Source organism: Cherax quadricarinatus, chromosome 82, assembly GCF_038502225.1.
Source record: "Cherax quadricarinatus isolate ZL_2023a chromosome 82, ASM3850222v1, whole genome shotgun sequence".
Lineage (NCBI taxonomy): Eukaryota > Metazoa > Arthropoda > Malacostraca > Decapoda > Parastacidae > Cherax > Cherax quadricarinatus.
Window position 1 is genome coordinate 9,027,252 of NC_091373.1, and position 72,089 is coordinate 9,099,340.

Below are 72,089 nucleotides of genomic sequence, written 5' to 3' on the forward strand. Positions count from 1 at the left end.
CCTGAGTGCGTGTACTCACCTACTTGTACTCACTTTAAGTCTTCTAAATATATGATATGTTATCATCATGTCATCCCTGGTCCTTCTGTTATCTAGGTCTAAGATAATCGGGTTCAGTTGTTTAAGTCTCTCTCACTGTACCTGTACAACTAGGTATTTTTTCTTGCGATCAGAGGACGGAGGATCGAGCCTCTACCACATATTTGTTATAATTTCTTTCATTTTGAAAGCTATATTTCAAAGTTGCATATTATCTCTTACTCTCCCTTCATAGTCAGAGCACTCAGCTCCGTAACCAGTTTTGTTAAGAACAGTTAGACTTTCTCTACTTTCTTCAACATATATGGGAAAAATTTCTGGCGCTACACAGTTTATAGATCTAAAATAGGTCGAATATAGAGTTCTAAATGACTCTCTTGATGTCCCAAAATGGCGTTCCAAATTTTGAAAGGACACACACATGTCGGTCGATGCACGGCTCTGGCGATATGTTCGGAATTATACTTACGACTTTCTTTAAAAAAAATTTGCAGTCACTTTTCCCCCAGTCTGTACTCCGTCCCTGGTCTTCTTTTTTCCATCTTGAATTTGTTATATGTACCATGGCATGCTCTCTGACCTTCATACATACCATGTCATGAGCTCACGAGACAAGCAATTTCTTAATTATTTTATAAAACCGAAATTCACGAGCAACTTACCTGGTGAAAGACATTCAACGAGAGGATTGGTGACGGCTCGTTCCTCCGTCAAAAAGCATCTAAAGAGAAATGCTGGTCGAGTTTGAAGAATCGGATGAGCAGCTGGATTCACAAGAGAACCAGACCTCATCACACAACAGGAAAAAAGAAAATGAGGAGTATGTTAATGTTGTCAGTTACTAGCAATGATATATCTTCTTTGGAAGCTTTAAGGAAGGTTCCTTGATGTTGGTGAGGGGCTCTTGATTTAGGGAATTGGATCTGTGCTCCAGTTCCCCGAATTAAGCCTGAATGCCTTCCACATCCCCCCCCCCCAGGCGCTGTATAATCCTCCGGGTTTAGCGCTTCCCCCTTGATTATAATAATAATAATTTGGAAGCTTTATATACACTCATGGAGACGGAGTTTGGGAGATGAAATCTCGAGAGATGGAACCTCCAAAAACAGATGCTGGAGTGATGGAGCCTGAAGAGATTGAGCCTTGAAAAATAGAGGCTGTAGTAACGAAGCCTGGAGATACACAGCCTGGAGAGAAAGAGCCTGGGTACATGGAGCCTGGGGATACTAAACCCGGGGATACGGAGCCTGGGGATACTATGAATACTTTTAAATTACTAGAAACAAAAGTCACAATCGACCTAAACTACCAAAAGAATTCTAATCAAATTAAAAAGTTTAATATCTCAGCGCGCAACAATTTTCTTTCAGGCTGACAGCTAAATTTATGAATAAAAAAGTGCCTCAAATATACATACGAGGCATATGTATAACATCATGCATATTTGGTATAGCAAAATATTTAAAATTCGTATCTTTTCAACTCGACTGATATGCGAATTCCGACATCCGTATGCATTATTTCAGGCCAGAGAGCAGTGAAGGCTCGACCCTACGTTCTCTACCAAATTGAACTCGGTTCTCGTGTTCAAAATGAAGCGTATGACATCGTTTCGGTGTGACTTGGATCATAAATTAGTAACTAGTTAATGGCCCAAGTCAGACCAAAACGTCGTCATTTAAGGTTCAGTCACCAGTGTGATGGCTAATTGTGTTTTGTTCCAGTCACGGTATTGTGCTTCTTGTGTTCAGATAAAAAAAATGATCCTGCGAGGTATCTTCAGGATGAGCGGGCGGTGGTTCAAGACCTACAACCTTCAGTAAGGAATTGAACCTGATCTTGCCTTATCCTTGGACAGAACCTAGCTGTCTCCCACTCCTTACCCTAAGAGCGCAATGCCTTCCCTGATGAATGCAAAAATATTTTTTTAACACATGGGCCGTTTCCCACCGAGGCAGGGTGACCCGAAGAAGAAGAAACACTCTCATCATCACTCACTCCATAACTGTCTCGCCAGAGGCGTGCAAATACTGTGGGTATTGTGCCCGGCACCTCTACTGAGTCTGGGAGAGCCTCGGCCCCTGGCACCACTACAGAGTCTGGAGCGCTCAACTACTTCAAAGCCTGGGGAAGGGAGGAGAGCCAAAAAGCACCCTGGATCATACTAGAAACTTTGTGGGTGATCCTTGGAGCATCCAGCACCCCAGTAAGTGCTGAGGGGTGATCCCTAGAGCACTCAAAGACCTAGTAACGGCTGAAAGGGAGATCCCTGGACCACTCAACGCTCCAGTAAGAGCTACAGGTTGATCCCTGGACCATCCAAAGTCACAGTAAGGGCTGAAGGGTGATCCATGGAGCACCCAACACCCCAGTAAGGGCTGAGGGGTGATCCCTGGAACACAGAATACTCCAGTAAGGGTGGAAGGGCGATCTCTGGAGCCTCCAGCATCCTACCAGAGTCTGGGGAGGGAGGAGCGTTGAGTGATACATGGATCTCTCACCATTCCTGGTGTTTAGAGAGCAAATATCACACCGAGGAATATAAATGACGTCAGGTATATATTAACCTGAAAAGGCTCGGTCTATTAACCCCGAGCTAATGGGTGAGATCTTGTGGGTGGGGGGTTGTGTGATCTTGTGGGTCTGGGTGGTAAGACGTTCTTGTGGGTGGGGGTGGTAAGACGTTCTTGTGAGCGGTGGCAGTGGGACGTTTTAAGGAACGCGGGGCTGTGATACTCTTCTGTGGAAGTGGGGAAGTTGAGGCGTTCTTGGGAGGTGGTGGAGGGAAGTGTAACGTTGTAGAGCGTAAACTGAGGTTTGTCGATTTTGTGGGTTCCGGGGAAATGAGCTCAATTGTTGAGTGAGGCGACTTACATATTTAGGGGAGTGAGGGTGAAGCATTTCATCACGTTCTTCAGGATGTTTTGATAAAACCCTCGGTTCGAAGCCCAGAAAACAATTATCAATTGCTAAACGCATTTGTTACCCTAAATAATTAATAGATAGCAAGAAAAAAGGGTTAGTCGCCTCACCTGCTTTGATCACAGTAGGTTGCTGCCTGCAAAAACGTACATGGTTCATTTCAAATTTTACTGCCATGGTAGGTAGCAATACGGTGCCTTAAACCACTGCACCAGCGATTCCTTATACGTTTGGATCGAAGGTTTACACCGCCGCATGCTGTCCTAAACCCGGGAACTCATGGTGAGTGGTTTTTATGAGGCTATATTCAGCATACCTCGCTGCATGCTGCCAGCCATCACGAGAGAGATATTAGGATGCAGCAACTCACCTCTACTTGAATCCTTCATAACTTGTAAGAGTTGTAAGGTGAAACTGAGCGAATAAATAGCAGGAAAATTTTCCTGAAGAATGAGTACATTTTTTTCTGAATTAAAGGCATTAGCAAAATCCCATTTTACTAGATTTTGTGAGATAAGTGATTTATACACTTGCTATATGAGCTACTGTTTAGCTCCTGGCATCTCGAACTAAATCTGAACTGGTGTCCCGTAGGGCGGTTGGTAGCGAACGCAGCTCATACATTGAGTATCCGTGGCTCGATTCTTGGTACGGGTGGAGACATTGGGAGTGTTTCCTGAAGACACCTGCTGTCCTTGTTCACCTAGCAGTAAAATAGTGTACATGGGTGTTAGCAGACTTGTGTGGGTCGCATCCTGGGGACCAAATAAACCTAAGTTGCCCGAAATTCTCTGCATAACCAGTGGCTTTCTGTATAGTAAGTCACTGATGTCAGCTATGGCCTGTATAAGTTGTACATGTACTTATTGGAATATATTATTATTATTGTGGTGAGTACATCGCAGATGACTGTTCTTATGTCTGCTCTGGCACCAAGGAAAGGATGTTGCTAACATAGATGGACCAGATTCCACCATTTTTCACAGTTCACTAAGAAATTTGCCAAATAAGAGAAGTATCTTTTGAGCTCAAGCAGAAGACGTCCTGCAATATCTCCAGCTGATGTGTTAACCACAACATTGATGTGGTCTTAACTCTGAGAAACCACCTGCAAATCCAAGTGAGGTTATGGCAGCTTTGTCCACTTCTAAGTCTTCACTTGCTGACTTCTCTATCAGGTGGCATTGCTGTAGGAGTAACTGTTGTTGTGAAAGGTACCGGTGTGGGAGTTTATCCTGTTGAACATCGACTGTGGTAATTGCCGGCAAATAATGCGCACTTACTTCCCCACAACAAGTCTTGGAAAATCACCCTGCGCCTTATATGCTCAAAGTCAGGGTTAAGGGTAGACCTTGGGCTGCGCTTGAGCTGTCGTTTACTAACATTTCGTTACAACTGCTTGGAAACATCGTAGAATGGACTTGGACTTGCCCTCTTGGGTAGCACAGCCCAGCAGGAATTACCAAACATTTAGCTGGAGTTTACCTGGAGAGGGTTTCGGGGGTCAACGCCCCCGCGGCTCGGTCGGTAGCATTATTAAAATTATTTGTTATTCTCTGCCCTTTTTTTAAGGTGTTTTCAAAACTCCAAAGTCACAATTTCTAAAAAAAAAATATATATAAACGTTCTCGTGGTGGAAAGTGGAAAAAAAAAAAAAAACCTTGATATTGTAACAATAATATTTTCACGGTGCAAAATAAACTGATTTACATTTCAAATGCTTTTTTTTTTTGTAAATTACCATTTTGATAAAAAAACACATTACTTTTGCAGTTATGCTAGAAAATTAGCGTCAGTAAAATGTAACGTTTTAGCTGAAAACGCATTATTTGCCATTTCTCCAAAAGGTTTTAAATTGAGACTGATGAATCAATTGTGAATTAGAACATAAAGAAAAAAAGAAAGAAAGTGAGAAACAACGAAGCGGAGCATAATTCAGTGAGCTAATTAAAACACAGGGCAGGTGTAAATTGAAAAGTAAATTATGAAACAAAAACGCGGAAGGAATGGATTAAAACGCGCAAACACACACACACACGCAGGAACCATACATAGTTTTAAGACGAGGTATGATAAAGCTCATGGAGCATGGAGAGAGAGAGAGGTTAGTGAAGAGGCGGGCCCAGGAGATGAGTCTCGACCCCTGCAACCACAAACAGGTGAGTACAAATAGGTGAGTATACACACGCACACACAAGATTTAAAGAGGTATTTACAGTGGAAACCAGTAGGACTCCAGGGGCTGGGGGGCACACCAGCAAGTGCTGGATGAGGTACATATAACCAAGGAGGAGGTGAAGAAGCTGCTATGCGAACTTGACACCTCAAAGGCGGTGGGACCAGACAACATCTTTCCATGGGTCCTTAAAGAGGGAGCAGAGATATTGTGTGAGCCATTAACAAAGATCTTCAACACATCATTTGAAACTGGGCAACTCCCTGAGGTATGGAAAATGGCAAATGTAGTCCCAATTTTAAAAAAAGAGAGACAGACATGAGGCACTAAACTCCAGACCTGTATCACTAACGTGTATAGTATGCAAGGTCATGGAGAAGATCATCAGGAGGAGAGTGGTGGAGCACCTGGAAAGAAACAAGTGTATAATTGACAACCAGCACGGTTTCAGGGAAGGAAAATCCTGTGTCACAAACCTACTAGAGTTTTATGACAAGGTGACAGAAGTAAGACAAGAGAGAGAGGGGTGGATCGACTGCATATTTTTGGACTGCAAGAAGGCCTTCGACACAGTTCCTCACAAGAGGTTACTGCAAAAGCTAGAGGATCAGGCACACATAACAGGAAAGGCACTGCAATGGATCAGAGAATATCTGACAGGGAGGCAACAACGAGTCATGGTACGCGACGAGGTGTCAGAGTGGGCGCCTTTGACAAGCGGGGTTCCACAGGGGTCAGTCCTAGGACCTGTGCTGTTCTTGGTATATGTAAACGACATAACGGAAGGGATATACTCAGAAGTGTCCTTGTTTGCAGATGATGCGAAGTTAATGAGAAGAATCAAATCGGATGAGGATCAGGCAGGACTACAAAGAGACCTGGACAGGCTACAAGCCTGGTCCAGCAACTGGCTCCTTGAATTTAACCCTGCCAAATGCAAAGTCATGAAGATTGGGGAAGGGCAAAGAAGACCGCAGACACAATATAGTTTAGATGGCCACAGACTGCAAACCTCACTCATGGAAAAAGATCTGGGGGTGAGTATAACACCGAGCATATCTCCTGAGGCGCACATCAATCAGATAACTGCTGCAGCATACGAGCGCCTGGCAAACCTACGGATAGCGTTCCGATACCTCAGTATGGATTCGTTTAAGACTCTGTATACCATTTACGTCAGGCCCATACTGGAGTATGCAGCACCAGTTTAGAATCCGCACATAGTCAAGCACGTCAAGAAATTAGAGAAAGTGCAAAGGTTTGCAACAAGACTAGTCCCAGAGCTACGGGGATTGTCCTACGAAGAAAGGTTGAGGGAAATCGGACTGACGACACTGGAGGACAGGAGGGTCAGGGGAGACATGATAACGACATATAAAATACTGCGCGGAATAGACAAGGTGGACAAAGACGGGATGTTCCAGAGAAGGGACACAGACACAAGAGATCACAATTGGAAGTTGAAGACTCAGATGAATCAAAGGGATGTTAGGAAGTATTTCTTCAGTCATAGAGTAGTCAGGCCGTGGAATAGCCTAGAAAGTGACGTAGTGGAGGCTGGAACCATACATAGTTTTAAGGCGAGGTATGATAGAGCTCATGGGGCAGGGAGAGAGAGGACCTAGTAGCAATCAGCGAAGAGGCGGGGCCAGGAGCTGTGAATCGACCCCTGCAACCACAAATAGGTGAGTACAAATAGGTGAATACACATTTACAACATGCTAACAGCTGAATTATTCAGGAAACGACGATTATTTTTTCTTAATATTTCATTTATGTGTCACGACACATTAAATCCTTGACAAGTTCCGGCCAAGAAAAATAAATCTTAGAGCGCCTTCAGAAGCTCTAAATCTGTTCCAATATAAATTTATCTTCCTGATGTATACACAACACTTCCGAGCAAAGGCAGTGTTCAACACAACAACTCATTTTCAATTCACGAGCTGCTAAATCCGTGTGGGTGTTGCAGCGATCGGAAGCTCGAACCCCCGTTCGGAAATCGCGAGATACTCAACTCTCACTGCAAGTTGACAAATAAATCAAAAGAAACATGGAAACTAGAACCTCGACAAAGGCCAGCTGAACAAATAAGTTACCATTAAAAGGTATTCAGAGTCAACAAATAAAACGATACTTTGCTTTTGCGATTTGTTGTGTGAAGAATGAACAATTATCACTATGCTGCCAACAATTATCACTGTCATGCTACGAGCCATCATATCCTGCTGAGAGCTATTATCAGCATGCTTCGAGAAATTATCATCATTCCCTGAGCCATTATCATCATGCTGCAAGTCACTGGCATCATGTTATGAATCATTATCATGCTGCAAGTTATTATCATGCTGTGAGTTTGTCAAGACTGCGAAACGTACTAATAAGTTAGAATACTGAGAGCAATTTGAAGTGCAAAATTAGTCAATAACTCAAAACGGTGGAATAAAACTTCAAAGCTATGTCATCGTATAATTTTTTTTAAACAGACAGAATTGTAGTAGAACCGAACAAACTACCGCTGAAACAGTAAGCGTGAAGACAGTATAGTCATTGAAAAACCAGCTTGACAAGCATCTTGCAGCATAGACAGTACACTCACTAAGACCCAGCTGGACAAGCATCTTGCGGCATAGACAGTACACTCACTAAGACCTAGCTTGACAAGCATCTTGCAGCATAGACAGTACACTCATTAAGAACCAGCTGGACAAGCATCTTGCAGCATAGACAGTACACTCATTAAGAACCAGCTGGACAAGCATCTTGCAGCATAGACAGTGCACTCATTAAGAACCAGCTGAACAAGCATCTTGCAGCATAGACAGTACACTCGTTAAGGACCAGCTGGACAAGCATCTTGCAGCATAGACAGTGCACTCATTTAGAACCAGCTGGACAAGCATCTTGCAGCATAGACAGTACACTCATTAAGAACCAGCTGGACAAGCATCTTGCAGCATAGACAGTACACACATTAAGAACCAGCTTGACAAGCATCTTGCAGCATAGACAGTACACTCATTAAGAACCAGCTGGACAAGCATCTTGCAGCATAGACAGTACACTCATTAAGGACCAGCTGGACAAGCATCTTGCAGCATAGACAGTGCACTCATTAAGAACCAGCTGGACAAGCATCTTGCAGCATAGACAGTACACTCATTAAGGACCAGCTGGACAAGCATCTTGCAGCATAGACAGTGCACTCATTTAGAACCAGCTGGACAAGCATCTTGCAGCATAGACAGTACACTCATTAAGGACCAGCTGGACAAGCATCTTGCAGCATAGACAGTGCACTCATTAAGAACCAGCTGGACAAGCATTTTGCAGCATAGACAGTACACTCATTAAGAACCAGCTGGACAAGCATCTTGCAGCATAGACAGTGCACTCATTTAAGAACCAGCTGGACAAGCATCTTGCAGCATAGACAGTACACTCATTTAAGAACCAGCTGGACAAGCATCTTGCAGCATAGACAGTGCACTCATTTAAGAACCAGCTGGACAAGCATCTTGCAGCATAGACAGTACACTCATTTAAGAACCAGCTGGACAAGCACACTGTAAATATTTGACTGAACTAGATACCATGCTGGACAAGTCGAGATCAACGGATCCCTGACGTTAGGTTAGCAGCTAATTGCAACGATTTGATAACAACGAGTCAAGTTAATAAATAGCTGCTGTGGATGGGGTGAGCGTAAACCTGCGCCACAATATCCACAAGTAGAACTAGTGAGTACTAGAGATCCACTGATACACACAACTAACACCAGCAGTAAAATTATGAGCAAATTCCTTGCCATTCTTCTCAATACTGTGTAATATATTTTTCCACCTGTTTTATGCAGGTAGTGGCTGTGGAGAATGGAGGGTAGGGAGAGAGACTTTTGAGTTATTATCCTTGCCTTAAATATCTAAATAATGCATGGTAGTCCGTAATCTGGATAGGAGATATTTCTCCTCTCAGTAGATGCCATCTGTGTGGACTCCTAAGTCGTTCGCAAACTGTCTTTCAAAGTATTCCAATGAGTTTGTTTGTCTCTGTCTTTCTCACTGTCTTTGTCTCTGTCTGTCTGTTTCTCTCTCTCTCTCTCTTTCACCCTGGGCTGTTTCTGAATGTTGTATAATGTTGATGGGTGTGGGTGGTGGCCTGACATTGCCTCCCACGGAATATTATTCAGTGGGACGCGGTCCCCTTGTGCTGTCACTATGCTGAATATATAAAGTGACATTTACCAAGTGCCTAAATAAACGCCAACGTTCTTGGCACCCACGCCAGAACGCAGAAGAGCCTCTACGCGCGTTTACCGATGTTCACGCCTGCCAGCACACACCAATGTAAAGAAGAGAAGCAAATTTTTATGTCAGCAAATACATGGATAGCTTAGGTTAAGTAGCTTCATCAGGAAATAGGACAAGTGTTTCCTGACGCGGGTCTTAGTCATATGATCACCCGCAGTTGGAGCTTTTGGTCGTCTAACCGGTTCATCCCTTTAAAAATTATAGTTATGATACTATATATATATATATATATATATATATATATATATATATATATATATATATATATATATATATATATATATATATATATATATATATATATATATATATATATATATATATATATATATATCGTGCCGAATAGGCAGAACTTGCGATCTTGGCTTAAATAGCAACGCTCATCTTGCCAAATAGGACAAGCGAAAATTTGTGAATGCAATAATTTAGCCAAAATCATTCTGAACCTAACGAAAAAAATATATTTCACTGTGTTTGTTTATTATTAAATTAATGTAAACAAATTTAAAATATATTTAGTTGGGTTAGGCTAAAATAAATTGCTTGTGGTGCAAAATTAAAATGTTTTACATTAACAGTAATGAAAAAAATATATCTTTAAACGTATAAGAGAAAATTTTAGAAAGGACTTAATTTTAAATGAGTTCTTGCTATTTGACCAGTTTTACATATTCGGCACGACATATATATATATATATATATATATATATATATATATATATATATATATATATATATATATATATATATATATATATATATATATATATATATATATGTCGAGAGTTTCAGTGGGGGGAAATAAATGGGATTAAATCTGGAGTATCTGAGAGAGTTAGAGCAAAGGAAGGGGTAGCAGTAATGTTAAATGATCAGTTATGGAAGGAGAAAAGAGAATATGAATGTGTAAATTCAAGAATTATGTGGATTAGAGTAAAGGTTGGATGCGAGAAGTGGGTCATAATAAGCGTGTATGCACCTGGAGAAGAGAGGAATGCAGAGGAGAGAGAGAGATTTTGGGAGATGTTAAGTGAATGTATAGGAGCCTTTGAACCAAGTGAGAGAGTAATTGTGGTAGGGGTCTTGAATGCTAAAGTAGGAGAAACTTTTAGAGAGGGTGTGGTAGGTAAGTTTGGGGTGCCAGGTGTAAATGATAATGGGAGCCCTTTGATTGAACTTTGTATAGAAAGGGGTTTAGTTATAGGTAATACATATTTTAAGAAAAAGAGGATAAATAAGTATACACGATATGATGTAGGGCGAAATGACAGTAGTTTGTTGGATTATGTATTGGTAGATAAAAGACTGTTGAGTAGACTTCAGGATGTACATGTTTATAGAGGGGCCACAGATATATCAGATCACTTTCTAGTTGTAGCTACACTGAGAGTAAAAGGTAGATGGGATACAAGGAGAATAGAAGCATCAGGGAAGAGAGAGGTGAAGGTTTATAAACTAAAAGAGGAGGCAGTTAGGGTAAGATATAAACAGCTATTGGAGGATAGATGGGCTAATGAGAGCATAGGCAATGGGGTCGAAGAGGTATGGGGTAGGTTTAAAAATGTAGTGTTAGAGTGTTCAGCAGAAGTTTGTGGTTACAGGAAAGTGGGTGCAGGAGGGAAGAGGAGCGATTGGTGGAATGATGATGTAAAGAGAGTAGTAAGGGAGAAAAAGTTAGCATATGAGAAGTTTTTACAAAGTAGAAGTGATGCAAGGAGGGAAGAGTATATGGAGAAAAAGAGAGAGGTTAAGAGAGTGGTGAAGCAATGTAAAAAGAGAGCAAATGAGAGAGTGGGTGAGATGTTATCAACAAATTTTGTTGAAAATAAGAAAAAGTTTTGGAGTGAGATTAACAAGTTAAGAAAGCCTAGAGAACAAATGGATTTGTCAGTTAAAAATAGGAGAGGAGAGTTATTAAATGGAGAGTTAGAGGTATTGGGAAGATGGAAGGAATATTTTGAGGAATTGTTAAATGTTGATGAAGATAGGGAAGCTGTGATTTCGTGTATAGGGCAAGGAGGAATAACATCTTGTAGGAGTGAGGAAGAGCCAGTTGTGAGTGTGGGGGAAGTTCGTGAGGCAGTAGGTAAAATGAAAGGGGGTAAGGCAGCCGGGATTGATGGGATAAAGATAGAAATGTTAAAAGCAGGTGGGGATATAGTTTTGGAGTGGTTGGTGCAATTATTTAATAAATGTATGGAAGAGGGTAAGGTACCTAGGGATTGGCAGAGAGCATGCATAGTTCCTTTGTATAAAGGCAAAGGGGATAAAAGAGAGTGCAAAAATTATAGGGGGACAAGTCTGTTGAGTGTACCTGGTGAAGTGTATGGTAGAGTTATAATTGAAAGAATTAAGAGTAAGACGGAGAATAGGATAGCAGATGAACAAGGAGGCTTTAGGAAAGGTAGGGGGTGTGTGGACCAGGTGTTTACAGTGAAACATATAAGTGAACAGTATTTAGATAAGGCTAAAGAGGTCTTTGTGGCATTTATGGATTTGGAAAAGGCGTATGACAGGGTGGATAGGGGGGCAATGTGGCAGATGTTGCAAGTGTATGGTGTAGGAGGTAGGTTACTGAAAGCAGTGAAGAGTTTTTACGAGGATAGTGAGGCTCAAGTTAGAGTATGTAGGAAAGAGGGAAATTTTTTCCCAGTAAAAGTAGGCCTTAGACAAGGATGTGTGATGTCACCGTGGTTGTTTAATATATTTATAGATGGGGTTGTAAGAGAAGTAAATGCGAGGGTCTTGGCAAGAGGCGTGGAGTTAAAAGATAAAGAATCACACACAAAGTGGGAGTTGTCACAGCTGCTCTTTGCTGATGACACTGTGCTCTTGGGAGATTCTGAAGAGAAGTTGCAGAGATTGGTGGACGAATTTGGTAGGGTGTGCAAAAGAAGAAAATTAAAGGTGAATACAGGAAAGAGTAAGGTTATGAGGATAACAAAAAGATTAGGTGATGAAAGATTGAATATCAGATTGGAGGGAGAGAGTATGGAGGAGGTGAACGTATTCAGATATTTGGGAGTGGACGTGTCAGCGGATGGGTCTATGAAAGATGAGGTGAATCATAGAATTGATGAGGGAAAAAGAGTGAGTGGTGCACTTAGGAGTCTGTGGAGACAAAGAACTTTGTCCTTGGAGGCAAAGAGGGGAATGTATGAGAGTATAGTTTTACCAACGCTCTTATATGGGTGTGAAGCGTGGGTGATGAATGTTGCAGCAAGGAGAAGGCTGGAGGCAGTGGAGATGTCATGTCTGAGGGCAATGTGTGGTGTGAATATAATGCAGAGAATTCGTAGTTTGGAAGTTAGGAGGAGGTGGGGGATTACCAAAACTGTTGTCCAGAGGGCTGAGGAAGGGTTGTTGAGGTGGTTCGGACATGTAGAGAGAATGGAGCGAAACAGAATGACTTCAAGAGTGTATCAGTCTGTAGTGGAAGGAAGGCGGGGTAGGGGTCGGCCTAGGAAGGGTTCGAGGGAGGGGGTAAAGGAGGTTTTGTGTGCGAGGGGCTTGGACTTCCAGCAGGCATGCGTGAGCGTGTTTGATAGGAGTGAATGGAGACAAATGGTTTTTAATACTTGACGTGCTGTTGGAGTGTGAGCAAAGTAACATTTATGAAGGGATTCAGGGAAACCGGCAGGCCGGACTTGAGTCCTGGAGATGGGAAGTACAGTGCCTGCACTCTGAAGGAGGGGTGTTAATGTTGCAGTTTAAAAACTGTAGTGTAAAGCACCCTTCTGGCAAGACAGTGATGGAGTGAATGATGGTGAAAGTTTTTTCTTTTTCGGGCCACCCTGCCTTGGTGGGAATCGGCCGGTGTGATAATATAATATAATATATATATATATATATATATATATATATATATATATATATATATATATATATATATATATATATATATGTATATATATATATATATATATATATATATATATATATATATATATATATATATATATACATTGATCTCTGGCCGAAGGAGACTCGAATCTACGAACCTTGGAACAGGGAACGCAGTGCCTTACCATTCTCACCACACTGGACCAATACCTTGGCGTCCAGCTTGCGCTAGACGTTTGATCCAAGGCAGACAGCTTTCATGGAAAAGGCTTACAGCTTTTCATCTCATCACCTGCATGCATCAGCCTTACTAGAGATTTTAACAATATATATATATATATATATATATATATATATATATATATATATATATATATATATATATATATATATATATATATATATATATATCCTAAGTAGTAGGTTGGTAGACAGCAACCACCCAGGGAGGTACTACCGTCCTGCCAAGTGAGTGTAAAACAGAAGCCTATAATTGTTTTACATGATGGTAATATTGCTGGTGTCTTTTCTGTCTCATAAACATGCAAGATTTCAGGTACGTCTTGCTACTTCTACTTACACTTAGGTCACACTACACATACATGTACAAGCATATATATACATACCCCTCTGAGTTTTCTTCTATTTTCTTTCTAGTTCTTGTTCTTGTTTATTTCCTCTTATCTCCATGGGGAAGTGGAACAGAATTCTTCCTCGGTAAGCAATGCGTGTTGTAAGAGGCGACTAAAATGCCGGGAGCAAGGGGTTAGTAACCCCTTCTCCCGTATAAATTACTAAATTTAAAAAGAGAAACTTTTGTTTTTCTTTTTGGGCCACCCTGTCTCGGTGGGATACGGCCGGTTTGTTGAAAGAAGAAGAAATATATATATATATATATATATATATATATATATATATATATATATATATATATATATATATATATATATATATATATATATATATATATATATATATATATATATATATATATATATATATATATATATATATATATATATATATGTCGTGCCGAATATGTAAAACTGGTCAATTAGCAAGAACTCATTTAAAATTAAGTCCTTTCTAAAATTTTCTCTTATACGTTTAAAGATATATTTTTTTCATTAATGTTAATGTAAAAAATTTATAATTTTGCTCCAAAAGAACCTTAGAAAACTTACCTAACCTTATTATAACAAGAGCAATTTATTTTAGCCTAACCCAACTAAATATATTTTAGATTTGTTGACAATAATTTAATACTAAACAAACACAGTGAAATATATTTTTTTCGTTAGGTTCAGAATGATTTTTGCGAAATTATTGCATACACAAATTTTCACTTGTCCTGTATGGCAAGATGAGCGTTGCTATTTAAGCCAAGATCGCAAGTTCTGCCTATTCGGCGCGACATATATATATTTATATATATATATATATATATATATATATATATATATATATATATATATATATATATATATATATATATATATATATATATATATATATATTTAATTATAACCATATGTGGTGTTCTACATGGACAGCCACATGGAGGGTCATTATGGAGGTTTTATAAAGACAAATTTATTTCTATTATTATTATTATTATTATTATTATTATTATTATTATTATTATTATTATTATTATGTAGAAGGGGTGGGTCGACCTCATTGGATTAATAGCACTTCACCAGCATTAAGCATCCCCTCTTGAAGGGATTTAAAAGGAGAGATCCGGGGAGAACATGACTTGTAGGGAGACTAAAACTGTGAATGTGTCATAGAGAGGTGGGGATGTTCTTTAGTGTGAGAGTGGATAGTGAGTTGAAGGATGTGGAGAAGTGGAGGAGGCGAATTACATAGAGTCAGGTAAAGGTGCGACAGGGAGAAAGAAGAGCTAAGAATAGGTTGATTGTGATGATGAGGAAAACTTACGAGACATGAATGGACCTCGGAATCGAAAACAAGGTTAGTACGTACACACACACACACATACACACATACACACACACATACATACACACACACACACACACACACACACACACACACACACACACACACACACACACACACACACACACACACACACATGCAGGTGTGAGTGATGCTGATGGTAAAAGGATTTTGTTTCTCTTTTTTTCTTTTTCTGTCTCTTTCTCCCTCTTTTTCCTCTCTGTCTCGCTTTCCATCAATGATCCCTTATTTGTTTTGTCTTACTTATGATTATAAAATAGTGCCATGTACTTTTTGGTATATATCCCCACACAAATTTATCCGAGTGAAGATAATTCCTCTTCGTTTTGACCTAAAATTACATTTTCAAGTATTGTATAATTCTGGCCCCTGAAGGTTACCTGGAGGTTACCTGGAGGTTACCTGGAGGTTACCTGGAAGTTATTCCGGGGATCAACGCCCCCGCGGCCCGGTCCATGACCAGGCCTCCCGTCCATGACCATGACTATATTCTTCTTATTTGTTGGAAAATAGAGGAAAAAATGTGGAGGGAATTCCAGGTAGAAAAGTCCTACGATTGTATCTATCATAAGATGTGTGGGATAAGTGCAGCAGGATTATTGGCATCCTGGGAGACACCTCAATTGCACTGCAATAAAAATACTGAGATTATTTTTGCCTCTACGGTTTTCGTGACGTATTATCATCGATATATTTCCTTTTCATATCGTATTTTGAGTGGCTTATCTCCCGTGATATACCGGTAGTTAATCACCAGTATTGTAAACAGAAATTATCGCTATGATATAAATAATTAAATGACAAATATTTTGAGGCATGGCTTAAAAACTGGAAGAAATATTTTAGTCAGTAACTTTATGCTCAAGACAAAAGTCTGTTCTAATGACTATTGTCAATATTAAGGGATGGAAATATAGAATTAAACTTCACCGAACATTTTCCATTGAAATATCAAAAGAAAATAACAAAAACTTTTATTTCCCTTCCCATAACAGGTTTCCTGAGCGAGGGGGAAAAAATAGTTTATTTTTTCTTTTAGTTTTAAGATTTTTTTTTCTCACTTGACTTAGTTATAGCCTCTGAGACAGCATTTTTATTTTCACTTGAAGACAGAGACCCCTGTCTGGGTGACATCAGTGTTCCCAACACCTTTTCTTTAGGTAAAAATATAGATCCTCCCAAGATGAAGTATCTCACTCACATAAAGGCTGGCAGTGTTTCAGTCGCCTTTACATTACAGCGAGCGACGAAGTTCATGTTACATGCGTGTTATTCTCAGGTTTTTCTTATCTAAAACTTGTGTAGAAAAACGAGTTTTTAAAACTGCCTAAATTTAAGGCTGAATCTCTGTATGTATGGATGTAATCACGTATTTGTGGTTGAAAGGGTATGTATGTATGTATGCTCTAAGATCACAGTAAACAGGTGATATCACCATATACAAAATAACCACAGTGAAAAAATAGTGAAATTCCAGGAGTTTCCGTGATTTCTCACATTATGAAGAAAGCGCTTGGAGATCCACAATTTTTTCTCTGTAGTTATTTTACGTATGTGTGTGAATGTATGTGTGTATGTATATATGTATGAGAAATACACTTTCAGCAAAGACATTTTTTTATGCAAGATCTCACCATACAATGATTCTTTGTCATGTGTCTTTCTGTAGGTGGTATAATCTGGAAGTAGGTACAGGCATGTTTTGTTCTTCAGGACTCGTGAAACTGTGTTCTGCAGAAGAGGGTCTTCGTCAGATGATGATTCGTTCATTGAATAAGCAACCGCTTGTGTACCGGTGCTGCGTATCAGTAATTATGTATCCATTGGCTTACCGGGGCTATGTACCCATAGTTAAGCATCCGTTGGCTTACCTGTTATCCTTTTTTCACAACATTTAAAGCCACAGGCTTAATTTTAATGTTTGCTAAATCCCATGGGTGTGTGAGCGCACAACACCCGTGACTTAAAAGGTAAGGGACAGGCCAGTACGTCGTTCTTGCCCCTTTCCCACACAGATAGCTAGATGAACACACACACACACACAAACACACACACACAAACACACACACACACACACACACACACACACACACACACACACACACACACACACACACACACACACACACATGTATCCTCACCATATGTCTTTCCAATAAATCGTTATCATACATGTCAAGCAGTAGAGACCTTGCGAAATTCTGTACCAACACAGATCTGGATGGATACAAAGGTGTACAGCTGACTAATAAAAAAAAGCACAGACACTGAACAAACTTTAATGGAGAGTGAGAGAGCATAAAGCTGTACTAAGAATAAAACTTTGCAATGAAAATACGTTCTTCTGTACCGATTTTCCCAGAGATCTGGATGCTGCTTTCATTCCTTCCTTTATCAGCTATGTTCAGTGTGGATGATTAAAAGGATGATTAAACTAGCTCTTTTATGATCGTGCAGCGGAGATTTCGAGGGAGATTTGAGTGAAGAGAATGTCCAAGAAATATCAACAATTTAGAATTTAGTGGAAAAGATGGAGGAGGCAGGAGCTGTGAGAGAAAATAGGAAGGTGTTGCCCGCAGCAATACGTCTGGGAGTGAACATGCAGGAAACATTTCTGAAAGAAGTACATAAAGACCACAAACGGAAAACGTATTTATTAATATCCATAGAGAACATTTTTTGACAAGGTAATCTAAAATAGATACCCCGGACTCTGACAGGTAACAGTCTTATATTTGTTGATATCCTTCAGAGAACATTCTTATAACAAGGTAATCTGAAATAGATACCCTGTACTCTGAGAGGCAATAGTCTTGTGCTCTATATTTCCTGGCTATGAATGCACGAAGTAAAAGGTCACTAACGCCTAAAAAAAACAAAAACTCAAAGTTGATTTTTTTCAAGTTATGAACTATAAAAATGGTCTGTTTTGAGGGATATATCATGTAATAAAGGTTTTCAAGGATGTTAATGGTTATGTCATTGAGAAGGTACGGTAACGACATTTAGGTATTACTGCAGAAAGTTCAACAAGTGGTAATTGGGTCTTCGTGTTTCCCCCTTTCTACTGTTTATCTTCCAGTTTGTTGTGATGCCTTGTAGGGATGTAAAGATTCCTTGTAGAGATGTTTTGTAGGAATATCTTGTAGTGATCTCTTGTAGATACGTCATGTAGACAACTCTTATAGAGATGTCTTGTAAAAATGCCTTGTAGACATATCTTGAAAATAACCCAGAGTTGACAGAGCTCACTTATCTTTTATTCTTTTAAAACTCTCTCCTTCATTTGTCAATTCCGAATTTCCAGCAACACTAGTTCGCATTTTCATACTTCCTTCCTTCTTTTACTTATTTATATATAATCTACATCTACATTTACTTATTTCTAATTCCTTGACTGGGTTTATTTCCAGGATTACCGTTTCAGTAATTCAGTAAGTATGACTTTTCAAGACCCAGTTCACTTGGTCTTCCATATCGGTCACCATAGTAAGACCCTAAAGGAAATAAGTCACATTGTCTGACCATTTTTGGATTATCCTAAGTAACCTATACATATGTTGCTATGTATAATAATTTATGTAAGTGTATTTATGTATACTTATATCCGAATAAACTTATTTACTTATACCAGTTCTTCCAGTCCCTACTGTCACCATTCAGAGTTCAGTACCATTTGCTTCTGCTAGTTTCCGAACATCTCGTTAAGTCATCTCGTTAAATCACTGACTCCCTCAAGTAATCACCATCTTCAACGAATAGATAATGAAAGAAGATTTTTCTTTTAAAGCTCAATTATCCAACTTTCCTACCATCTGCCTTTCTCTTTCTCTCTTTCTTTCTCTCTCTCTCTGTCTCTGTCTCTCTCTCTCTCTCTCTCTCTCTCTCTCTCTCTCTCTCTCTAGCTGGAAAAAGTTCTTGCACACAATTTCTGTCCTATGATACCAATTACATATTTACCTAATTATAAACGGGCAAGTTGAAAAACTTATAAATGGATAAAATAACAGAGGTGAATACAAATAACTAATAATAAAAAAAAGAAAATTAACAAGTAAAAATGTCGAATGTAATTTCAAAATGTACGGCTTAATTACTTCTCATTGTGCTTGTATTATTTTTGCCTTTGAACCAGAGAACACAATATACTGGGAAAATATAATCTGTTTGGGTGAGAAAGAAAACGTGGCGAGGAAAGAGAAAGAAAACGTGGCGATGAAAGAGAAAGAAAACGTGGCGAGGAAAGAGGAAGAAAACGTGGCGATGAAAGAGAAAGAAAACGTGGCAAGGAAAGAGAAAGAAAACGTGGCGAGGAAAGAGAAAGAAAACGTGGCAAGGAAAGAGAAAGAAAACGTGGCGAGGAAAGAGAAAGAAAACGTGGCGAGGAAAAAGAAAGAAAACGTGGCGATGAAAGAGAAAGAGACAGAGAATAACCTGACCTTTTCATTTCTCTCTTTCTTTTTAATGCTTATATATAGACCTGTAGCTCTGGTATCTTCAAATGACCAAAAATAGTAGTACCAGCTATCCCTGGCTCATTGAAGCTAAGACCTTGACATCTGATGTCGCCAGCTCAACTTGAGGACGCAGCCTAGTGACCCTAGTGACCTCCCTGTGTCATTCGTTGCAGTGACTTCTCTCTCTATAACCCCTGACAATGATTTCTGACTAGAGAAAACAAATCCCTTGGCGTCACTCCCACCGGTGACCTCTAACCATAGGTCAGTCCCACCGGTGACCTCTAACAACCATAAGTCACTCCCACCGGTGACCTCTAACAACCGTAGGTCACTCCCACCGGTGACCTCTAACAAAAATAGGTCACTCCCATCGGTGACCTCTAACAACCATAGGTCACTCCCACCGGTGACCTCTAACAACCATAGGTCACTACCACCGGTGACCTCTAACAACCATAGGTCACTACCACCGGTGACCTCTAAACCGTAGGTCACTCTCAACTTCTGACCTCTGACAACCTCAGCTCGCCATCATTGATCGTTAACAAGCCAGTCCAGCTTCCTTGACACAATGGCGTAACCAACATGTATACTTTCGAAACTATTTTCATCCTTATAACACCAGGTGAAGTGGGTCTTCTGAGTTCCTGTTAGAGCATGCACCTAGTACAGTTTTGGATTTTTATTGGCAGTACGGCCTTGTTACTCAACGGAAAGAAAGTCAATTGGTGATAGTCGTTGTTGGGGGAAAAAAGTAGCAGCTCTCTCTCTCTCTCTCTCTCTCTCTCTCTCTCTCTCTCTCTCTCTCCCCTTGATAACAAGGTCCGCACCTCCCATGATACAATAATTCCATACTAGTGGTACGATTTTTCTCCATTAGTAAAACCACGTCTGTGATCATATTTTTGCACTTCTATAACATTTATCCACACCTGAAATAACTTTCTCTCACACCTGTGATAACGTGGTTCCACACCTGCGTCTCTTCCCTGGTACGTAACCTAATTAAACTAATATAGTCCATTACAGCCCCGCGTCCACTGACATACTCTAAATTACAAAAAAAATTCACCATGTCTTTAATTCTTTCTTAAATACTTTCATTTCATAAAATTCTTTACTATGAATAGTCATTTGGTATATATATATAATAATGAGACTATCAGCAATCTAATATTCATTCTAGATAATTTGAATTGTAAAGTTAACAAGGATAATTAATTTTTTAGAAAGAGAAATGATGCTTGAAGCTCAACAAACGCGACTTTGAGTAAGGAAATGTTTGACGTGTTTCAGAAGTGACATACAGAGTGTATACAGCCAGAAGTGCATTTTTCTCAGCATATATATGATAAACGTCTATTGCTGACAAGGTATCCTTAATGACCCTAGTGTAGTCGACAGCCTTTGAACCCCATTAAGGAAACATTCTGAAGTGACATATAGGGTATATATATCGATATATATATATATATATATATATATATATATATATATATATATATATTCAACAAACCGACAGTATCCCACCGAGGCAGGGTGGCCCAAAAGGAAAAACGAAAGTTTCTCCTTTCACATTTAGTAATATATACAGGAGAAGGGGTTACTAGCCCCTTGCTCCTGGCATTTTAGTCGCCTCTTACAACACGCATAGCTTACGGAGGAAGAATTCTGTTCCACTTCCCCATGGAGATAAGAGGAAATAAACAAGAACAAGAGCTAGTAAGAAAATAGAAGAAAACCCAGAGGGGTGTGTATACATATGCTTGTACATGTATGTGTAGTGTGACCTAAGTGTAAGCAGAAGTAGCAAGACGTACCTGAAACCTTGCATGTTTATGAGACAGAAAAAACACCAGCAATCCTACCATCGTGTAAAACAATTACAGGCTTACGTTTTACACTCACTTGGCAGGACGGTAGTACCTCCCTGGGCGGTTGCTGTCTACCAACCTACTACCTATATATATATATATATATATATATATATATATATATATATATATATATATAATATATATATATATATATTCAACAAACCGACCGTATCCCACCGAGGCAGGGTGGCCCAAAAAGAAAAACGAAAGTTTCTCTTTTTAAATTTAGTAATTTATACGGGAGAAGGGGTTACTAGCCCCTTGCTCCCGGCATTTTAGTCGCCTCTTACAACACGCATGGCTTACGGAGGAAGAATTCTGTTCCACTTCCCCATGGATTTTTAACCCTGGAGGGTTAGCCACCCAGGATAACCCAAGAAAGTCAGTGTGTCATCGAGGACTTTCTAACTTATTTCCATTGGGGTCCTTAATCTTGTCCCCCAGGATGCGACCCACACCAGTCGACTAACACCCAGGTACCTATTTGCTGCTAGGTGAACAGGACAACAGGTGTAAGGAAACGTGTCGAATGTTTCTACCCGCCGGGAATCGAACCCGGGCCCTCCGTGTGTGAAGCGGGAGCTTTAGCCACCAGGCCACCGGGCCACCCAGGAGACAGGAAATAAACAAGAATAAGAATATATATATATATATATATATATATATATATATATATATATATATATATATATATATATATATATATATATATATATATATATATATATATATATATATATATATATATATATATATATATATATATATATATATATATATATATATATGTATATATATATATATATATATATATATATATGTATATATATATATATATATATATATATATATATATATATATATATATATATATATATCACACCGGCCAATTCCCACCAAGGCAGGGTGGCCCGAAAAAGAAAAACTTTCACCATCATTCACTCCATCACTGTCTTGCCAGAAGGGTGCTTTACACTACAGTTTTTAAACTGCAACATTAACACCCCTCCTTCATATACATATATATATATATATATATATATATATATATATATATATATATATATATATATATATATATATATATATATAAATATATATATATATATATTATCGTAACCGCGAACGAGTGGTATTAATCAATACCCACACTGTGACTAGCCGAGGATTCGAATCCTCGTCTAGTCGCAGGATTCGAATCCTCGTCTAGTCGCAGGATTCGAATCACCAAGAGGTATATGTATCTGTGTATATACATTGAGGTATGTATTATTTAGCTTATTTAACTGTGATGTGCATGTCTGTGTCTACATGCTGACAATTGGCCATTATTCTTTGTTTTAGATATTAATATTTCCTTGACTGTTGGTAAACGGTTTGCATGCAGCCATAAGGACATCGTGTAGCTGTTAGGTTTGAAACCCAATCAGCCAACCGGAAGTTGCTTCCACAGGATATTCAACGAGCTATCAATATATATACATTTACAGTTTACTAATTTTTTTCGTGATTCAAGTGCTATTGAGTGGTTGTGAAGAGGTGATATAAAGGTGTAATAACCTTCGTGCTGTCTGAGGCTTAACCTTCACAAACTTTCGGAAATGAGTAAATTCTCACCTTGAAAAGTGAGCGCTGTTTTGTTTTACAGAATTACGCTGCACAATCGGCAGACAGTAGGTGACATCAAAGCTTTGCTGCCTCAAAGCTCATCCATTGAGGAAATAGTTATACACAGTTTAATGCAAATAGGAGAGTTCATGGGAAACACTGATAACAGAAGTACTTTTTTGGATCAGTGAACAAGTTATCTGCTGAGAGAGCTGAACTGTAGGCTGTTGTACTGCTTGACTAATGAGTTTTTTTTAAAAAAAGAAGCGAAAGACTCTCTTCCAATTTTCAGTTTTTCCTGGCTTACATTACCGGCAATAAATGAGAAGACAGAGGAACGATTCGGGAAATTTTATACGAAGGTAGTTAAATTTGGAGACAAACAATTTCCTTTCAAAAGAAAACAGTTGACGACAAAGAAACGTGAAACATTTGAGACCTTGATTATAACGACTTAATTATAATAAAGATTTAAGGTGATTTATATGATTTTGTTATTTACCAGTCAAATCTTTATCTCTTCTACCCAAGAAAATCAGTTAAGTAAAGTTATGTAAATTCTTTGTAGACTTAGAGGAAATTATTATGTACTACGGAAATCTTAGCAAAATTAGACTTATACGTTAGTTGCAGTGCTACGTTAAAAACTGAGAAATAGCATATTTGCATAACTTAACTTAACTCCTTTCTTCAAGAGATGTAAATCTGTTTTTACCTTGAATATGGCGTGAATCTTTAGCTAATCTGTAAAATTTAATTCAGTCGTAGTGCAGCAAACACATGCCACTTTTAACAAATACCATCACTCCTACTTGCAACAATTATTTCTGAAGACTACTACCACCTACCATTACTTCCACTAATGCCATTTATTGTCCTGCCATAGGAACAGGTGAAAAAGATTTTCTTATAAGTTTAGTTAGAAGTGAAAGAGAATTCTCTTACATTCAAATGTAAGTTGAGACATGTAGGTACGTTTTCTTGCACCTGTTGCCTCGGTTCAGTAAATATAAGTGTCCAATAAAGAATTAAAAGGCACTGGAACAATACGTAAATGACTGGAACAATATGACTGGAACAATACACAAATGAGTCGCACATACCTGGAGTATACCTGGAGAGGGTTTCGGTGTTCAACGCCCCAGCGGCTCTGTCTGAGACCATAGGGGAAAGAAACTCATGAGGACGTTATTAGTCATTTTTTTTCTGTTAAGTGCGGGTTATTTGTGTGTATGTGTGTTATGTGATATCTTATACATGTGGCAAAGACGAAGAAGTCGACTAAATAAATTTGACATATAATTTCAATAGGGATATAAATTAAAAATCCTAGGTAGTAGGTTGGTAGACAGGAACCGCCCAGAGAGGTACTACTGTCCTGCCAAGTGAGTGTAAAACGGAAGCCTGTAATTGTTTTACATGATGGTAGGATTGTTGGTGTCCTTTTTTCTGTCTCATAAACATGCAAGATTTCAGGTACGTTTTGCTACTTCTACTTACACTTAGGTCACACTACACATACATGTACAAGCATATATATACTTACATACATCTGGGTTTTCTTCTATTTTCTTTCTAGTTCTTGTTCTTGTTTATTTCCTCTTATCTCCATGGGAAAGTGGAACAGAATTCTTTCTCCGTAAGCCAAGCGTGTCGTAAGAGGCGACTAAAATGCCGGGAGCAAGGGGCTAGTAACCTCTTCTCCTGTATATATTACTAAATGTAAAAGGAGAAACTTTCATTTTTCCTTTTGGGCCACCCCGCCTCGGTGGGATACGGCCGGTGTGTTGAAAGAAAGATAAATGAAAAATACAAATGTAGTGCGATCCTTAATTGACTACGTTAGGCCCACATGAGAACATAAAGAAGGAACACTGCAACAGGCCTACTGGCCCATACATGGGCAGGTCCATCTCAAATCCAACCCACTAATCACAATCATGTCGGTATTTTATTCCAGAGATGCATAAAAGTGGCAGCCATCTTGGATGGCTGCCACTTTTATGCATTCGTGGAGGCCAAACTTGGCCGAGTTTTGCATGAAAGTGTGACGGGCTTGACAGGATTAGGTCAGGTAATTTCGTGAGGAAGATACATGTTCCTGAGTTTCTCCCCCGTGTAAATATAAACTTGACCTTGCTGCCAGTTTAGGGGTGATAGGCAGTATTTTTATTGGGAATTTTTAACTCATAATGACGGATTACGGTTATGCAGAAGCTAAACGATCGAAGGGAAATATTACGATATTTCATGCCACCGTCTGACGCCTGGTGCTCGGAGGAAGAATTTAAAGTGTAATATTACTTGAGAATCCCGACGACGTGTCGTTGAGCGAAGTGATCTGTTGATAACCACAGCGACAATAACTTTTTCTTCCTTCTCCTTATACCTTCCTCCTCGTCATACAGTCCTCCTGATCATACTTCCTTCTGCTCCTGCCTCTCATACCTTCCTCCGCGTCACGCAGCCCTGCTAATACCCTCCTCCTCCTTTTCCTCCTGCTGCTGCCGTCTCTCTCACCCCAGTATCTCTCGTTACGCCTCAGCGGGAGGTGAGGTTGAGGTTAGGTGAATAATGTTCTTTGGGAAATATTCATACACACTCCTTCACACTGGTTTGCTACTTAATTCTTTTTTCCATCTCTAACTTCGCCTATCATACATACATAGAGAGAGAGAGAGAGAGAGAGAGAGAGAGAGAGAGAGAGAGAGAGAGAGAGAGAGAGAGAGAGAGAGAGAGAGAGAGAGAGAGAGAATTTATCAGTATACCACGAGGCGACGGTTAAGAATAAATAACATTTTGACATATTTTTATTAATTTTCTAATATTTCACGGATTTTTTTTAATATATAAAGTTTACAATAGAATCAAAGAGAATCGGCATTCTGACCTTAAAATAATGTATTTTAGTCATTTTTTTTAACTTTCGGAGACAGTGAAATGTGTGTAAGCGAATAAGACACACAAATGGATAGCGCCATCCACCAGAGTACAAACACAAGTACGTACTTGTAATGGACTCAACATGCCTTTATCTGGACTCGTGAGACATAGTACCATCAACTAGCAACTTATCCGTTTTAATTGTACAAGCCAGTGAGCGTAAGCCACTGGCTTACGCTCACTGGCTCACTGTTTTGTATTTAAACCCTCACTCCAGTCTCACCTTTCTCACGCGATCCCCAGTGTGCGTGTGTGAGGGGATTGTGGCTCCCTGATGGGTCATATAAACGCAAGACGTGGTGGAGGCTTGATCCTCCGTCCTCTCAGCGAGATTTAAGCACTTTACAAAACGTATCCGAAAATAACTTGCATTAAGCAAAGCAATACTGTCCCAGAGATAACTTGCATTAATAACAGTAATATTACCCCCCCTCCCAGATAACTCACACTAAGCACAGTGATATTACCGCAGAGATAACTCCCGAGTAACGCCACTGAAGCTAAAACGTTGTGCAGTTTTAAAATTAGGTTAGATAAATACATGAGTGTGAGTGGGTGTGAGTTGGATCTAGCCAGCTTGGGCCAGTAGGCCTGCTGCAGTGCTCCTTCTATTCTGTGCTCTTGATAATGGATAATTTCCTTTCATATCATTTCTCCATTCTTTCTATTTATTTTTGTATTACATCTCAATATTTTAGCTAATTTTTACCCAAAACAGCAGTTATCAATCTGATCTTTTCATCCAAAATTTTAATATAATGATAGATTTTTTTAATAAAGAATGTAATTGCATTTTTTTTTTAGCTTAGAGTCAGTTGCAATAATATTTATTTTATTGTAATGTATATTAATAATTTTTCTGTATTATCCATGTATAACCAGTTAAATAAATAACTTTGATTAGTTTGAACTTTAGCTTTCATGTCTAAATAATAATAATAATAATAATAATAATAATAATAATAATAATAATAATAATAATAATAATAATAAAACCAATAAAATTAATGACAATAATCCAATTACTATTATTATTATTATTATTATTATTATTATTATTATTATTATTATTATTATTATTATTATAATTATTTTTATTATTATCATTATTATTATTATTATTATTATTATTATTATTATTATTATTATTATTATTATTATTATTATAATTATTATTATTATTATTATTATTATTATTATTATTATTATTATTATTATTATTATAAGTAGTAGTAGTCGTCGAAATAGGAGCAACGGTGTTAGTAGTAGTAATGGTTGTACTATTAACAGTTTAGTAGTACGGGTGTTGGTAGTAGTAATAGTACTAGAAGTAGCAATAATAGTAACAGTAATTAAAGTAATATGTCTAAATCAATCTCTCTCTCTCTCTCTCTCTCTCTCTCTCTCTCTCTCTCTCTCTCTCTCTCTCTCTCTCTCTCTCTCTCTCTCTCTCTCTCTCCCTACGAAGGAAAGCTGGTTAACTAAATCCCAACGTTACATTAATATCCATAATCCCCTTGAGCGTGAGCCAAAGGGAAGACACTTAATGCCAGTTGTAATTACCAGTGTGCTTCCTGCTGACCCCTGTTATTTTAGCAACTCTAGTTCCTTATCAGAGATTTAAGTGCAGTTGCAAGCACGTAGAAGCTCAACACGGAGTGTAACTGCTAATGTTGTCACGACTTACTCACACAAACTTTTTAATGTTTAGAACTGTGTATCGTTCCAGTCACGGTATTGTGCCTTTTTGTTATTTATTTAGAACTGTAGTGGTAGTATTTGTAATAGTTGTAGAATGAGCGGTAATAATAGTAATAGAAAGTAGTACTAGTATAAATAGTATTGTAGAAAGTATCAGCAGTATTACTAGTAGTGAGTAAATATTTAAACCTTCTACGTCTACCTACTGCATCTCCGACCTCCGACATTCACTACACAACCTTGAAATTCCGACTCCTGTCATTGTATACGCCAGCCTCCAATTTTTTGACACTTGTTCCCTGCTCTCATTGCTCCCCGCCTCCTTTCTTATCAATTCCGGCCCTTCCTACCTCCAGGTTTCAACATATTACCTCTTCCCTCTTTCCTCCTCGCTCTTCTCCCTATTCCTCCCTTCTTCCAACTCCAACCTTCAACTCACGACCTCCATGGGAGTCAGCAGCAAATTCTTGGGCTGATTTCCTCGTCCTAGAAAGGAGAACATTTAAGAAAAATGACATTGCCTACTGAAAGCTTCTCTAACTGAAAAAAACTCATGCACTGAGGGGAAAATTAGAGAAGCGGAGGGAGAGAAGGTTACATTATGAAGAAATACTGGAGAGATGGGAGGACGGGAAGAACAGGTGACAGGAAATGGAAGAGCAGAAAAGTTAAACATGGAAGAAAATAGTAAAATGATAGAATAAAAAAGTATCGCATTCAGACAAAAAGAAAGAATAATGAAAGGAGAGAAAGCACGTCAGACGTTGATAGGGACGCAAGGAAATAGCAAAGATGGAAATACTAGATGACTTAAAGAAGATGGAAGACTTTTCAGCGAGAAAGTTGAAGCAATTGAGATGGAAACATGAAGTCAGGAGTCAGATAAATCGAGATGAAATTATGAAAATAGATGAAGCAGTGAAATGACGTTGCAGTGGAAGTCTCTGGAAAGATTATGAGCCGCAAAATGGTTTGTGATGATGAAGAAAGATATTAAGGTAAAGGAAAGAAGAGAAATGGAGAGGTTAAGTCAAAAAGAAAAAGTGTGTAGGTATCTAAAAGAAAGTCAGTAATATTATTACATGTTTTCTGACATAACTGCAAATTCTAATATACGTAACACAGTTATAAATTCATTAACAACACGGAAAGTCACTGGAAAAGATCGTAATGCAGAACGCAGAGAAATAAACACATATTTGTTTGCTCCCTCTCTGTCTGTCTGTCTGTCTGTCTGTCTGTATGTCTGTCTGTCTCTCTCTCTCTCTCTCTCTCTCTCTCTCTGTCCCCCATAGTGAAAATATTCCGTGAAGGATACTCCTGCAGCATTCACGAGATAAATCATCCAGAGGCAATAAGACTGCCCCCAGCTTCCTTGCCAGAGTGAAAGGCTGCCTGCACAGTGGCGTCAGACTTAATCTATATGGTTTTCAGACCTGTTCAGAATAAACCATTACTGATCCCAGGGGGTTGTGGGACATACTGCCCGATATGACTTTGGAAAGCTGCTGTCGGGGAAGAGTTTGTACAGGGAAAACAGAAGAATGATTTGTAAATCCTTAATAAAACTTCATTTTACTTAAGGTGTGTGTGACGACGCTGCACAAATGCAAAATTGGCACTAAATGAGGGTTAATCGGGGAGACTAATATAGTGAGAATCATGGGCCATTAATACAATGGATTATAGTGATGTATAAAGGCAATCACGGGTCGTTAACATAATTTATTTTAACTTTTTATAGTGATATATATATTGAGACTAAGGGTTAGTAATACTAATTCTTAGAGTAACTTGCACATGTTCGCCGGGATATCAGAGTTTATATTTTTATAATTATGTTAGTGAGTTAGAAGCATGTATATGAATCAAATATACAATTCAATAAGGAGAATATATATATATATATATATATATATATATATATATATATATATATATATATATATATATATATATATATATATATATATATATATATATATATATATATATATATATATATATATACATATCTATATATATATATATATATATATATATATCTATATATATCTATATATATATATATATATATATATATATATATATATATATATATATATATATATATATATATATATATATATATATATATATATATATATATATATGCAATAAGATCACAGTAAACAGGTGCTTTCAGTAAACAGGTGATAGTAGGAACTGGCAATGAACTATCATTAAACTTATTAAACTTTGCATTGTTGATGCAAAATTTGTATTTAATGATAAGTTTTACACTCAGAAGTTTGGTATGGCAATGGGAAATCCTCTTTCACCTGTTCTTAGTAACCTATACATGGAATTTTTTGAAACAAGGTTGCTTAACACAATCCTACCTAATAGAGCTAAATGGTTCAGATATGTTGATGATATTTTGTGTCTTATGCCCAAAAATGTAGATATACACCATTTCCTTGGAAAATTAAATAGCTTAGCCCATTCTATAAACTTTACTGTTGAGTTTGAAGAAAATAACTCATTGCCTTTTCTAGATGTTTTAATTATTAAGGGTAATAATGAATTCAAATTTAAAATTTACAGAAAACCTACAAATAACTGTTTCTATGTCCACTATTATTCCTCGCATCAAGATAGAGTCAAACTGTCTGTTTTCTCATCAATGTTTTTGAGAGCTTTACGAATTTGTAGTCCTGAGTTCATAGATGAGGAAATATCCAAAATTTATGAAATAGGTAATGATTTAAAATACCCAAGAAATGTAATTGATAAATCTTTTAAAGTTGCTAGAAATACTTTTTACAATCCAAAAAGGGACAACCAGCCTTATTCAACTAAAAATATGTTGGTTCTCCCTTACCATGAAAACTTGGTTGATATGCCTTCTCTTCTTAAGACTTTTAATATTAAAGTTGTATTCAAAAATCTTGATACAGTAAAAAAAACTTTTGATAAAGAATTCCCCCCAAAATGCTGATGGATGTGTCTATAAGATTCCTTGTAAAATTTGCGATAAAGTTTATTACGGTCAAACTGGTAAAAATCTCGAACTAAGATTAAAACAACATAAATATAGCATTAGAACTGGACAAGATTCCAATGCTCTATTTATTCATGTAAGATATTTTAACCATCCAATTGATTTTCAAAAAGTTGAGAAAGTAGCATCAAGCAAGTCCATGGTCGACAGGAATATAATTGAATCTTGTTTCATAAAAAGCAGTTTTGACAATAATATGAATATTTCCTTTGGTTTATATAAATTAGATCCATTTATAATTAATAGAATTTGGGAAGAATTTAATAATACACTGGACAAATAATAATTTTTAAATTTTCTTGGGTAGAATAGTTTGTGGGTGAGTTTTGCAAAGGACCTATCCAAGTTGGGTCGGCGCGCGTCAGGTGTTTAACCGTTGTGGGATCTGATAGTGAGGTGCTGGCCAGACCCCTTATATAGCTTCCTTGGATGCTTTACTTTCATAGTTCCTTGATAATGTGAGTAGTCACGAAAGCGCTTGGAATTTCTCTATTCTTTCAGAGTGGTTGTTTTGCATATTCTGAAATCACCTGTTTACTGTGATCTTATTGCATATATATATATATATATATATATATATATATATATATATATATATATATATATATATATATATATATATATATATATATATATATATATATATATATATATATATATATATATATATATATATATATTCACATACACTAAGCAATTTTCTATTTTATACAATAATTTCCATCTCTCTCTCTCTCTCTCTCTCTCTCTCTCTCTATTATTATTATCTGTTCTACATCTTCCATCATTTTTCTTATACTTATTACTTTTTCATCCATATCGTTATCTTTGTTTTACATTTGCTCGTCACATTTATTTCTCAGCTATACCTAGCACTTTTTTAATGTATCCTAATAAATTTTTCCGTAGACATGACATGTTTTCTCTACTGTACTAGCCACTTTTCCCCTAATTCTGTATTTCTGTCATTTTTTTCACCTTTGCTTGCCACTATTTTTTTTGATCTGCATATTATTTCATTGCCCTTGTTTACCAAAATTCCTTTTAAATGCAAGTTTTTTTTGTTACCACCCAGCACTGACACCCAGCACCACCCACACCCAGCACTGACACCCAGCACCACCCACACCCAGCACTGACACCCAGCACCACCCACACCCAGCACTGACACCCAGCACCACCCACACCCAGCACTGACACCCAGCATCACACACACCCAGCACTGACACCCACCGCCACCTGCACCCGGTACTGACACCCAGCACAGATACCCAGCATCATCCACAATCCCCGCAACCAACACCACCTTCTTCTTCTTCACCAATACCCAGCACCACCTACAACCCAGCACTGACACCCAGCACCACCCACACCCAGCACTGACACCCAGCACCACCCACACCCAGCATCATCCACAATCCCCGCAACAAACACCACCTCACAACCTTATCACCAACACCACCTCGCTACCTCCCGCCACACTTCCCAGCTTTTCAAAACACACAAACTTCATTATCACCTGAGCTTATTCTTCGACTTGTTTTGAAGCAAAGCCACTAACTTCTGCACCTCCAGCTTCATGAACTTTTCACCAAACACTTCCAGAGCAAAGAAAATATGTACCAAATAGTTTTGTTTTCCAACAGTTCCATAGCAAAAAAAATATACAGATTCGTTTTGGGACTCTTTACCGAATATTTTCAAAGAAATGGATTTCTCGAAATACGGATTTCGGATTTTTATATTTTAACAGGGCAGAGACAAAAGAACCCTGAACGTTTTTACAGATAACTTTCAGAGTGAACACAGTAACATGTGGGTGGCCTCCTGGGGGTGGTAGTAACCTTAAATAGTGTCGAGCTTTGAACTGAGCTAAGGTAGGATAGCAGCTCAGCCTGTGAAAAAAAAGGGATCTGAAAATGATAACTGAAAACTCTCGAAAAAGAATATACAAAGCCAAAATGAAAATCTGAAAGAAGTCCTTCACAGGATGGAAATATTTAGGTTAGCTTAGGTAAGGTTTGTCATTAAACAGGACAAGTTTTCCAGAAGCTGGTCTTAGTCATATGATGGCCCGTAACTGGAGCTTTTGGTCATCTGACGGAGGCCTTCCTCTGGTTTACCGGTCCACCCCCCTTTTTAATGTTTATGATTATAGTAATGTTGTAGGGAATAATTACAAAGGGCATTAAAACATTTAAAGAACATTTTCAAATGGACTATATCCATTTGAAAATGGACATGGTCATATCCATTTTTCAAATGGATATGAACATTACTGGAGAAAGAGTCATATTTTAACATATAAATATTGTTGGGATACTATTATCTTATACTACAAATATGCGAAATTATTTATAAAGGAATACTTTATAAAGGGATATATCACAAAGAAATATACTGAAGAAATATATTAAAGAAATATAGAGAATTAATATAACAGACTCATCTGAACGATGTGTGGGACTCCTCACAGAGTAGCGAAGTGAACGAAACTTTCCGGATAGCAATGTAGTCACAAGAGAGAGAAAATATAATCCATTCAAGGAGACTGTCTCGATGTTGGCAAAGGGCTCTTCATCCTAGAAAACAGAGCAACCGTCCCTTTTCTCGGATTAACAATGCTTGCCTACTATTCCCAGGAACTACATTTAGAGTTTCCCAGTGAACAAATGAAGAAAATATGTGAGGGACTGTAGACATCAAACTTACCTTTCCACTTCTTTCACCGTCTCTACGTTAATGTCACCTCTATATTAGACTGAAGAAGTCCACTGCGTAGACGAGACGTTCAGACAATCAACATATCAGAGCGCTGCTCACGAATTGTTATTCATCATTTCATTATTTCTTCTTCTTCTTTTTTTCTTCTTCTTCCTATTATTATTATTATTATTATTATTATTATTATTATTATTATTATTATTATTATTATTATTATTATTATTATTATTATTGATGTTGTTGGTGTTATTAATATTATTATTATTATTATCTGACAAATAAGTTAAATACAGTAACCAAACACGCTCGAACTGCTTAATAAAAGAAATAAATGTGAAAGAAATTGGTTGAAAGTAATTTTCGTACGTTCGAGCGATCCCAAGGAATATTACTGCCGGATTAGAATGGCTGGAACATGGTCATCTTCCTTTCTTAGGAAGCATACAAAGGCAGCCTTGAATACCTTTCTGGGAAAGCTGATTTAATTTCTTTCATTTCCTATTCCTGGGAATGTTTTTTTCCCCTTTCTTGCTCTCTGGCTTTTGCAATTAAGAGGAATTCTTTTTTTTTTTCCCTGAGGCTCACATAGACAGAGTTGAAGCTGAACCCTGAAAGGAAATTAGTTTCGTTTAAGTGCCCCCCCCATTTATTTGAAGACAAACACACACACACACACACACACACACACACACACACACACACACACACACACACACACACACACACACACACACACACACACACACACCACACACAACCATTTGTTATTGTTGTTGTTTATGTTTATCGTTTTGTTTTTATTTGTTGTTTTGCTGTTTTATAATAATAAAATTTTTATTACTGCCTGAAATAAAAACACCGACAATAAAAACTTTAAAAAAATAAGATATTACCATCACTACTACCAGCCTCTCTATCCCTACCACCCCAAAAACCCTCGCCAATTCTACCCTCACCCCAGCCTCTCCCACCACTACCACCACGTACGTTACAAATAAATCATATCTAGAATATACAGACAGCTTAAAGCAAGCAGGCACGCACGAAATCTGTCATAATATTTACCGCGAGGAAGAATCTTCATGCATAGAAAACCAGACTCCGGTGGAAATGCACGTTCAAAATTAAACACTGCAACAGCCTCGGGGATCACATAAAGAATGTCCTCAGCATCTGAATAGCGACGAGATGAAGATGTCAGTCCTTGGGATGAAATCTCGCTCGACTAGAGTCGTGGAAGATGGAAATGTGAGATACCACACATAGACACACACACACACACACACACACACACACACACACACACACACACACACACACACACCCACACACACACACATTCACTCACGCGCACACAAAGGAAACCAGCAGAAATAAAGGACAGTGAAAAGTAAAGCATGAAGACAGTGTAGGAGGCTAAGATAAACAATAGCAAAATAATTAGAAGAGATAGAAATTAGTATATAAGAGGAGAGAAGAGACAGGGAGGAAACAAGTATCAAATAATGTAAAAGAAACGACCCGAAGTAAAAATCTATTTACCACAATACTGAAAACAACACCGAGAGAACGGACTAGTTCCTTATTCAAATAAATAACGAAGCTTTTAACCACGATATCACTCTCTTAATTGACAGTAAGATTATCTTAGTGACTTGAAAAACAGTTTTAGCAGAATCCTTTGCTTGATCCACAGGAACACTGACCTAATTAACAGATTACTCCCTTTATCAACGTAAAAACAATTGTTAGGTAAGACACATATGCAACAGTTAGGTATCTTTATTTCGAAACGTTTCGCCTACACAGTAGGCTTCTTCAGTCGAGTACAGAAAAGTTGATAGAAGCAGAAGATACTTGAAGACGATGTAATCAGTCCATCACCCTTAAAGTTTTGAGGTGGTCAGTCCCTCAGTCTGGAGAAGAGCATTGTTCCGTTGTCTGAAACAATATTGTTTCAGACAACGGAACAATGCTCTTCTCCAGACTGAGGGACTGACCACCTCAAAACTTTAAGGGTGATGGACTGATTACATCGTCTTCAAGTATCTTCTGCTTCTATCAACTTTTCTGTACTCGACTGAAGAAGCCTACTGTGTAGGCGAAACGTTTCGAAATAAAGATACCTAACTGTTGCATATGTGTCTTACCTAACAATCTGTCGGTATTTTATACCATTTTAATGTTCGTAAAAACAATTGTTGACCAGCAACACTCTCTCGATTAAACACAACCTTTTTGATAAATGAAGCGAAATCTTGATAATTAGAAGCACTATTAATTGACAACAACATTTGTGATCAACATTTTGTTGCTAAATTGAAACGTGTTCGGTAAAAAAAAAAAAATGCATGTTTAAAAAACTAATTTTCTTTCTTAGAAAAGAGCTTAAAATAAGGAAAAAATATTTGACTGGAAAATGCCCTTTTAATTATAAAAGCGAGTTAATAAAAAACCTACTCAGTTGATCAATAAAAGTCTTAATCAACGAAGAGTTCCCATTGATTAATACTCTCTTGATCAACAAAGAGGAATCAAACGATATCAGGCATCAAAGTAATCTGTCTCCAAGAATCAAGATTATATTTGTCCTTTGGGTCTTTGGGGTCATGCGAAGTTACAGGAGAGTAAAAAAAATCGCGTCTTCAAAGACTGGAAGACATTTGTAGGCAGAAGCTGAAACAGAGTCAACTTGGAGAAAAAGGTGGTGAAGAGGAGTCACTGGTTGCACGGAGAGAAAGTAAAGGTGAATATCGAAATCATTTGCTGTTTTGGTGGCGCTTGAAGGAATACGAAGAGGAAGAAGAGAATTAAGAGGTTGTAACGAAGGAGAAGGAGGAGGGGCAAGGGGAAGTTAATAATAGGGGAGAATTAAAATTAGGAGAATGATGAGGTTGTGAATATCTGTAACTGCTGGAGAGAGAAGGAAATGAAGAACAGTAACTGTTGTGGAAAGAAATTATTTGCAAAGATTATCTCTCAGTCCAGAGGAGGACTCGAACCTTCACACGTTGAATCAAAGTACCAAGTACTTCAGCCACACAGTCAGACCCCAGATATAAGTATGGGCGCATAGCGGAAGCTAAAGGGTGGATCCTATACCCCTGTGCACCAGGCTTTTGATAAGTTATTTCAAAAAATTCTGCCACTTGCAGTGAATCTCGAAAGAGACTTTGAAATGCTTAACAATTCGTAAACGGGCGAAATTGTTTACAAATATTATCTCTCAGTCCACAACAGGATTATATAGGAAACTATTTCTGAAGAGTTTTGCTGGAAACCAATTCTAACATTTCCTGCTGAAAAGTGTGATAAAAGAACGTATATCTTTTCAGTAAAATCTACAGTAAGAGAATCAAGCCTGTGTTCTAGCAGTTGTCCTCAGTGACCTGCTGCTCAATGAGTGCAATGAGGTGCACTGAGTATTACTCTCAGCAGAGGAAGTTTTTACATCGACTGCGTTTAGCTCTGCATCAATCAGCTCAGTGAAGCTCTGAAGAGTTATGCTGACACACTTAAAGACCGCTATATACTTCTCTTTCTTCTAGAAGAGAGTGCGAGCTCTAGCTCCTGCCCCTGAAACTTAGCTATCGCTCGACTGGCTCAGTTTATTCGAAAAGCTCTTGATGGTATCATATTAACGCCCGTAACAGTACCTGGAGTTTGCTTTCACCACTCTCCATTAAGCTCGTTTCACCTTTTTCGCTCCTAATAATGTCCCACGCCTCTGTTTTGCTCTTTTGTGAATACTAATGTATGACTACTGGTTTGCAGTTTCAAAAGCAAAGCCATGCACTGTGTATTCCGTTCTTGTTATTTTTTTCGCAATATATTTTTAGTTTCCTGTAGATGAAAGTGTTGCAGGGGTCGAGTCCAAGCTCCTGGCCCCGTGTGTGTGTGTGTGTGTGTGTGTGCGTATTCACCTATTTGTACTCACCTATTTGTGATTGCAGAGGTCGAGTCACAGCTGTTGGTCCCACATTTTCGCTGGTCGCTGCTAGGTCCATTCTCTCCCTGCTCGAAGAGCTTTATCGTACTTCTTCTGAAAGCTGTGTATGGATCCTGCCTCCTCTACATCACTCTCCAAATTATTCCACTTCCTGATAACTCTATAACTGAAGAAATACTTCCTAACACCTCATCTGAGTTTTCAACTTCCAGTTGTGACCCTTTGTGTGTGTGTCTGTGTGTGTGTGTGTGTGTGTGTGTGTGTGTGTGTGTGTGTGTGTGTGTGTGTGTGTGTGTGTGTGTGTGTGTGTGTGTGTGTGTGTGTGTGTGTGTGTTTAAACATCAGTTAAATCATATCAGAGAGACTATGTTTAAACTTCACATCTCATATTAGCTCACATTAGCTATACTTGAAAAAGTCAGACCCATAATGAAGAACGCACCACGTACACATACAGTCCAACATAATAAAATTTTTCATGAAAACGCACCATTCAAAATACGCACAAAAAACATACAGTTCCATTTGCATTAATTTATCACTTGTACTGCTGTTTACACTGAAAAGGTCGTGTAAAAAATGACTAAACAATTTTCATTTACATAACATCTCTTTTTCCCCTTTTGCGATTTTTTTCATGACGCAAGCTTTTGTTTGTGAATAAAATACGATGACGCAACATCAAATGAAGTTAATAATGGCCCTATACAAGTCTATTTTTTATGCTTTGTTGCAGATGTAGCAGTGTAGCAGTTTTTTTTTCTTAGTTTGTTTGTTAGACGTTCCTGAGTTTGACTCACGATATCATAACAACACAATTGCAGACAAACGATTGCAAACGACACACTCAGCATGGGTTCAAACCCCATCCGTTCCTTGGTTTGTTTCTTATTTTCTTCCACTGTATGTCGATGTGTTCGTCTGCTGGTCTTTCTGAGATCGATGCATCGTATATGTTTTTGTCGCTTCTTGTGTTCGTATATCCCTTTATTTGTTCATCAGTTCGTTTGTTATTTCGTTCATTTATCATTTTGTTCGCCTTTTACTTCAGCGAGGAAGAGACACGTACCAGAATAAACTTTCATTCGCTTTGCGTTAAGGTTTATTAAACAATAATAAAGATCAACGCAGAGCGAAAACTTCTTCCAATAGCTACTTATTCAGCAACTTGTCTTCTTTTCACAATTGTCGAGAGTAAACAGAGTGGAGCCAGCCTTTAAGGAAGTTCGTTAATTTCTTCATCGTTTCGCTTCTTCGTCCATCCAGTCGTTTATTCGTTTGTCCATTTAATGCCTTGTGTGATAGTTAGTGTTCCATTCTTCCGTTGATTCTCCCTTTCGTATGTCAGTCATTTTTTTCCAAGTCCTTCCATTCATCCTTTCACGCTGTGCTTTTGGATCTTTTTTGGGGAGAGGAACTGGTCGTCAGATGCCACACGTGACCAACACACGCACACACACACACACACACACACACACACAGGGAAAATACTGCAATGGATCAGGGAATACCTGACAGGAAGGAAACAATGTGTGCTGGTATGTGACGAGGTATCATAGTGGGTGCATGTGACGAGCTGGGTTCCACAAGGGTCAATCCTGGGTCCAGTGCTGTTTTTAGTATATGTGAATGATATGACAGGAGGGATAGATTCAGAGGTGTCTTTGTTTGCAGACGATGTGAAGCTAATGAGGAGTATACAAATGGGCGAGAATCAGGTAAGCCTGCAAGGAGATCTGGACAAGTTGCAAGCCTGGACCGACAAATGGCTCCTGGGTGTTTAATCCCAGTAAGTGCAAAGTCATGAAGTTTGGGGAAGGACAGAGAAGACTGTAGACGAATTACAGCCTAGGAGGTTAAAGGCTGCAAAATTCAGTCAAGGAAAAGGATTTTGGGGTGAGCATCAAAACGAGCACATCTCCCGAGGCGAATATCAACCAAATAACTGCTGCAGCATATGGAGGCCTAACAAACCTGAGAATAGCATGTCGACATATAAGCAAGGAGTCATTCAAGACACTGTACACTATATACTTCAGGCCCATATTGAAGTATGCAGCACCAGTATGGAACCCACACCTGGTAAAACACCTCAAGAAATTAGAGAATGTGCAAAGGTTTGCAACAACACTAGTCCCGGAGGTAAGAGGTATATGCTACAAGGAAAGGCTAAGGGAAATCAACATGATGACACATGAGAACAGTAGGGATAAAGGGGATATGATAACGACATATAAAAATACTGAGAGGAATTAACATGGTGGATAAGGACAGAATATTTCAGAGATGGTACACAGCACCATGGGGTCACAACTGGATATTGAAAACTCAGATGAATCACAGGGATGTTAGGAAGTATTTCTTCAGTCATAGAGTTGTCAGGAAGTGGAACAATCTGGAGAGTGATGTACTGGAGGCAGGATACATACATAACTTTAAGAAGAGATTCGATAAAGCTCATGGAGAAGGGAGAGAGAGGTCATAGTAGCGACCGGCGAAGAGGCGGGGCCAACAGCTGCGGCTGTGACTCGACCTCTGCAACCACAAACGAGTACAAATAGACGGGTACACACACACACACACACACACACACAGACACAGACACACACACACACAAACCACCACCACCACCACCACCACCACCACCACCACCACCACCACCAGGCTTCAGGCCTGAGATAAGAATCTTTACGATACAACAAGGCTCAACTATTATCATCTAATTGGTTGAGCTATTTCCCACGGATGAGTTAGAGCTTCTTCAGCAACGAGTATTTTCTTTGAACTTCATTATATACAAAATATCTTAATATTCCTCTGAAAGAATTTACGTAACTTTAGTTAAGTGTTTTCCTGATGTGGGAGAAATAGTGAGAGGAAAATTTCAGACGACTTCAAAATAATAAACAAAATAAACAATTTATTATCTAGAAAATAATGCGAATATTGACATGAAACATGAGTAAACATCAGACAGTAAACAAAAAAGATTGATCGAGTACCTGAGAGTCATCAGCTTTTGTTGACAGAGAAAACACGACAAAATTTACCCTTCACGTCAATGCACAGTACAGTACGTACACAACTTTCTTCCTTGTATAATTTTTCGTGGGTTGTTCAGCGCTTAGACTAGTGGAGGCTCGATCCTCCTTTCGCTGAAAAAAGAGACAGGCATTGACAAAGACTACCCAGCTATTGATTTTGCTTATACTCTACAATCTAAAGTAACCTTATCCACCCTAGCCTCAATTAAAGGGAATATAATTTGTAAATTTTTGGGCAGTGCTAAGAAATTGATGATGGAAGCAACGTAAGGAAGTCAGCATATATATATATATATATATATATATATATATATATATATATATATATATATATATATATATATATATATATATATATATATATATATATATATGTATGTATGTATGTATGTATGTATGTATAAACGTCTTCATCCTCTAAAAAAAGATGGGAAGAAAAGCATAAAAACACATAAGAAATGCAGAGGTAGATATTCAGATGTTTCAGCGTTGATACATCACTGAATATTACTAAAAAAAAAAAAGCCTTGAGCGCTAGAGTCGCCTTGTGCTAAATATCAATGTTTACCAGCGAGAAGTAAGTCCTTTTGTGGTGGAATGTTTAAGGAAGACCACCTGGAGTTTACCTGGAGTTTACCTGGAGTTTACCTGGAGTTTACCTGGAGTTTACCTGGAGTTTACTTGGAGTTTACCTGTAGAGGGTTTGGGGGTCAACGTCAGAGAAAATTTATTTATATATATTTTTGTAATATGTTAAAGTGAGAGAGATAGAGACAAAGAGAGAGAGAGAGAGACAGACAGACAGACAGACAGAGAGCCAGTGACAGCTAAATATACAATGAACAAGATCAAAATAATACACCGAATAATTTAGAGAGAAAGAGCTAGAGGAGACAGTCGCGTGTTGCAAAGTGCCAAGTAATGGCACTGGAGGAAATGCTTTCGGTGTCTATAAAAATGGCGTAGACAAATGAGTATAGTTAGGTGTCTGTTGAGCATGCTTATCATGTTCCAGTAAGTGGTGCAGAGAAGGGAGGGAAGAAAATGAAGAAAAGGGGGGAGAGAGAATACAAAGAACAAGAACGGCGTCAATGTCAAAAGACAAGAACGGTGTCAATGTCAAAAGACCGACATTTAGAAGAACGGAAATGATGAATTCTTAGAGGAACCAATTCAATACTCTTATGAATTTACTTTTATTAATAGTATTAAGCTACACGTTATGGATAATATAATATACATTCACCGGTAAAAAATGAGAAAGGATGATACCATGATACCAGTTAAATCCTTCCTTAGCGATCATATAATGCCAAAGGTTTACATACAAATTTACAAGTGGCTGGCGAGGAAGTCAATATTAATTGTCAAAACATTTGTAATTAAGCAAATTCCTCTTTGAAATGTACACAAAACTTTCGAAATTATGATCAGGTCTGCCTTTTATCCCTATTAATTATCGTACCAGATTGCACTAAATTTCACTGATTAGGCTCTGAGAATTTTGTGTAATAAAATCTTCCTCTTGCACGCGCGCACACGCGCGTGCAAGAGAAACATATACACACACACACAGACATATGAGTCACAGGGATGTTAGGAAGTATTTCTTCAGTCACGGACTTGGCAGAAAGTGGAATAGTCTGGAAAGTGATGTAGTGGAGGCAGGATCCATACATAGCTTTAAGAAGAGGTGCGATAAAGCTCATAGAGCAGGGAGAGTGGCCTAGTGGCGACCAGTGAAGAGGGGGGGCCAGGAGCTGTGATTCGACCCCTGCAACCACAACTAGTTGACTACAACTAGGTGAGTACACACACACACACACACACACACACACACACACACACACACACACACACACACACACACAAACGTACGTGCAGAGTGAAGAATACTTTCTGAACTATTCCCATAAAAGAATCCTACTAAATCCTTCAAGAATAACACATCAAGAGTTTCCTCTCTGTCCATCAATACAGAAAACTTTCTCCCTCCGTTCGACTTACCTTACCAAAAGGAAGTCTGTCAGTAAGTACAGACCAAGTCAGACAGTAAGAAGGTCTTGGTGAGGTCTCTGTCCATCATTTCGCTGAACTTTTCCCAGACCAACTTATCTACCAATGGGAAGTCTAGACTGCGTAAGCTGTTGTCGTATGTCTGATGAAGTGTCTGGTTTCCAGTATTATTTTACAGTAACCGCAGTCTGAGATACTCGTAGATGAGAATGAAGAAGAGATATACAGTGGTACCTCGGTATACGACCTTAATTAATTCTAGAAGGCTGTTCAAGTGCCGATATCTTCAAGTACCGAACGAATTTGTTCCCATAAGGACTAATGTAAGGTAGATTAATCCGTTTCAGATCCCCCTAAATACACTTACATAATTGTTCGAGTTGGGACCTGGACGTATACCGAGGTACCACCTAAATTGCAGAATGAGCTTTTTTAGTGGCAATGTTTCGCTCCACACACACCGAAACTTTGTCGCAATAAAAGCATACCCTGTACTTCTGTTTTCATTTTTCTCTGCTGTTCGCCTTTGTATCGTAAATGAGAAGCTGATATTAAAGATTTCTATGTTATATATTTCTGAAGGAGGGGTGTTAATGTTGCAATTTAAAAACTGTAGTGTAAAGCACCCTTCTGGCAAGACAGTGATGGAGTGAATGATGGTGAAAGTTTTTCTTTTTCGGGCCACTATGCTTTGGTGGGAATCGGCCAGTGTGTTAATAATAAAAAAATATATTTCACAAGTGACTAACCAATAATTGTTAAATTTGGGGTCCTATTTTTATTTGTGCAAAAATAGCGAGAGAGGGAAATCTTTCCATTGGTACCGGTCGTCAGCCTTGATGCTTCCTGAGTCAGGAAGTTACAAGTTGAGAAACAGGAGGAAGGCAGGAGGAGGAGGAGGAGGAGGAGGAGGAGGAGGAGGAGGAGAAGGAGAAGGAGGAGAAGGAGAAGGAGGAGAAGGAGAAGGAGGAGAAGGGGGAGGAGAAGGGGGAGGAGGGCAATGTGTAGAGTAAAAGTTTACGTGTATAGTATTTGCATTCTCTCCAGGTGAGAGGTGTGAATAAATGGTTTACAAAACCGACACGTTGATAAATGAGACACTTCTTGCAGCATTTGGAAACGTTTCATCACACAGTGGTATCTTCAGTCCAATGCACAAAAGGTGAAATAAGAGAATGAGTTTGAAGTAGTCAGTCTCTCAGCCTTGAGTCGAAGTGTTCAGGCCATCAATCTTGACAAAAGTCAGGACTGATGGACTGGAAACATCGACTTAAGGTTGAGGGACTGAGTACCTGGAATTCCTCCTCTTATTCCACCTTTTCCTGTACTGGACCGAAGAAGTCATGGTGTGGCGAACGTTTGCACAATAAAGATACCCAAATGTTGAGAAAGTATCGTATTTATCAAGGCGAGAGGTTGTTGGAGTCTCCACTAGACGGAACAGCCTCCTTGATCACCTAACAGTACACAAATCGCCAGAGAAGAGCAAAACCAAAAAAAAAAAAAATACCATGGGCAAACTAAAAGAATTTTCCCAAAATATTGCCTGCATACTTCAGCTAATTCATAAAGAATAATATTTTAGTAATGTGTGCCATTATCAACCACTGCCAGAGTAACTGCGAATATAGTTCAGTATCCTGGCTAAATTTTGATTATTGTTAAATAACCATTGGTAGGAAGATAAATCATAGGCAATATCGTGGATTACACGGCGTGGAATCCAATTAAATCAGGCGAACGTTATTAAGTTTATGGTTATAGACGAGTCCTTGAGTGTTACTGGTTGGCACTGAATTAGTGATTAACCAGACTAAAGTGTGTATGTGTGTGTGTGTGTGTGTGTGTGTGTGTGTGTGTGTGTGTGTGTGTGTGTGTGTGTGTGTGTGTGTGTGTGTGTGTGTGTGTGTGTGTGTGTGAGTGTGTGTGTGTATGTGTGTGTGTAAATAAGAACATAAGAACAGAAGTAGTGTAAGAACCATGACCCATGATAGTCAGGTTCTACTCACATACAACTACACTCATTTATGGGTCCAACTAACATGCTATCGACAATAGTGAAGAAAAGGCACATAGCACGACGAGCTTGTAACGTTTCGCTCTGTGTAGAGCTTGATTAGACTGTATACAGTGCGAAACGTTCTCCCATGCAGACTTGCTTAGCAATGTGTTGTATTTCTTCACATCTACTCGTCTACCTGGCCAATTAATTTCAAAAGTAAATGGCTTTACATATTATTAATAAAAAAACGTATATTAAGCCAATAAATAGTTACAGTTTTCAGTGGTCATCATTAATAACTGGAAGGGATAACCGGATGGGATAACTGGAAGGGATAACTGGAAAGAATAACTGGATACAGGTGCCAGGGATTGTCTTCACTTATAAGTTTTCGAAGCGATCGAGAAAAAATTGCCACACAGTCAAGTAAGGTATGACTTCCCCAAGACTGGAGTGACTGTGATGGAACGATAAGAGAAGGGGAAAAGAAATGAAGAGGGGACGAAAGGAAGTGAAAGAGAAGCGAGAATAAGGGTGAATCATCCTGATTTTATTCATTGCATTTCGTTTCTTCTCTACATTCGGTTTTCTTCTTTGTTCCATCTCCTTTATCTTCTTTCTTCCTAAATCCCCCCTCGCTTCCTTTCTACATCATATTTCCCCAGTTACTTCTTCATTTCTCGCAGCTAGCGTTCATTCTCTCCCATCTCCTCTTTTCAGTAAAGTTCGTCTTCGTATTACGTGAAGAGTAAGGTTCGTTAGTTCGGCAGGCGCTCGTTCCAGCGGTTCTGTGATCTCGTAAATACGAGTTCAATACAAGGCTATAAGTTTAATAATATAATATATATATATATATATATATATATATATATATATATATATATATATATATATATATATATATATATATATATATATATACATATAGATATTTATTTATTTATTTATTACGCAAATATCGCAAACCAAGCGATACAGGACGCAAAACAAGTCACGGGGGTAGTAGAATGATACCTCTAGGATTTTCATGTTACAATCCACACATCAGGAGCCTGCAAAGTTGTAGGAAAGAGGAGGATGTCCAAGCAAATACGATCCCAAAGGACATCTTCACTGCAACTTTTCTGCAACTTCGCAAGCCCCTGATGATGTGCTAGTTGCAGCACGAAAGACCTAGAGCTATCATTCTACTCCCCTCATGGTTGTTATATATATATATATATATATATATATATATATATATATATATATATATATATATATATATATATATATATATATATATGCCAAACAACCACTGTGAAATAGTAGTGAAATGCCAAGCGCTTTCGTGACTACTCACATTGTCAAGGAACTATACCATATAGTTCCTTGACAATGTGAGTAGTCACGAAAGCGCTTGGAATTTCACTACTCTTTCACAATGGTTGTTTTGCATATTTTAAAATCACCTGTTTACTGAGATGTTATTGTATATATATATATATATATATATATATATATATATATATATATATATATATATATATATATATATATATATATATATATATATATATATATATATAACCATTAAGACATTATGAAGTTCTACACGAAGAAAAATGCTGTAATAGTGAAAGTTTGATCTGCGTATATGTTCTTCATCACATCCTGTCCTCATCTCGCTCTGGTATCCACATTGCGCTATATTAACGATACTAATGCGTTATGTTTATAACACTTTCTCTTGCATTCATTTTAGATCTTCTGAAAGAATCTTGCCATGCACCAATAATTTGATATAAAAGGCGACATTCCTCGCTTTGGTTCCTTGAAAATATTTTTGTCACTATCTTACTTGCATTACAAGTATATCGTTGCTATCCAAAGAGGAGACATATTTCTTGTTGATCTCGAAAATAATGACACAAGCCACAAACGATGAATGGAGTCATAAATACTCAGGTCTGGGAAAGATGTTTCTTCTGAGCTGCTGTAAAAAAAGAAAATAAGTCGAAAGTTAATGAGGCCAGTTGAAGCCGGGTGACCAACATTTTTTTTTTTTGTATTCCAGTACAAAATATTTTGAGTTACTAAGACATGTGTAAGTATATTTTGAATTATTCTGAGGCTAATTTATCAAGAAATTATAATAACATTTAAAAATGTTCCTAAATCATGCTCCTCTTTCAACCGAACCCTCAGGGAAGGTTCCATGACGCTAGTGAGGGGCTCTTGATCTGGGAATTGGAATTGTGCTCCAGTTCCTTGAATTGAGCCTGAATACCTTCCATTTCCCCGCCACCCCCCAACAGACGCTGTATAATAATAATAATAATAATAATAATAATAATAATAATAATAATAATAATAATAATAATAATAATAATAATAATCTTTCAACTGAAAATTGTCTAGATTAACTGATGATCCATTTCCTATTACATTACACAAATTAAGAGAAACTGGGGGGCCGGATATGAATCCAATTCGACTATAGACTGGTATTCTTCCCAAACAAACTCTTATCAGTCAATACAAACACAAATCTGTATTTAAAAATTACGGTATAAAACACACAGTTATCAGAAAGCCCATAGGATGCATAGCATTCCAAAGGTGTCAGAGCTTCAGTCCTCGTCTAGGAGGAGATTGGCAGAGCAGGGGTTCCTTTCCTGATCTGACGAATTTGTCAGTATATACATATATACTTGCAAAACAACCACGAAAAAACAGTGGTTATTTTGCATATTGTGATATCACCTGATTAATACAAACTTACTGCACACATACATGCATCTACACACACACACACACACACAGAGGTATGATAAAGCTCACGGTTCAGGGAGAGTGACCTAGTAGCGACCAGTGAAGAGGCGGGGCCAGGAGCTTGGACTCGACCCCTGCAACCTCAACTAGGTGAGCAACTAGGTATATATATATATTTTTTTTATTATTTTAACACACTGGCCGATTCCCACCAAGGCAGGGTGGCCCGAACAAGAAAAACTTTCACCATCATTCTCTCCATCACTGTCTTGCCAGAAGGGTGCTTTACACTACAGTTTTGAAACTGGAACATATATATATATATATATATATATATATATATATATATATATATATATATATATATATATATATATATATATATATATATATATACATATATATATATATATATATATATATATATATATATATAATTGCAGCACCTCAAGAGTGCCTCCTTTAGCTTCCAGATCGTCAGCTGAATGGGGGGATGCACAAGCCATTTCATAGTGAAGATCCATTCTATTCACTTAATGGACCTGTCCTCCACTCCGAAGCTTAAGTCTTTAGCTGAAGAGTTTGCCGCTTTTCGTTTTTTCTCTTTCTTTCATTCTCACCACAATTTCCGTCTCTTTCTCTTGTTTTTTAATCTCTCATTTAATTAAGTGACCTGGCTCGTGTACAGATTTTTTTTACGTGTGAATTAATATCGAAATTCGTGATCACGGGGGTCAACTCAATGGGTCGAATCCCAGCATTCTGAGCACTCGACCCATCGTCCGGGTGCTGGATGAAGTATTTGAGACGTAGGTTCTATGATGTCATGCATGCTGATCTTCCCAATGTATCTTTTCTAAATGGATTCCGTTTTCAAATTAAGTACAAATAAATTTCTCTTATACATAAGAGTCTTGCTTACCCAAGACACTCCTGCTCGCTCGCTGGTAAGCTGTGCCAGTAACTGCCTAAGAACAGAAATTAGATTTTTTGGTCTAACTCCTGCGGTTACTAAAACGCTTTGTCAGTGTGGCAGTTAAGATCGTAAGGTGGTGAGGGATTTGCTGTTGTGCTTTTCACGGGGATTTGCTTCTGTGGGATTTTTTATGGATTGGAGTTTGTTAGGTTTTTTTAAATGCTTATTTTTTTTAGTTGAATTTTTTTAGGGGATTGTGGTTTTCGTGGGGTTGGGTTTCGAGGGTTTGATTTTTGTGAGATTGTTTTTCGTGGCATTGTACTTTGTGGGATTGTTTATTTTGGCTCCCATGTTTTCTCAGCTTGTTTTTTTTCAGGTCGTTTTTGAAATCCTTCTTTAATGATATTCCTTCTTATCTCACAGCTGTTTCTTGGAGTTTGAAAGCTCAATTAGCCGTATTCTCTCCAATGGACTGATTGCTAGCTAATGTAGAATGATGTAGAATGATTAATTAATGGCAAAACTATGAATAGTGTGTTAGGTAAATATACACGTGTGCAATCAATAAGATACCAAAGGAGCTTTGTCACTCGGTAGAAGCAGTGTAGACAAAACAATACATGGACATAGAGGGATACCGAGGGCCTCCTTCTTTAGTTACACTCATGTCCATTTACCTAGCAAGCTCTAGGGTAGTGTTGGGTTACACTTGGATCGTTGTTTAGGGATTCTGTTGGGTAGCTAGGACAGATCCCAATGATTCTTGCCATGCCTGAAGGCGGTGTTATCTAGTGAAGTTGAATCATGGCTTTCTTTCTGTTGTGTGAGTGAAATATACGTATTTTTAAGCTAAGATGAATGGTTAGGAGGATACAGTCACCAGTACAATGTACCTCAGAAGATAAAATAACTCCTTCATTCCGTCATTATTTTCTATATACTACAGCTTTTCTCTCGTCTAGCCTCCTCTATTCTCGATTCCCCCATCCCATTTTTTTCCTATTCTTTATCCACCTCCTCTTTATCTGGCTATGCTTGTTCTTCGTCTCATTCTCCTCCTCCTCCTGATTACCTCCTCTTCCTTCGATTCCCTTCTCTAATAACCCGGCTAATGAGCCATTTACCAAATTAAAGAAGCCGGTGGGGGTACCTAGAGAAGCAGACTGGCTTGGCGAGTCTTGTTTATGGGGCTAATTAAGGCCTGAAGAGTAATGGCATCTCCGTCTCATGCTGCCTGTGAGAGCTGAGATCCTCAGCTCTCTGCCTCTTATAGATGAGAGCTCAGCTCCTTCTGCCTCTGATATCTGTAAGCCAAGCTCAGTCTTGAAAACAGAGAGCACGCAAAGGAAGGGGGATAAGGAAAGCCAGACAAGTAATGCAAGCTGGATATTCGCTGATAAAGGAAGGAGTACGACTTAATGTATTACATAATTATATTAACATGTTAAATAATTATATTACATATCACGTAATTATATCAAGTAATTATATTAATATATTAAGTAATTATATTAAAATATTAAGTAATTATATTAATATTTTACATAATTGTATTAATATTTTACATAATTATATTAACATAAACAATTATATAAACATATTACATAATAATATTATATTACATAATTATATTCCCAAATAACACCGGATGTACATTGAACTGTGTAAGAACAAGGAAGATTTTATTATCTCTTCTGTGGCACTAAAGTTCGGAAATTTGCCTCTTTTTCTGAGAGACAAACGAACTGTTTGAAGAAATTTAAGGTTGACCAACTGCTAGTAGGCACAGACCTTCCTCTATGAAAACAACGTCTAGTTCTGAAGACGACCACGTCTCTTTAAACAATCTAAATCGTTGATGGCGGACTCTTTTGAGGACAATCTCCATGCTTAAAGATTGATTTCTTTTCCATTTCTTTGAAGGCAGATTTTCCTTTTGTGAAAGCTGCCTCTTTGCTCCTCTCCCTTAAAGGCTAGCCTCGAACACGAACTTTTTCCCGTTCACGAATATTTGCTCTGTTCTTCTCTCTCTGTGAAAACAGACTTCCTTTTTTGAAGGCTGACTCCCATCCTGAAAAATAACCCCATCACGAAATTCCTCCCATCCTCCCATTCCCCCAGCCTTTCTCCCTTCCTGAATACGAAAATATTTCTATAAAGTGATAAAGCCGAGTTTAAATATACTCTTTTTGCGATTTTTTCTTTGTTATCAGCATGCTAAGAGGAGTTACAGAGTTTTCAAGGCTGAGATTCTCTGGCATTGTTGAAAGCACACGCAGTCCCGAGCACGGGAAAATTGCAGGTTGCAATCAGACCTCGTGAATAAAATTCTCTCTTTCTCTCTCTATCTCTCTCTCTCTCTCTCTCTCTCTCTCTCTCTCTCTCTCTCTCTCTCTCTCTATCCAACTCTTTCTCTCTTTGCCAACTTCTTTGTCTCTCTCTCATTATTCTTCCACGCCTTTTAAGTCAAGGAAGCTTTCGGAAGAGTGATGTTACCTCAGGAATTAACGCCATCCAGATATATGCGTGATAAGAGGTCGCGAAAATTGTTGTATCGCAGATATTACAGAACACTATAGTACCCAGACGTTTCGCTTCCGGTAAGCTTTATCTAGTTACGATAAAGCACTGGCCAGGGCTAAACATGTCTTATAATAAAATTATGCTTTATGCCATCTGTCGCGAAATTTGCCAGACGCTTCTTCGACGCGCGCACAGGCAGCGGAAGATCTAACGTCTTTGCAAGCCTCAATTATCATCCTTTTTCGACATAATTATGGCCCCACTCACCTGACGAGATACTTAATCACATCTTAATGGACTCGAGCGTTTTTGTTTCCTCTCTGTCTTTTTTCTTTTTGTCATTTTAACATATATTTCAGGCCTGAAATTAACCTGGAATTTTGGGAGATTTTCCCCGCTGTGAGATAGGAGAGATGCTGAGGGGGAAGAGAAAGAGAAAACATAAAATAGAGAAGTATAAAAAATAAAGGAAAAGGATAGTAGCAGAAAAAAAGAGGTGGATCGTAATGAGGAGGATAAAATGATGGAGGAATAGAAGAAATATGAAAAGGATTAGCAGTAGGAAGAAAAGGAAAATGGTAGAGAAGGAGGAATAGAAGGTTTAGAAGAATATGAGAAAGAATGGTTGGAAGAAAAAGGTGTTGCCTTACTCCACGGATTTTTTCAGTGACATTCTTTGCCTTCCTTTTATGAAAGATGATACCAGTTGTGTCAGACGTGAGAAATATATATATATATATATATATATATATATATATATATATATATATATATATATATATATATATATATATATATATATATATATATATATATATATATATATATATATATATATATATATAGAAAGAAGAGAGAGAGAGAGAGAGAGAGAGAGAGAGAGAGAGTAAAGTCTGTTAGAGTGAAAGCCTGTTACAACAAGTCTCCCAGTGTCGTCTCCTGGGTTGTGAGAGTCACTTGCAGCAAGAGCCTTGAGAGAGAGACACGGGCAAGTTGAAGCTACAGCTCCCTGTTGACTGTGAGACAGCTGTCTTCTATTCCTAGATGTGTTGTCTGAGGACACCAGGGAGCAGGAGGTGTCAAGTACAAGTTCTTGCGCGGGATGTAAACGTAAGAAGATGCACTTATTCTTCTGAAGAGCTTCGGAAGCTGGCACACAGATGGTGTTGCTCTATTGCAGTTTGGAGTGGGATAAGACCTTGGTAGTGTGACGGAAAGTGTTTTTATTGGGACATAAGTCGTCTTCCTTATTTATATAGGAAGGAACCGGATGGGGCCCTTCAAGTACAGACAGGAAAATTTTCCGATAGCGTGGAAAAATATTGTTTCCAGTGGATAAAAAGGTTTTCTGCTGACAGTAAAGAAGGTAAGACACAGATGCAAAGGAAGCTGTTAATTTGGTAACGTTTCACCTTACATAAGTTAGGTAAGGTTCGTCGGGAAATAGGACAAGTGTTTCCTGAAGCAAATCTTAGTCATATGATGACTTGCCGTTGGAGCTTTTAGTCATCTGACCGAGGCCTATCACTAGCTTACCGGTCCACCCCTTTAAAGATTATAGTTATAATTATAACAATTAGATACAACTGTGTTCTCGCACTACATAGAGCGCAGTATTGTCACAGTAAAAACTTGCACTTCACCTGTGGTTTTTCTTCTTTCTACTTCTGACATTGAGTCAAAGATACTCTCTGTGTATTTGGAGGCGTTTAACCACGCTTAAATATTCATCATTTCTTGAAATCAATCAAAATATTGAGGGACAAAATGTGTGTAAACCCACGGCCAGGAGACTGTTGGCAGCAAGTATTACCTCTGCATAAGTGGCATTAACGTACAATCTTTTTCCAGCCTTCCCTCCAATGATATGTTCTCGTACTCAGTCTTATGTGGATTTCTCATCAGACCTTAATTAAGGGTCTCTATGAGAATACGTATTTTTTTATGCCTGCGTCTTCTTCATCTTCTGGGGTATTGGTGCCTAAACTGCCAAGAGGTCAACTAAAAGGTTGTGTGCAAGCATAGCTGAATGTAGTATTAGCATCTTCAGCCGTTTTATCCACCTCCTAACCATGGCTTACTCTGCTAGTCTGAAGGAGTAGCTGGGTGGACGGTAAGACCCGTCATCCAAGGACCTTGTTACAACAAAAATGAAGAATAATCCTACTCTGGAAACTATAACGAAATCCCAAGATGCCAAAAATACGAAGCCACAGAGACTGGCACACACCACTGTTCTGCAGCTATAACATGCCACCACTGTTCTGCAGCTATAACATGCCACTACTGTTCTTCAGCTATAACATGCCACCACTCTTTTGCAGCTATAACATGCCACTACTGTTCTTCAGCTATAACATGCCATCACTGTTCTGCAGCTATAACCTGCCACCACTGTTCTGCAACTATAACCTGCCACCACTGTTCTGCAACTGCATCCTGCCACCACAGTCCTACAAGAGCATCTCCACATCACTGATCCTTCACAGCAACAACAAACCACACGAGCCACTCCTCCACGACAATCTCCGAAGAAAACCGCTCTCTCCCTCTCTCTCTCTCTCTCTCTCTCTCTCTTCCCCTCAGGAAACTCAAGTTGATGGGAGTGCTTTCTACTCTCAGCCGCGAGATTTGCTGGCACTTGGGAAAAGCCTTTCCCGGAGAAGATACCAAAAGAGCGATCTCCTGCATGATGCAGACGATATTGCAAAGGGTAATACGAGAGAAGACCATAGTCCTGCTACCGGCCCAGACCACAGATTTGACATAAAGAACGAGAGAAAGACCAGAAATTCTCAACAGGAATGATCCTGGAGATGAGATGGTTAAGAAGCTAAATTAAATTACCTAACAACCTTAGAGAAAAGACGAGGCAACAGCAATACAGGAAGTGTTGAGAACAGCGATACAAATGGAGAATCCTTATATATAGATGAGGACATTTATTAGAGGAAACGATTCTAATAAATGTCATAACTGTATATAAACGTCTTTTTCCACATCTTGACGGACATCAAAGGCAAAGTAATTTTCCTGACAAACGATAATGAACACAATAGACCGTGGCTGTGAGACGGCAGGGCAAGCAGTACTTACCAGCCTGAGCTGACCAGTCCCTATAATTAAAGCCATGCCGACTAATTCTTCCTCAGGAGGATCATGGCAACATTAAACGTAAAATATAATCGATTTTGTGGAATATTCACCAAGGTAATTTCCATTTTCTTTGATGAACTGTGTGAGAATTTTAATAAAATGAACATGGTAGCAGGCTAACTGTCCCAGGCTAGTCAGAACCTCTAATTAAACCTTGCGAAAGAAAAACGTATTGTTATAAATCCTATTTTAAAAGTGTACAGGATTCCCGTACACTGTTGGGCATATTTGTAGTTGCAGGTGTGTGCTGGATCATCTGATATCATTTCACTTTCTATTTCTTAAGTACGGTTTACCGCATATGTCTTACCTGCTTCAGAACATCACGACAATCCTCTGACAAGCTAAAGAATTCTTTCAGTGAACTGGTTCTTTGATGCTTTGCCTCATTTTGTCTTATCCAAATGATGTTATTATTATATGGTTACCAATACTGACTTTGTTAACATAAAAGTTTAAAGTGAACTCTTTTTTTTTTTTATTTGACCTGTAGTGGGTTTATGTTATTTGATTATCTGGTAAGTACTTATTTTTTTATCATCCTCAGGCGTTGATAACGCCAACTACAAAGGAAGTTTGAGCTGGAAACCGAAACTAGGACTAGTTCTCGATGTAGTAATATGTCTTTGAAGATTTTGAGGAAACCTACTACACATCCACTCTTTCTGTGGATTCAACGCTTCATTGTATCTCCTGGAATGAGATGCCATCAACTGGACTGGTGCCTCTGGTCTGATTGATTGAGATCTTAAGCATGCCCTTCAGCTTTATCGTTACATCCTTTAGATCCAGGACCTAAAAGATTGGTGGCTCATTACCGTGACACAATACCGTGATAGGATCAATGCATTTTAGGGAGGTCGCTGGGTTAGTCTTGGAGACGACATTTGTCCTTCTTCTCTCACTGGCTATATGCCGCTGTCACTTTTTCCCTTTTTGTGTGTTTTAAAAGATTAAAATCTTTTATTTTAAGTCTCAATTATTTTTACCTTCCTTGGGTATCCTAGTGTACATAAATTAAGTTTTTAATTTGGTAATGCAACAATTTAATTTGGTTTAATAAAAGAAATTTTTATTATGACATTCACTACTTGTAAAATCACTTCAATCTTTTTTTCACTGACAAACAGCCTTAACATCATTTAAATGTTCAAACACAAGAAATATAAAATATTGGAGATTCTAGTTTTGTTTGACACATCGGCCGTATGAGATCTACACACCCTCCAGGACTCAAGTCTCATAATCCCTTCATAAAAATTACCCTACACTCCAACAGCACGCCAGGTCACAAAAACCAACCGCCTTTCTTTCATCAGTAGTCAGCATTTTTATATATAGGAACAAGTGAACTGCAACTTAAAAATTCTTTTCTCTTGATTGCACTTTGATTTCAACACAGACTGGTACTAATCTCCAATTCAGCAGCATGATGAGAGGATATTCAGAGTGCATTGAAGTATAAACAATAAAATAGCAGACAAATAAAAAAAAATACATTTCTGTGTATATTTACGGGTTTCCAATACATCGTAATTGCTAAAAAATATATCAATTAAAATTTTTTTTTCAATGTATATGTTTTCTGACGGGTACTGAGTTTATGAAGCGACTTTTTTTCGGAATCATTAGGAAAATATTTTTTAATGTACTTATAAAATCATACTTGTAAAAATGACTTGGATTCAAAAACGGTGACTGAACTTAGACGTAACTTTAGGATTCGTCTTAAAAGCATCAACAAGTCGTTCTTGCCTAACAGATTTACTGATTTTTTCACTAAAGTATTGAAACTGTGGATCAAGAGGAAGATTTCAACGTCGCATAGCTCACCATTGTAAGTTTCGTCAGGACACAGGTCAAGTGTTTCCTGATGCTTCTCTTGAGTTTTTAGTCATCTGGCAGAAGCCTTCCACTGGCTTACCAGTCAACCCCTTTAAAAATTAAAGTTATAATTATAACCACTTTTTAAGGCATTGTGTAATACTGAGCTTTCGTAAACTGGAAGAAAAGAGAATAAGGACTTGGATCCAGATAGTATATTGCCGACACCATTGAACTTTATCAATAATGATTGATAAATCTCTAACATAATCAAACGTTGACATGATAAAGCCTTACTCAACAACGTGAGTATTCTTCAAAGAACACAACGGCACAATACCGTAAATGGAACAATACACAAGGGGAGTAAAAAACATACGCTGGCATTTCCGTCCGACTTGGACCATTTACAAAGTCACACTGAGGGACTTTGTAATTGGTCCGAGTCTGTTTTTCGGAATGTTGAACCTTGATCTATATGACAGCCATTAACATCATGATTATTACTCACGATGAACATTATTCAGGATGATTATTAATCAGACGTATATCTTCGAGAGTATGACATACCATTTGTTCAAGGCAGACACTACAGAAAGTTGGTAAATGATTAAAATAGTGTGTATAGGTACGGAATTAAGAAAGTAGGATTAGAAAGTCGTTGAGATAGAAATTTAACTCGTTCAAGTAGAGGGTTAGGTGTCTGAAATATAGACATTTAAACCATTGAACATTTCCTGAACCAGATCTGTTGATCGCTGAAAAATACATTTTGACCAATGACGTAAAAAAATTTAGATCGGCGAAGTAGATATTAACGTCGCTGACCTAGACATTTAGGTCATCGAAGGAAGCGTTCCCCAACAAGGAAGCAAGCTCACTCACTGGCACTGATGTAGTGGCTCTCAGACCCTCCATTAGGAACTACTCAGAGAGCACGATCTGGAATTCAGTCAGTATAGAGGCGCAGAGCTGAACTGGAGATTGTTAGTGCTTGTAGCTTAAACATTAGCTCGTGACAGCTGGTGGTGGAAAGCGGGCTGGGAAGAACGTTTAATGGAAGACTAATGTCTGTCTATCTCGCTGTGTTTATTTTTTGTCTGTCTGTCTGTCTGTCTGTCTGTCTGTCTCTCTCTCTCTCTCTCTCTCTCTCTCTCTCTCTCTCTCTCTCTCTCTCTCTCTCTATCGTCGCTAACTTTCACCGTTGTCACCACTACCAACAACACTACCACTAATATCAACTCTGTCATCACAAACACCACCCGCACCAACCCTATCATCACTATGGTATCCCACACCCACCACCATCACTACTACTACCTAATCGTATACCTTCAGAATTATACTACTTCTAATGTTGCTCTGCTGCTGCTACTACTACTACTACTACTACTACTACTACTACTACTACTACTACTACCTGCTCTCACCACAAACACCACCCCACCACCACCACACTTCAACCGCCTCGTTAATACCTGACTCTAATTGGCAATAGCTATTAGAGCACACTGTTCCATATGCAGATTCTCTGGCAATTTGCGATTATCATTTCTTGTTATTGTCGGACGCGAAAGAATTTTAAGTGAATTATTAACTATACCTGAATATGCTTAGGTTGGCCAGGTGTGTGTGTGTGTGTGTGTGTGTGTGTGTGTGTGTGTGTGTGTGTGTACTCACCTAGTTGAGGTTGCAGGGGTCAAGTCGTAGCTCCTGGCCCCGCCTCTTCACTGGTTGCTACTACGTCACTCTCCCTGAACCGTGAGCTTAATCATACCTCTACTTAAAGCTATGTATGGATCTTGCCTCCACTACATCGCTTCCCAAACTATTCCACTTCCTGACTACTTTGTGGCTGAAGAAATACTTCCTAACATCCCTGTGATTCATTCGTGTCTTCAACTTCCAACTGTGTCCCCTTGACTTCCAACTGTGTTCCCTTGTGTGTATGTGTGTGTGTGTGTGTGTGTGTGTGTGTGTGTGTGTGTGTGTGTGTGTGTGTGTGTGTGTGTGTGTGTGTGTGTGTGTGTGTGTGTGTGTGTGTGTGTGTGTGTGTGTGTGTGTGTGTATGTGTGTGTGTGTTTGCATCTGAGCGATTGTGTTTGTATGCTTGTTTGAGTGCACTTGTCAGTGTTTGTGCGTGTAAGTGCTCTTGTATCAGTGTTTCTGTGTGTGCTTATATTTGATCCTACGTATTTGTGTCTAAGTATGTTTGTGTGTGTTTGTGTGCCTGCATGTACACGCATCTTTGCTTATTACCAAGGTTTATACCATGAAGTGTAAGTACATTTTGAGAGCTACTGTGATGAGTGTACGTTCACCAGAGAACGTGTGCTTCACGCAGTGTGATTTTGTCTACGAGTCTGTATCATTACATCGAATTATATAAAATATAACTAAATAAAAAAAAATTAGTCTTCGCTTCAAAATATCCACAAAGACAATTAATCCAATTTGCATACAGTCGACAGCTGATAATCTAATAAGAGTGACATTTCCCGAGAACTTCGTACAAATATTAATTTACAGTTATCACCTTCATACATACCCGACAGACAGAAAAAACCTGCCTGGGAGAGTTAGGTATCTTTCTCACCATTAAGAGATGGAGGGTCGAACCTCTGACACTGACTGACCCATGTGGGTTTAGCGCTTCAGAGATCATGAAAATAATAGTAATAACAATAATTATAAAATAACAATAGTAATAAAATTACAACAATAATGATAAAAATTCCAGCAATAATAAAAGAGAAATGATAATGCTAAAATAATAATAATAATAATAATAATAATAAATAATAATAATAATAGTAATGATAATACTAAAATAATAATAATAATAATAATAATAATAATAATAATAATAATAATAATAATAATAATAATAATAATAAGTAATCTTTAGAATGACCTAGATAAAGCTATAATAATAATAATAATAATAACAATAATAATAATAATAATAATAATAATAATAATAATAATAATAATATTATGAAGTATTCTTTAGAATTAGCTAGAGAAAGCTTGAGCTTAGACGTTCCGATCTCGTAAATGACTGACTGGAAATGGCTCAGGAGTTTTCATTTATAAATTGTTCCACGTTTCCTGCCCAGGCTGGAGTGTAAGGTATATTAACACGAAAAAATAATATTTCCCAGAAAAAATAGAAATATCGATGGTGTAATAGCGCTTTTGGGCTACTACAGTTGTGGAGGCTAGTACACCAAACGGGGAGTAGAATGAAATTAGCTCTGATGCACCCACACCATCGTATGTCCCCGGATCACTGTACAACACCTAGTTCTGCTGGGTGCATGATTTTTGTAAGATTGTATGGTTCGGTGGGCTAGAGCGTCGTGTAATTTTGGCTCACCATGAGGCGAGCTAAAACAGCGCGGGTTCGATCCCCCGGCTAGTCGCAGTGTTGTTATTGATTAAATACCATAATACGATAATGTATATAATTTATTTACATTAGTTCTCTTTCTCTCGTCTTACTCCTCCTTTCTTCCCTCCTACTCCTTGTAACTTCCCAACAATGCTTCCCTCGCCTCACGGCAGGTGGCACTGGGTGTCAATAACAGAGGGAAATAGTATCATTATGGAATATGCAAAAATAATATTATTACAAGGAAAGAAAGAAATAGTTGCAAAATCTGCCGTGGCAACATATATTTCCAGGCATATTCAATAGTCATTAAACAGCAGTGTGTGTAAATACTGGAGGCTTCATTAAGGTCAATACGAAGAGCGTAATGGTATAGCCATGAGGAAAGTGGTAGGAGGAGGAGGAGTAGGAGGAGGAGTAGGAGGAGGAGAAGGAGGAGTAGGAGGATGAGAAGGAGGAGTAGGAGGAATGGGAGGAAGAGGGAAAGGAGATGGAGGAGGAGGAATAGGAGAAGGAAGAGGAGGAGGAGGAAGAATAGCAGTAGTAGAAGGAGCCTGTTCTAGTACTGACAAGGGCATTGAGAAAGCAATGTTCTTCATGATTTACTCGTCATAGGCAGGAAAAAACCTCTAGTTCGTTATTCTCCCTTCGTGAACCAAGGAATCTAAACTACCTTACCCTGAATCGGATCGAACCTAATTCCCTGACTTTTCCCAGGTGTTGTTTAATCCCTATGGATTTAGCGTTTCCCATGACCGAAGCAGCAGCAACAACAACAACAATAATAATAATAATAATAATAATAATAATAATAATAATAATAATAATAATAATAATAATATTATTATTAATAATAATAATAATATTAATAATAATAATAATAATAATAATAATAATAATAATAATAATAATAATAATAATAATAATAATAATAACAATAAATGTTCGGAATACTCTCATTCTTGTACGTAGATTGTGTATACAAATATCATGAGAGAATATTCTATCTTCTTTGCAACTTATGGAATGTGATAAATAAATAATTAAACGAGATCCGTTTCTGTAGTTGTGTGATCCACGAAAGATATCCCGGCATCTCAAGAGCCCAGCCTCTTCTACTTGAGTGCATGCAATATTAATAGTGCAAAGTACTCATAAAATTGAAATTCACCAAATTATAATTATAATATACATATATATATATATATATATATATATATATATATATATATATATATATATATATATATATATATATATATATATATATATATATATATATATATATATATATATATATATGTATATATATTATAAATAGATAGAAATATACAGATCGTGCCTTACAGTAATATGAATATTTTGGGTATTCTCTTGCAGAGGTACTTCCCACCACCAGATTTAGTGCTATTGAGCAGTCAGGGAATTTCGTGTAGTGCTCTAATGCACGGAGTTTCAAATACACTGCGTCTCAATACACGACTCCATTTGGTGCTGCGAAATTCATGTTAATATGTATCGCAAATTGAGGTAAGGAATCACCATGATCATGATAGAAAAAAGCAACCAGTGGTATTATTACCCAGCACTCGCCACATTTTAAAATATTTGTATACTCTCAATACACATACACGAGAACGCGGTACAGCACTCTAAATTGTAAGTATATTCGGGTATGTAACTGCCAGTAACAATGTGGGTACAACTGTGCATGGCTTGAATTTATCATCACTACGAAGAGGTATCACCTGACCTTCACTGACCTGACTATGAACGGATGTTGCCTAATCTCAATTGATTTGAGCTTGAATAATTTGACATCAGTTACCCTTAACCGAAAACTGTTTTGTGTTTTTTCTCCTTCCGTCTACCGCCGGGACCCTATTCAGAGTAACGTGATTTTTCATACTTTTCTGTCAAGAAAAGTGTTTTTGTTTCTCTCTGCTGTTTTTTTTTTACACACGGTTTGCCAAGGTTAGGTTAAGGATCCATAGCTGTATTGACAAGCTATTTACAAGTTAAGGATTCCTAACTTTATTGACAAGCTAAGAACTGTTACCTACGTCAGCTCATTTGAAAGTAATTTTACACGTCTTCCTTCCTCTATTTCTCAACTTCGATACAACCGCATGTTGGTGAATCGTCGTAACAGTAACAGTTTTTTTTTTCCTTTTTCATATCTATATAGAGGCTGTATCAAGTTTTACTTCTTGTAGTAGAACTTGATGCAGCCTCTCGTAGGTGCAAATTGATACAACCTCTTGTAGGCGAAACGCTGTAATAATATTAACGTCTCTGTCATACGTGTTCTATCTAAAGTAATCATCAGCTCACGGCCAAACTTTGACTATGTTTTCCTGATGAGTTTCAGAATTATCCATATATTTGAGCAAACATTTCATTTTTTTTACATAGTGTTCTTGTAAGTTAAAGGAACTGGCTGACTGGCCACTAAAACTAATTGAATTTAACAGAACAAGGACTAGCTTTCTCTGTAAACAATGTTTCGCTCGGACTCGGCTTTATAAAAAGGCAATTGTAAGGAATAACAAAAGACGGGTGTATTTATACCATCACGACTGGGGAGAGGGGGAGGAGTAGGAGGATGAAGCGGAGGAGGAAAAGAGGGGAGGAGGAAGAGGAGGAGGAAGAATAGGAAGAGGACTAAAATATGGGTCTCAAGGTAAAGTAAGGGAGGAATTTAATCTTGTTGAATAACAGTAATTAATCTGACTCGGTGTAGTCGTTTTTTTTGGCAAAGGATTCGTCAATCGCTCTTCTTTACGACTTTTTAATATAAAAACTCTTGATTACCGCCACATCCAAGTATTTTCTTCTGTGTTTGTCTTCCTTCTTTATACCTAACATGACGTTGTTCCAAGCCATGACGCCGGGGGTTCACACATACACTCTTATGTGTGAACCAATGTTATCTATGTTCCCGAATTCTCTCTTAGCCTCCCGTAATACATTATCCGTATAAAGTTTATTGCATCCTCAACAAGGGATGGTGTTGACGCCAACACAGACAGCCTTACTGTTATGAGTGGTTGCCACGGTGACATCTCTAATTGTTTTGTTGGGCTGCAATGCTGCTTGACATGAGGAATGTATTTACATGTATGGAAAGACGTTTTGGGACCTTGCTCCTTACTTTTGACAGGCAAAACTTCTTAGTCCCAAGCATCAAATTAATGTATATGGACTTAATATAGACGTGATATAATATCATTTAAGTGGCGAAACGTCTAATAAAAAGGTTGACTGTGTTACAAGTATTTCTCATTCCACGTCTGTGTCAGTTGATACTATATCTGGCTAGTGTTTGTGCAATGTGGAAGCTGATACAACAGGCTAACTCTCAGGCACGAATACATGAACCCTCACTCTGTGTCACGTATGTGCAGCCGCACGCGTATTTGCACTACCGTAGATGGTCTCATTTTGGGACAGAAATAGAGAATTTATCAAACTTGTATTTTTCATAACACAAGTTTGATAACTGTTTCTTATAAAAGGAGGTGGATACAAAAGATGTATTTCCGATAGTACTGAAGGAAAAACTTACGTTTCAGAACAAACGTTTATTTGGGTGATGTTTCGCTCTATGAAGAGTTTTATCAAGTGTGAGGAACAATCACCACTGCCGAATTACACCAAAACTATCACCAGTGTCACCACCATCCACACCATCCCATCCTCACTGAACATCCAACAACCTCACCAGCGCATCCAACATCACAATCACCACTATCACCGCCACAAATACCATTACTAACTAAACGATATCCTCCACTACATCCATGACAATTCCACTGGCACTGTCTGAATACAAAAATCATCACTAATACTTTCACTACCACCACAATCAACTCTGTTATCAGCACAACAACTACCATTACCACTTCTATCAACCACGCTAAGACACAGCCACTATACCCCTCTCAGCACACTTCCATATAACTGTTATTTCTTTTCCTACTACCTTACTCCCCTAGTCTTGCAAATTTAAAACTACCCAATCAATTATATCCTTACAACCACTCCTGCAACCACACTCACACCCCACCAGCCTCCCAAACAACACACATTTGCTCTACCTACCCTTACCACCTCAGCACTACTACCGTGCCCCAATAACTGCCTCAATAGTTTTGTCAACAACCATATCTCTACCACTTTCATCCCTATACACTGAGCGGTGTATGTTTCCTATCCATATACACAGAGATATACACCCGCTCATTGCATATAGCCATATACACAGATATATACACCATTCAGTGAAATTACAATGAGATACACCACGCCGCTACCACCGCACCCCTACCACCATTAATACCCCAACAACCACCTCAACAACCACACTCCTACCACCAGCAACAAGCGCACACCCCAAACAAACCATTATTCATGGTATACTTGCACAATATTCCCTCAATATGCGAGCTTTACTACTCTGTTTACTCTGCCCGAGCTGTGATTGCACCTATTTATTCTGCTCCCATATTCAACCTGTCTCTTCCGCGCCTTGTCGCTGTAGCCTTTGAGGTTGGCACTGGGTAGGAAATTGTATTGTATCTGTGTCTGTATATGTATTGTGTCAGAAATGTGTTTCTCTTACCTCTGGGTGTTGCTGGCTGTGTTAATGATGAGGATACAGGTGTAGGTCTCGATTTCGTTGAGACAACGTTTCTCTCTATGTAAGTACCGTATTTTTCCGGCATATAAGGCGCACATTTTCCTCCACAAAAAGTCTTGGAAAATCACCCTGTGCCTTATATGCTCAAGGTCAGATCAAGGGTAGGCTTTGGGTTACACTTCAGCATAAGTACCAGGGTCATTAGCTCTTGAACAGGGTTTCTGATGTACCATTAAGATACTTAAGTCGTGCGCCTTATATGCAGGAAAATACGGTAAGTTTTAAATGGAGCGATAGTTTGTCTCAACAAAAGCTTGCTTTACACCTGTGTGTTCTATATATTTGCATTTTCTATCATTCACTTGTACCCTAGCGTGCTAATATTCCACTTAACTGTATTCCTCCTTGAAGAATCGAAAATACTGGCTGTTAATAAATTATGATGTAGAATGTCAGGCGAGTTGACCACCAGCTGAGGCTTCTCACAAATACATACATCTTTTGAGCGCTGTGACTCAGTTGGTAAAATCGTGAACATGCAAATATCAGGCTCCCGGGTTCGATCCCTAATATTTCTCATACTTTTCTCATATTTTTCCTTCTGTGGATAAAACTTCATCAGTCCAGTGGTCAGATGCTATATATTCCTTACGAGTCTAGAGCTTTCCAATGAATGAAATATTTGTCACGCTATATTGTGATATTTTATGAGATATTCAGAACCGCTGTTTACCTGTTTAGCCTCTGTGAAACCAGTTAATTAACTGTGCTATTTTTTTTTATTTAAATTCAAAGATTAAACACTTTTTAATCATTTATGGCAAATTTGTTATAAATTTAAATACTAAAAGTTCAGTTAGATTAGTTTATATTCCATATTGTATGATAAAAGTCTGTCGTTGTTAATTTTATTAATACGAATTGCGTCACTGTTCCGTATTTACTGCTGTTACCCTATATCTTAATTACTGGTATTAGCCTGCATCTTATTTACTGCTGTTATCCTGCATATTATGTACTGCTATTACCCTATATGATATTTACTGTTCCTTCCCCACATCTTATTTACTGTTCCTTCCCTACATCTTATTTACTGCATTTACCCAACATCCTGTTAAGTGCTGTTATCCCAAATCCTCATAACTGTTGTTATCCCAGATCCTCTTAAGTGCTGTTATCCAACATCCCATTTAATGTTATGACCTCACATTAGTGACCCGAATATGGCAGCAACAATACGAATATAGAAAAAAAAGAAAAAACACGGAAAAAGGAAACATTTATTAGTACGACGTTTTGCCTACACGTGGCCTTATCAACCTTGGGAAGGGTGACCAAAAAAAAAAAAAAAAAAAAAAAACGAATTCACCATCATTCATTCAATACCTACCCTGCCAAAAAAAAGTGCGCAAAGATAATCATTTTAAAGATCCTCTGAATGTAATATCCTCATCCCTCTTCCAGAGTGCAGTCGCCGTACTTCCCACTTCCAGGACTCTGGTTTTAAGGCTCTTTTGGACATCCAGATCTAAGAGCACCAACCTCCAAGGGGTGATTGCCTGTGTATTTTGAATGACTCTAGGAAATCACACACATAAATTAGCTGAGAGCTGCTTACAGTCTGTGTCTGGAAAAAATGCATCTCAGTCAGAGCAAATAGGATTAAATTATATCTATTGGTGCTGTATCATTCATAAGGTTTTGGTGCTCACCAAGGAATATAATAATAATATATGCGAATATCCATGTTTAAGAATATTTTGTATTTTTTTGGAACTATAATAGGGCAGGGGTTTAAAGTGGAAGCTCTAGTGAATACTGGAAAAACACAAATCACATGTAAAGTAGCGAGAGAAATTTCTCTCAGTGCAGAGTTAAAAATTTTTGTCTAAGAGCTTTACTTTTATGTTCGTTAAATTTTTAATGATATTTGTGAACTGCAAGTATTACTACGTCAATAAGTGCCTCCCCCTAAAAGTTTTTTTCTGACCATTGAGAAGCTTTCTTGAACAAAATTCAAATCTTCACAATACATTTTAATTTCAAGGTTCTTTGGGGGTAAGGATCCCGAGTAGTGTCAGCCTTTTTGCCAGCTAAATATGTTGATTTTTATTTAATAATGAATCTTGAACCATTATTAATGTTTTATTATTAATTATTATTAATTGTTAATGTATTATTATTATTATTATTATTATTATTATTATTATTATTATTATTATTATTATTACTAATATTATTATTTCTACTACGACAAGTGCTACTTATATTCTTTTTATATTATTTCTACTACTACTCTAGTACTACTTATATTCCTATTATAATTATTATGAACACCATTATCATTATCACTAGCATCAATAACTATTGCATGGCAGTTTTGTCTTTATTTTCAACTGTAAATCTACAAAAGAATTATGATTTAACAGACATTTTGAAAAACTTTCCAGCTATTAAATATTTCACATCACTCGCCAAAATATTATTTACATATATATTGAAATTTTAGTGCAGTTTTAATTTTTTTGTAAATAAATATATTAAACATGTTTCAAAAAAAATCAAATGAGAACAATTTTCTTCACTCCTCTAGACACTTAGTTTATTAATATTATTAATTTAGAATTCATATATTCAAGAATTCTCATTAGGTTCTCTGATGGGAGAGAGAGAGAGAGAGAGAGAGAGAGAGAGAGAGAGAGAGAGAGAGAGAGAGAGAGAGAGAGAGGATTTCCAAGCAAGGAAACGAGGAATATTATGAGAGGTGATTTAATGACATCAAAATTTCGTGCGTCGAGGAAAATCTTGATGTCGTGTTTCGTCATTAGTAATTACCTTTTTTTGTGTTAAACTTTGTGACTGTCTTCCTGTCTATATTTGGTTTTACTTGTCTGTCTCTCATTTGCTGTATATCCCTGTTTCTGTCTGTCTGGTCTTCTGTTACACACAAGAAAAAACACACACACACAAACACAAAAAAAAAAAAAATAGGGGAAAAAAAATCTTCCCATTTATCACAAAAAAAAACTTTCTCCAGGTGAAAATTTTTTTTTAGTGAAGTCATTAATGATTGAGAGAATAAATACAGAGTTTGTTGTAAAGAGCCAGAGTTACTCAAATGAGTTCAACAAACAGCCTCTATCACCTTAAATTGCTGCTCTGGAGCCATAGTCACCTGAAAGTCATTGTTCGAGAGTTATATTCACCAACAGTTCCATAATAAGTTAGAATCGAAGACCGACGATGCTAGTTAGGAGAACCGGGAACAACGTTTAAGAAGTAGCTGATTGAAACCGGATGCAGAGGACCTGAAGTGGTCCTAATGGATGGAGAGAGAGAGAGAGAGACAAAGACAGAGAGACAGAGGACTTGAAGTAGCCCTAATGGATTGAGAGAGACAGAGACAGAGGGGCAGAGGACTTAAAGTGGTCCTAATGGAGAGAGACAGAGAGACAGAGGACTTGAAGTGGTCCTAATGGATGGAGAGAGACAAAGACAGAGAGACAGAGGACTTGAAGTAGTCCTAATGGATTGAGAGAGACAGAGACAGGGGGACAGAGGACTTAAAGTGGTCCTAATGGAGAGAGACAGAGAGACAGAGGACTTGAAGTGGTCTTAATGGATGGAGAGAGACAAAGACAGAGAGACAGAGGACTTGAAGTAGTCCTAATGGATTGAGAGAGACAGAGACAGGGGGACAGAGGACTTAAAGTGGTCCTAATGGAGAGAGACAGAGAGACAGAGGACTTGAAGTGGTCTTAATGGATGGAGAGAGACAAAGACAGAGAGACAGAGGACTTGAAGTAGTCCTAATGGATTGAGAGAGACAGAGACAGGGGGACAGAGGACTTAAAGTGGTCCTAATGGAGAGAGACAGAGAGACAGAGGACTTGAAGTGGTCCTAATGGATGGAGAGAGACAAAGAGAGAGAGACAGAGGACTTGAAGTAGTCCTAATGGATTGAGAGAGACAGAGACAGAGGGACAGAGGACTTGAAGTAGTCCTAATGAATTGAGAGAGACAGAGACAGAGGGACAGAGGACTTGAAGTAGTCCTAATGGAGAGAGACAGAGAGACAGAGGACTTGAAGTAGTCCTAATGAATTGAGAGAGACAGAGACAGAGAGACAGAGGACTTGAAGTAGTCCTAATGGAGAGAGACAGAGAGACAGAGGACTTGAAGTAGTCCTAATGAATTGAGAGAGACAGAGACAGAGAGACAGAGGACTTGAAGTAGTCCTAATGAATTGAGAGAGACAGAGACAGAGAGACAGAGGACTTGAAGTAGTCCTAATGAATTGAGAGAGACAGAGACAGAGGGACAGAGGACTTGAAGTAGTTCTAATGGAGAGAGACAGAGAGACAGAGGACTTGAAGTAGTCCTAATGGAGAGAGACAGAGAGACAGAGGACTTGAAGTAGTCCTAATGAATTGAGAGAGACAGAGACAGAGAGACAGAGGACTTGAAGTGGTCCTAATGGAGAGAGACAGAGAGACAGAGGACTTGAAGTGGTCCTAATGGAGAGAGACAGAGAGACAGAGGACTTGAAGTAGTCCTAATGAATTGAGAGAGACAGAGACAGAGAGACAGAGGACTTGAAGTGGTCCTAATGGAGAGAGACAGAGAGACAGAGGACTTGAAGTGGTCCTAATGGATGGAGAGAAACAGAAGACTTGAAGTGGTCCTAATGGATGGGGAGAGACAGAGAAGAGAAAGTGACGATGAAAGGAACTAAAATCAAATATAACTCATTAACAGACGTTAGCGCCAACAAAATATAAATTCTCAGAAAAATTTAATTCTTACATTCATGAAAGCTTCCAATTAAAAACTTTTTCTTTTCTTTCAAAGTTAAAATAGTTTTAAACTATCTGAAAATCCCATGTACCCGTATCTGGTATCATATATATATATATATATATATATATATATATATATATATATATATATATATATATATATATATATATATATATATATATATATATATATATATATATATATATATATTTTCCACCACAGCCCCCCTCCCGCCTACCCTCAAATATAACCTTACTAATTCGCAATTCATACATACGTAAAAATGTACGGGAAATCTGAAAAACATCCAAAGATAATTAAGACATTTAATAATAGTATTTGCTGAATATGTTTTAATCCGGATCCTTTGTAAACCGATTTTCGAGAGATTGTTTATTGGTTAAAACTGCAGTATTATGAATGCAAATTAATTGGTCATTCTAATGAAGGTAATTTGAAATTTATTTCTTTATGATACAATATAAATTGTGCACAAATCACTGTCCTGTTTTGCGAATTATTTTAAATATATATATATATATATATATATATATATATATATATATATATATATATATATATATATATATATATATATATATATATATATATATATATATATATATATATATATATATATATATATATATGCAGAACAACCACTCTGAAAGAATAGAGAAATTCCAAGAGCTTTCGTGACTACTCACATTATCAAGAAACTATGAAAGTAAAGCATCCAAGGAAGCTATATAAGGGGTCTGGCCAGCACCTCACTATCAGATTCCACAACGGTTAAACACCTGACGCGCGCCGACCCAACTTGGATAGGTCCTTTGCCATAAAGTTTATTACGGTCAAACTGGTAAAAATCTCGAACTAAGATTAAAACAACATAAATATAGCATTAGAACTGGACAAGATTCCAATGCTCTATTTATTCATGTAAGAGATTTTAACCATCCAATTGATTTTCAAAAAGTTGAGAAAGTAGTATCAAGCAAGTCCATGGTCGACAGGAATATAATTGAATCTTGTTTCATAAAAAGCAGTTTTGACAATAATATGAATATTTCCTTTGGTTTATATAAATTAGATCCATTTATAATTAATAGAATTTGGGGAGAATTTAATAATACACTGGACAAATAATTTTTAAATTTTCTTGGGTAGAATAGTTTCTGGGTGAGTTGTGCAAAGGACCTGTCCAAGTTGGGTCGGCGCGCGTCAGGTGTTTAACCGTTGTGGAATCTGATAGTGAGGTGCTGGCCAGACCCCTTACATAGCTTCCTTGGATGCTTTACTTTCATAGTTCCTTGATAATGTGAGTAGTCACGAAAGCGCTTGGAATTTTTCTATTCTTTCAGAGTGGTTGTTTTGCATATATATATATATATATATATATATATATATATATATATATATATATATATATATATATATATATATATATATATATATATATATATATATATATATATATATATATTTATATATTTATATATATATATATATATATATATATATATATATATATATATATATATATATATATATATATATATATATATATATATATATATATATATATATATATATATATATATATATATATACATATTTATATTTTTTCTCGTACTTCACTGTGGTTAATCGCATTTCACTGCTTTTCATTGTATTTCACTAAGCTGAAACGAATTCATACTGAGGAATATAATGAGGCTGTTCACGAAACTGAATCTTTCACAACCGGTTTGCTCAGTAGTCTGGTTGTGTGACATCAGTGGATGGAACTTTAAAACTGATGTCGTTTGAGTGTAGTAATGCTATTGATGCCGCTGGACACATTAATACCATTGATGATCACCCACCTAACTCCTCCTTCTTCTCTTCCTCCCTTCATCCTTCTTATCCACCCTTCCCCTCTTCATACTTCCTCCCCCTCCTTTACCTCTCCCGGCCTCTCCCTCTCATACGCAAAAAAAAAAAAAAAAAAAAAAAAAAAATGGTAGGGTCTCATTTCCAGAGATTCATTAAATATAATCTAATTTGATGCTTTGACTAGAAGGCAGGATTTTATATGTGCTTTATCGGAATTAATATTCAGAGTTCATCATAGAATTTGAAAAATAGAGAAAAGAAGATCAAACGTTCTGATTTATAAAATCAAAATTAGACGCCGGATTTTGCCGAGAAATTATTAAATATGACGAAATCAAATGTCAAAATTAAGTACTGATTATAATTAGTAGTAATATCTGTCAAATTATTGTACGTGTATCAGAAATCTTCCCTATGAGGATATACTGAGGGCCCTGAATCTGCACTCTCTAGAAAGGCGTAGAATTAGAGGAGATATGAATGAGGTGTATAAATGGAAAGCAGGAATTAATAAAGGGGATGTAAATAGCGTGCTAAAAATATCTAACATAGACAGGACTCGCAGCAATGGCTTTAAATTGGAAAAAATCAGATTCAGGAAGGAAATAGGAAAGCACTGGTTTGGTAATAGAGTTGTGGATGAGTGGAACAAACTCCTGAGTACCGTCATAGAAGCTAAGACGTTGTGTAGTTTTAAAAATAAGTTACATAAATACATGAGTGAGTGTGGGTGGGTGTGAGCTGGACCTGACTAGCTTGTGCTACGTGTCTGACCTTACTAGGTCAAGGCATTGGCTTAAGCCGGTGGGAGAATTGGACCTGCCTTGCATAGGCCCGTAGGCCTGTTGCGGTGTATCTTCTTTCTTATGTTATTATGTTCTTAAATATCTCAAAAGAATAAATAAAATTCAAGAGGCAATTAAATACAGTTTGTGAAGTATATATTGACGATAACTGAAGTAAAACTACATACAAAAGACTACATAATTATCAAAGTGATTTCGATCAAACTGTCATCATCAGAGAGTGAAGCAAAAAAAATGAAAGAAAAGGCTTATACATGTGTGCATTGTTGAGGGACGAGTCATCAAGTGACCTTCCTTCCACCTCACAGACCAGGAATGGTTGGAATGTTTTGATTTCATATGACTGGAATGTTGGAATGTTGGAGACGTCATTGGCTTGGAAAATCCCCCCCCCCTCTCTTGAAGAAATTCATTTATCATAACAATAACAACAAATAAATTAAATATAACGTAGACTTAAAAACCAAACGATCGGAAATGCTGTGAATTTAGAATTAAATTTCTATACACGAAATACAGGAAATATCAACAAAAACAAACGAAAGGAGAGATTATAATACACGAAAAGTTAAGCATAATTTACCATTTATGGTAAAAGGCCTGAACTCTCCAACATGTTTAAAAAAAGTGCTATGTCTTGGCACCTCTTATTCAGACACCGTGTTCACGGACGCATCTCACAAAATTGGGTTAAAACTTTCACCACTTTCCGAATTATGAAACGATCAAGCAGAAAATACCGGGGATTCACGT